Below are 72089 nucleotides of genomic sequence, written 5' to 3'. Positions count from 1 at the left end.
GAGGTTTTCACATCACAGCTGTTAACATCCTGGCCCTGGTTAGTCCAGCAATTTCTTCCAATCTTTGTAAGAAGTCGCTCCAATGTTCCCTTCGTAGTTGAGGTCAGAATCTCATCTTGTAACACAAGTCTCCGCATTTCTTTCCTTTGACCCTCAAATCTTCTTTATCTACTTTATTTTTCACTTGATAATTTTACTTTTTGGTCTGGAAAAAAATAATTTACTAATTAATGATTTTTTGTCGATATTGGTGCATGATTTTCATCTTTGATTTTCTGATAATATAAATTTGACCATTTTGCTTAACCCCTTAATCCCATAATCCCATATGACGTCGAGGTTACCTGGGACTTAATTCCCAGTGACGGGATAGTACGTCATAGTGGCGTCCCATCTCAGTTCCAGTCAATGGCGCTCCTTCCCTCCCGAGCTCTGCCATGCGCCCAAACAGTGGTTTACCCCCATATGTGGGGTCCAGTTTCTTCTGTTACCCTTGGGAAAATAAAAAAATTGGGGGCGAAAAGATCAATTTTGTGAAAAAATATGATTTTTGATTTTTACGGCTCTACATTATAAACTTCTGTGAAGCACTTGGTGGGTCAAAGTGCTCACCACACATCTAGATAAGTTCCTTAGGGGGTCTACTTTTCAAAATGGTGTCACTTGTGGGTATTACAATGTTTAGGCACATCAGGGGCTCTCCAAACGTGACATGGTGTCCCATCTCAATTCCAGTCAATTTTGCATTGAAAAGTCAAATGGCGCTCCTTCCCTTCCGAGCTCTGCCATGCGCCCAAACAGTGGTTTACCCCCACATATGGGGTATCGGCGTATTCAGGACAAATTTTACAACAACATTTGGGGTCCAATTTTTTTTCACAAATAAACGCAGGTAATATCAAAGAAATTTTACCACTATCATGAAGTACAATATGTCACGAGAAAACCATGCCAGAATCATCAGGATCCGTTGGAGAATTCCAGAGTTATAACCTCATAAAGGGACAGTCGTCAAAATTGTAAAACTTGGCCTGGTCATTAACGTGCAAACCACCCTTGGGGGTTAAGGGGTGAAAGAGTAAACGTTATTTTATTTTAATTTTTTTTTCACATAATTTAAAAGTACGTGTTAAAATAAGAAAATTTGTAATATATCTTATCAGACAGTGAGATAATATAAGAGAAATCTGCATCTTTCTCCGCCAGGACTGATCTTCACTCTCAAAATTGTCAATCATCTGGGTAAAATGTGTCTTTAGTGAATATTTTCCCATTACGGAGATAGATGACAGTTGGTGCTTGTAAAGTTCTATGGAATGTGCAGCAGAATGTGTGTTGGCTCCTGGCTCCGCCCTCCTGCATAGAATTCTATAAACACCATGACGCAACCATGATGACACAACTGTCATCTCATGTCACAGTTTTGTAACATTTTTTTCTTTACTGAATGCTGATTTTTACATAGGAACTGAGAGCGAAGGATCAGTCCAGGAGGAGAAAGAAACAAATTTCTCTGATAAGAGATATTACAAAGTTTCTTATTTTCATGTTCATTATTGATTTATGAAATGAAACTTAAAACGATTAACCCTTTAAAGGATTATAGGAGCTGTATGGGTCTCGCCTGCCAGTCCCGCTGCTCATTATGGAGCCTCTGGGGGCAGAACGCTCGTTATTAACCTGTGAATGTAAATAATTGTCATTAATTTAAGAGAGCAAACACGCGATGTCACCGGCGCTGAACCTGATTAATAAATCATTAGCTGCCCAGGTAATGACAGTATCACGAGCTGGAAACGAGGCAGCATATAGCAGGAAAGTGCGCAACTGGCAACGCCAAATGTGCCGGATCCTTAGGACGCCTCCTGCAGCTGTATAGGAACCCTCCTGAGGATGTTTTCTCTTATTCTGATTGCTGGGACATTTAGTGCCCACCGTTGCATTATGTTTTCTCTTCTACTGGATGCTGGAACTTGTAGTCCTCACTGTTGCATTATGTTTTCTCTTCTACTGGATGCTGGAACTTGTAGTCCTCACTGTTGCATTATGTTTTCTCTTCTCCAGGATGCTGGGACTTGTAGTCCTCACTTTTCCTGTATGTATTATCTTCTCCTGGATGATGGAACTTGTAGTCCTCTATGTTGTAGTATATATTCTCTACTCTTGGCTGCTTAGACTTGTAGTCCTCACTGCTGCAGTATTTATTCACTTCTCCTGAATGCAGTCCTCACTGCTGTAATGTGCTTTTACTTACAAGTAGATGCACCCTCAGCACAGTTATCCACATGTCAAGGCTGCATTAAGGCCGGTTGTTGATGGGGCCGGACTGCTCTGCTGCGTCATTGTACCCTGCCCGAACGCCCCGCTGCGTCTTTGTCCATTGCCCGACTAATCCGCTGCATCCTTGTCCTCTGCGTCCTGGTCCTTTGCCCGTTCGCTTTGCTGCATCATTGTCCTCTACCTGACTGCTCCATTGCATCCTTGTCTTCTGTTCAACCAATGTTCAATTGACACTTTCACCTCAGCTGCCTCTAAAGTTTTATCACTGACTGCCTCCTTTGGCCTCACTCAATGGTCCTCTGAGGCCACTCACAAAGATGGCCACAAGCTGGACCTCATCTTCACCCGCCTCTGCTCCCTTACTAATCTCACTAACTCACCCCTCCTCCTGTCTGACCACAATCTACTGGCATTCTCTTCCCACTCCTCACCCAGTGTGCAACCCACACTCCACAAACTCCCTCACCCTCACAGAAATCTCAAACACCTCAACTTACAATCACTCTCGGAGTCCCTTCTCCCTCTCAAGGACATAGCTTCCCTTCATGACACAGATGCTGCTGACACTTTTTATAACACCACAATAAGAGCAACGCTCGATTCGGCCGCGCCGCTCATGCATAGCTAAACTCGTACACTCAACAGGCAGCCCTGGCTGACCAGCCCGACCAAAGAACTGAGACGGGCTTCCAGGATTGCTGAGCGGAGATGGAAGCGATCCCGCTCTGCCGACCACTTCACTGCATACAAGCAGTCCCTCGCCTTCAAGTCCACGCTCACTGCCGCAAAACAAATTACGTCTCATCTCTCATATCCTCCCTGTCTCACAACCCTAAACAGCTTTTCAACACTTTCAATTCTCTATTCCGTCCCCCCACACCCTCTCCCTCCCCCTCGCATTTCTGCCCAAGACTTAGTCTCTCTCTTTAAACAGAAGATCGATACGATCGGAGAAAGCTTTGACCCACAGCGCCCAATGCCCCTCTTAGCTGCTCCACCCTGCTCCTCCAAATCCAGCTTCTCCACCATGGCAGAAGATCAGCTCTCCACCCTCCTGTCTAGATCACATCTCACCACTTGCACGCTTGATCCCGTCTCGTCCCACCTCATCCCTAACCTTGCCACGGTCTTCATCCCAACCCTAACACACCTCTTCAACCTCTCACTCACAACTGGTGTCTTCCCCTCATCCTTCAAGCATGCTAAGATCACACCCATCCTCAAAAAGCCCTCCCTTAACCCATCCTCTGTGTCTAGCTCTTCTCCGTTATTCCTCCAAATTACTGCAACAACACGTCCATCTTGAACTGTCCTGCCACCTCTGCTCCTGCTCCTTCTTTGACCGGTTACAATTTGGCTTCCGACCACATCACTCAACTGAAATTGCCCTAACTAAAGTCACCAATGACCTACTAACTGTCAAGTCCAAGCAACACTACTCTGTCCTCCTTCTCCTGGACCTGTCTTCTGCCTTTGACACTGTGGACCACTCCCTTCTGCTACAGATCCTCTCATCTCTTGGCATCACAGACTTGGCCTTATCCTGGATCTCATCATATCTGACAGACCGAACATTCAGTGTCTCCCACCCCCCACCACCTCCTCATCTCGCCCCCTGTCTGTCGGTGTTCCTCAAGGCTCTGTTCTAGGACCTCTACTCTTCTCCATCTACACCTTCGGCCTGGGACAGCTCATAGAATCCCACGGTTTGCAGTACCATCTCTACACCAATGACACGCAGATCTACCTATCCGGACCTAACCTCACCTCCTTACTCCCCAAAATCCCACACTGTCTGTTTGCTCTCTGGGCCTTCTTTTCTGCTCGCTTTCTAAAAGTGAACATAGACAAAACAAAATTCATCATCTTTCCCCGATCTCACTCTACCCCTCCACCAGACCTCTCCATCAATGTCAATGGCTGCTCACTATCCCCAGTCCCACACACCCGGTGCCTCGGGGTGATCCTAGACTCTGCCCTCTCTTTCAAGCCACATATCCAAGCCCTTGCCTCATCCTGCCGTCTCAAACTCAACAATATTTCCCGGATCCGCGCATTCCTTGATCGCGACACCACAAAAATACAAGTGCATGCCCTTATCATCTCCCGCCTTGACTACTGCAACCTCCTACTCTCTGGCTTCCCCTCTAGCACTCTGGCACCACTCCAATCCATCCTACACTCTGCTGCCCGACTAATCTACCTGTCTCCTTGCTATTCCCCAGCCTCTCCCCTATGCCAAGCCCTTCACTGGCTTCCCATCGCCCAGAGACTCCAGTTCAAAACCCTTACAATGACATATAAAGCCATCCACAACCTGTCTCCTCCATACATCTGTGACCTCGTCTCCTGGTACTTACCTTCACGCAACCTCTGATCCTCTCAAGATCTCCTTCTCTACTCCCCTCTCATCTCTTCTTCCCACAACCGAATCCAAGACTTCTCCCGTGCTTCCCCCATACTTTGGAACTCTCTACCCCAACACATCAGATTCTTGCCTACCATAGAAACCTTCAAAGAGAACCTGAAAACTCACCTCTTCCGACAAGCCAACAGCCTGCCGTGGTCCTCAAGCGCCATGGAATAAATGGCGCTGCATTCTTGTCCTCTGCCTGACCGCTCCGCTGCATCCTTGTCCTCTACCCAACAGCTCTGCTTCCTCCTTGTCCTCTGCCCAACCACTCCACTGCATCCTTGTCCTCTTCCTGACCTCTCTGCTGCATCATTGTCCTTTGCCCTACCACTCCGCTGCATCCTTGTCCTCTACCTGACCGTTCCGCTGCATCCATATCCTCTGCCTGACCACTCTGCTGCATCCTTGTACTCTGCCCAACCGCTCCGCTGTGGCCTTCTCCTCTGCCAGACAGCTCCACTGCATTCTTGTCCTCTGCCTGACCTCTCTGCTGCGTCCTAGTCACCTGTACGACTGTTCCGCTGCATCCTTGTCCTCTGCCCGACCGCTCCGCTTTGTCCTTGTCCTTTGCTTGACCACTCTGCTGCATCCTTGTCCTCTGCCCTACTGCCCCACTGCGTCCTTGTCTTCTGCCCAACCGCTATGCTGCATCATTGTCCTCTGCCTGACCACTCTGCTGCATCTTTCTCATCTGCCCAACCACTCCGCTGCATTCTTGTCCTCTGCTTGACTGCTCCGCTGCATCCATGTCCTCTGCTAACCGCTTTGCTGCATCCTTGTCCTCTGCCCAACCGCTCCGATACATCCTTGTCCTCTGCCCAACCGCTCCGCTGCATCTTTGTCCTTTGCCTAATCGCTCCTCTGCATTCTTGTCCTCCGCCCGACCACTCCGCTGCATCCTAGTCCTCTGTCTGATGGTTCCGATGCATCCCTTTCCTCTACCCGACCGCTCTGATGCATCCTTGTCCTCTGCCACACCGCTCCTCTGCGTCCTTTGCCTAACCGCTCTGCTGCATCCTTGTCCATTGCCCGACTGCTCCGCTGCATCCTTGTCCTCTTCCTGACCACTCCGCTACATCTTTGTCCTCTGCCTGATCGCTCCTCTGCATTCTTGTCCTCTGCCTGACTGCCCCGCAGCGTCATAGTCCTCTGTCTGACCGTTCCGCTGCATCCTTTTCCTCTACCCGACCGCTCTGTTGTGTCCTTGTCCTTTGCCCCACCGCTCTGCTGCATCCTTGTCCTCTGCCTAACCGCTCTGCTGTGTCCTTGTCCTCTGCCTGACCGCTCTGCTGCATCATTGTTCTCTGTCCGACCAATCCACCGCATCCATGTCATCTGCCTAACCGCTCCGCTGTGTCCTTGTCCTCTACCTGACCGATCTGCTGCATCCTTGTCCTCTGTCTGAACGCTCGTCTGCATTCTTGTCCTCTGCCCGACTGCTCTGCTGCGTCATAGTCCTCTGTCCGACCATTCCGCTGCATCCTTGTACTCTGCCCGACCACTCTGCTGCGTCCCTGTCCTCTGCCCGACCGCTCCGCTGCATCCTTGTCCTCTGCCTGACCATTCTACTGGGTCCTTGTCCTCTGCCCGACCGCTCCGCTTTGTCCTTTTCCTATGCCTGACCAATCCACTGCATCCATGTCATCTGCCTAACCGCTCCACTGTGTCCTTGTCCTCTACCTGACCGCTCTGCTGCATCCTTGTCCTCTGTCTGAACGCTTCTCTGCAATTTTTGTCCTCTGCCTGACTGCTCCGCTGCGTCCTAGTACTCTGTCCGACCGTTCCGCTGCATCCTTGTCCTCTACTCGACCGCTCTGCTGCGTCCTTGTCCTATACCTGACCGCTCCCCTACGTTCTTGTCCTCTGCCCGACTGTTCTGCTGCGTTCTTGTCCTCTGCCCAACCTCTCCGTTGCATCCTTGTCCTCTGCCCGGCCGCTCCGCTGCGTCCTTGTCCTCTGCCCTACTGCTCTGCTGCATTCTTGTCCTCTGCCTGACCGTTCCGCTGCGTCCTTGTCCTCTGCCTGACCATTCGGCTACATCCTTGTCCTTTGCCCGACCGCTCCACTTTGCCTTGTCCTCTGCCCGAACAATCCACTGCATCCATGTCATCTGCCTAACCGCTCCATTGTATCCTTGTCCTCTACCTGAACGCTGTGCTGCATCCTTGTCCTCTGAACGCTCCGCTGCATTCTTGTCCTCTGCCTGACCGTTCCGCTGCGTCCTTGTCCTCTGCCCGACCTCTCCGCTGTGTCCCTGTCCTCTGCCCGACCTCTCCGCTGCATCCTTGTCCTCTGCCCTACTGCTCAGCCGCGTCCTTGTCCTCTGCCCGACCGCTCCACTGTGTCCTTGTCCTCTGCCCCACCGCCCCGCTGTGTCCTTATCCTCTGCCTGACCATTCGGCTGCTTCCTTTTCCTCTGCCCGACCGATCCGCTTTGCCTTGTCCGTCCAATCCACTGCATCTATGTCATCTGCCTAACCGCTTCACTGTGTCCTTGTCCTCTACCTGACCGCTCTGCTGCATCCCTGTCCTCTGTCTGAATGCTCCACTCCATTCTTGTCCTCTGCCCGACTGCTCCGCTGCATCCTAGTCCTCTGTCTGACCGTTCTGCTGCATCCTTGACCACTGCCCGACTGCTCCGCTGCGTTCTTGTCCTTTGCCCAACAGTTCCGCTGTGTTCTTGTCCTCTTCCTGACCGTTCCGCTGTGTCCTTGTCCTCTGCCTGACCACTCCGCTGCGTCCTTGTCCATTGCTCAACCGCTCCGCTGCATCTTTGTCCTCTGCCTGATCGCTTCTCTGCATTCTTGTCCTCTGCTCGACTGCCCTGCTGCGTCCTAGTCCTCTGTCTGACCGTTCCGCTGCATGCTTTTCCTCTACCCGACCGCTCCGTGTGTCCTTGTCTATTACCCGACCGCTCTGCTGCATCATTGTCCTCTGTTCAAATGCTCCGTTGCATCTTTGTTCATTGCACGACTTATCCACTGCATCTTTGTCCTCTGCCCAACCTCTCTGCTGCATCCTTGTCCTCTGCCTGACCGCTCTGCTGCATCATTGTTCTCTGCCCGACCGATCCGCTGCATCCATGTCATCTGCCTAACCGCTCCACTGTGTCCTTGTCCTCTATCTGACCGATCTGCTGCATCCTTGTCCTCTGTCTGAACGCTCCTCTGCATTCTTGTCCTCTGCCTGACTGCTCCGCTGCATCCTAGTTTTCTGTCCGACCATTCTGCTGCATCCTTGACCTCTCCCCGACTGCTCTGCTGCATCCTTGTCTTATACCTGACCGCTCCCCTGTATTCTTGTCCTCTGCCCGACTGTTCCGCTGCGTCCTTGTCCTGACCTCTCCGCTGTGTCCTTGCCCTCTGCCCGGCCACTCCACTGCATCCTTGTCCTCTGCCCTACTGCTCCGCTGCGTCCTTGTTCTTTGCCCGACTGCTCCGCTGTGTCTTTGCTCTCTGCCCGACCGCTCCGCTGCATCCTTGTCCTCTGCCTGACCGTTCCGCTGCTTCTTTGTCCTCTGCCTGACCTTTCCACTGAGTCCTTGTCCTCTGCCCGGCCACTCCACTGCATCCTTGTCCTCTGCCCTACTGCTCCTCTGCATTCTTGTTCTCTGCCAGACTGCTCCGCTGTGTCCTAGTCCTCTGTCCGACCGTTCCGCTGCATCCTTATCCTCTGCCCAACCGCTCCACTTTGTCCTTGTCCTCTGCCCGACCAATCCTCTGCATCCATGTCCTCTGCCTAACCGCTCCACTGTGTCCTTGTCCTCTACCTGACCGCTCTGCTGCTTCCTTGTCCACTGTCTGAATGCTCCTCTGCATTCTTGTCCTCTGCCCGACTGCTCCGCTGCGTCCTAGTCCTCTGTCCGACCGTTCCACAGCATCCTTGTCCTCTGCCTGACTGCTCTGCTGTGTCCTTGTCCTACGCCTGACCGCTCCCCTGCGTTCTTGTCCTCTGCCCGACCGTTCCGCAGTGTCCTTGTCCTCTGCCCGGCCGCTCTGCTGAGTCCTTATCCTCTGCCTGCCCGATCTGCTGCGTCCTTCTCCTCTGCCTGACCATTCCACTGCATCCTTGTCCTCTGCCCGATCGCTCCGCTTTGTCCTTGTCCTCTGCCCGGCCAATCCACTGCATCCATGTCATCTGCCTAACCACTCCACTGTGTCCTTGTCTTCTACCTGACCGTTCTGCTGCATCCTTGTCCTCTGCCCGACTGCTCCACTCCGTTCTTGTCCTCTGCCCGACCATTCCGCTGCATTCTTGTCCTCTGCCCAACCGTTCCGCTGTGTACTTGTCCTCTTCTTGACCGTTCCTCTGTGTGCTTGTCCTCTGCCCGACCTCTCCTCTGCGTCCTTGTCCTCTGCCAGGCCGCTCCGCTGCATCCTTGTCCTCTGTCTGACCGCTCCGCTGCGTCCTTGTCCTCTGCCTGACCTCTCCGCTGCATCCATGTCACCTGCCTGACCCCTCCGCTGTGTCCTTGTCCTCTGCCCAACTGCTCGGCTGTGTCCTTGTCCTCTGCCCTACTGCCCGCTGCGTCCTTGTCCTCTGCCCAACCGCTTCGCTGTGTCCTTGTCCTCTGCTCGACCGCTCCGCTGTGTCCTTGTCCGCTGCCCGACCGCTCCGTTGCGTCCTTGTCCTCTGCCTGACCGCTTCACTGTCCTTGTCCTCTACCTGACCGCTCTGCTGCATCCGTGTCTTCTGTCTGAACGCTCCGCTGCATTCTTGTCCTCTGCCCGACTGCTCCGCTGCATCCTAGTCCTCGGTCTGACCATACTGCTGCATCCTTGTCCTCTGCTCGACCGCTCCGCTGCATTCTTGTCCTCTGCCCAACCATTCCGCTGCGTTCTTGTCCTCTACCCAACCATTCCGCTGTGTTCCTGTCCTCTTCCTGACCGTTCCGCTGTGTCCTTGTCCTCTGCCCGACCTCTCCACTGCGTCCTTGTCCTCTAATTGGCCGCTCCGCTGCATCCTTGTCCCCTGCCCGACCGCTCTGCTGTGTCCTTGTCCTCTGCCCGACCGCTCCGCTGTGTCCTTGTTCTCTGCCCGACCGCTCCGCTGTGTCCTTGTCCTCTGCCCTACTGCTCCGCTGTGTCCTTGTCCTCTGCCCGACCGCTCCGCTGTGTCCTTGTCCTCTGCCGACCGCTCTGCTGTGTCCTTGTCCTCTGCTCGACCGCTCTGCTGTGTCCTTGTCCTCTGCCTGACCGCTCTGCTGTGTCCTTGTCCTCTGCCTGACCGCTCCGCTGTGTCCTTGTCCTCTGCCTGACCGCTCCATTTTGTCCTTGTCCTCTGCCCGACCAATCCTCTGCATCCATGTCCTCTGCCTAACCGCTCCACTGTGTCCTTGTCCTCTACCTGACCGCTCTGCTGCTTCCTTGTCCACTGTCTGAACGCTCCTCTGCATTCTTGTCCTCTGCCCGACTGCTCCGCTGCGTCCTAGTCCTCTGTCCGACCGTTCCACTGCATCCTTATCCTCTGCCCAACCGCTCCACTTTGTCCTTGTCCTCTGCCCGACCAATCCTCTGCATCCATGTCCTCTGCCTAACCGCTCCACTGTGTCCTTGTCCTCTACCTGACCGCTCTGCTGCTTCCTTGTCCACTGTCTGAACGCTCCTCTGCATTCTTGTCCTCTGCCCGACTGCTCCGCTGCGTCCTAGTCCTCTGTCCGACCGTTCCACTGCATCCTTGTCCTCTGCCTGACTGCTCTGCTGTGTCCTTGTCCTACGCCTGACCGCTCCCCTGCGTTCTTGTCCTCTGCCCGACCGTTCCGCAGTGTCCTTGTCCTCTGCCCGGCCGCTCTGCTGAGTCCTTATCCTCTGCCTGCCCGATCTGCTGCGTCCTTCTCCTCTGCCTGACCATTCCACTGCATCCTTGTCCTCTGCCCGATCGCTCCGCTTTGTCCTTGTCCTCTGCCCGGCCAATCCACTGCATCCATGTCATCTGCCTAACCACTCCACTGTGTCCTTGTCTTCTACCTGACCGTTCTGCTGCATCCTTGTCCTCTGCCCGACTGCTCCACTCCGTTCTTGTCCTCTGCCCGACCATTCCGCTGCATTCTTGTCCTCTGCCCAACCGTTCCGCTGTGTACTTGTCCTCTTCTTGACCGTTCCTCTGTGTGCTTGTCCTCTGCCCGACCTCTCCTCTGCGTCCTTGTCCTCTGCCAGGCCGCTCCGCTGCATCCTTGTCCTCTGTCTGACCGCTCCGCTGCGTCCTTGTCCTCTGCCTGACCTCTCCGCTGCATCCATGTCACCTGCCTGACCCCTCCGCTGTGTCCTTGTCCTCTGCCCAACTGCTCGGCTGTGTCCTTGTCCTCTGCCCTACTGCCCGCTGCGTCCTTGTCCTCTGCCCAACCGCTTCGCTGTGTCCTTGTCCTCTGCTCGACCGCTCCGCTGTGTCCTTGTCCTCTGCCCGACCGCTCCGTTGCGTCCTTGTCCTCTGCCTGACCGCTTCACTGTCCTTGTCCTCTACCTGACCGCTCTGCTGCATCCGTGTCTTCTGTCTGAACGCTCCGCTACATTCTTGTCCTCTGCCCGACTGCTCCGCTGCATCCTAGTCCTCGGTCCGACCATACTGCTGCATCCTTGTCCTCTGCTCGACCGCTCCGCTGCGTTCTTGTCCTCTGCCCAACCATTCCGCTGCGTTCTTGTCCTCTACCCAACCATTCCGCTGTGTTCCTGTCCTATTCCTGACCGTTCCGCTGTGTCCTTGTCCTCTGCCCATCCTCCGTGTTCTCGGCCCGACCACACAGACACTAGAGACTTCTGCTCCCAACTCCTTGTGGGACGTTGAGGGGGGCATAAAAGGGGCCACGATCCTCTATTAGGGAGCATGATGTTATTATCAGGGAGGGGCAGAAGGAGAATATTATTCCTTTGTAGAAGGAACAGAGGAGACATTACTATTACTACTACTACTGTCAAGGGGCCCAACGAGAACCATGTGGTAATAATTCCTGTGCTGGGGCAGATAGGGAGAACTAATACATTGCTTTATTATTGTGTTTGGTGCACAGAGAGGGGCATTATTATCACTGGGGGCACTGAGGGGGGGCACTGGTGTGTGGCCTAATGGCGGCATTATTACTGTGTATGAGCCCCTACTGTATCCCTATCCCTGTGGGAGCGCTATTATATTTTGGGGCACTATTGATATTACTGTGCATGTGGCAATATTTCACGGAGGTGCTGTTGTTTCGGGGGGACGGTCCGCTGTGCACTATTTGGGGGGTAATTATAGTACTGATGCTGTTATATTAGCATTACAATAATTGGGGGCAAAGCAGCTGCGGTGATCGGGCAAAAAGGCAGCAACAGACACAAAATTGTCAGTATCCGCCGTGGCGGGGGGTGAAGACTAAAAAAAGTGATGGTAAGAAACAACAAATTCCCATGTGATGGATGGAAGAAGTGGTGGTGGTGGTCTGGGCTGGATGGAGAACATGAGCGATATTATCTGTTGCTAGGGTCAGTACGGGGGTATTATTTATTAATCACTGTGTGGTGGTAATATTCAGTAGCTTTATCGATCTAGTCATTTTTGGGGGGCTTGAGCCCCTTATCCTTTAGCTGTGCCCAATATTTTATGTCTATGGCGGGTTACATTCAGGGAATCTTGGAGTTTCATAGAAAGGTGGTCCTGCCATGATTGTATTACCAGACCTTGGCACTATGTTGGGGGTCTAGATGATATTTGTTGTAGAGACCCCCCTCTCTTCTATGTGCACCGCTGTTAAAGGGATGATCATAAATAAAGTTTAAAGGGGCAGTCCCACTCTAGGAGTTCAAGCCAGGAGTCCGGAGATTGGAGCGCTGCAGCCCCGACCTGGAGCGAAAGGTGCAGGGGGGTCTCCTGGAGCCTAAGGGGCCACAACATTCACTTTGGCCTATATGGAAAGACCCCCGCGCTATTAAAGACCTGCAATAGTTGGAGCGTTTGCATCGGGGCCACGAGCTTCACATGATACGTGCAATTTATTGTCTATGGGGGGCGGCCAGAATGCAAGACGGGGCTCCCGGAGCGGCGGACCCCCTGCCATCAGCACGCTGTCCTCTATCCTGTGCGGAGGTGATACGTTTTTAAAATGACAATAATAATATTCCAATTTTTTTGAAAAACTTTTATGACATTTTCTCGGCGTCATCATAACCAGAGAAGACAAGAGACGTTACAGCGGGAGCTTGAAATTGACCGTGATTGACGCAGATGACTGATGCTGACAAGGAGCTTTATTTCTAGACCCCCCCTCCCCTTTAAGCTGCAGCGCTGGTGCATGATGCACTTCTGCATGCAGCCGCATCGCGCCCCGCCGCCGTCCATCCGGGCAGGTGACTGACGGCTGATGCTTGTTGCAGCTGAGGCTCCATGTTCATCCACTAGGTGGCAGCATCAGGAGGTTTTTGGAGAACTTGCTCCTCCATCCATCCAGCAGCATCAGCACCAGCAGCGGCAGCAGCAGCAGCCCTGAGTGTAAAAGCTGTGGATGCTGAGCCTGGCGCCACATTCAGCCGGAGCTGCGGAGCGCGTGTGTGCATGCCTCATCCAGCAGCCTGCCACTCACAGCCAGGACACGGCAGCACCAACTCTGGAGCCCAACTACTGCCCTCATCATCCGGGATTGTGTGAGCTCTTGGGACAAGCAGGGAAAGGCACGAAGAGGACGCATTAACCCCTGAGCGGACGGCAGAAGAGGAATTGCAAGCAGGAATCATGAAGACCTTCCTGGTACACGGCATCTGGATGCTGGGATTTTTCCTCTGCCTGCTCTCCTTACAAGGTACCGTGCCCCCCAGGATCCCCCCGGGGTCCTGGCGGCTCCCTGGTATGGCAGGGATGGAGTTTGATGGCAGTTTTGCCCTGGAGGATGGGTGCGAATGTTTCAGGATGGGGGTGTTGGGGTGTAAGCCCGGCTTCCCATGATGGTGGGCACAGTGGGAAGGTCGGTCTGGTGACAGGTGGGTGCCCCCTACGATCCCCCCGGTGTCCTGGCATGGCAGGGATTGAGTTTGATGGCAGTTTTGTCCTGAGGAAGGGGCGATATGAAGGCATGATGGGGGGGGGTATTGGGGTGTAAGCCTGGCTTCCCGTCATGGTGAGCAGGTTGGCGGTCTGGTGACAGGTGGGTGCCCCCTACGATCCCCCCGGTGTCCTGGCATGGCAGGGATTGAGTTTTATGGCAGTTTTGCCCCGGAGGAGGGATGGGGGTATTGGGGTGTAAGCCCGGCTTCCCATGATGGTGGGCAGGTTGGGGGTCTGGTGACAGGTGGGTGCCCCCTACGATCCCCCCGGTGTCCTGGCATGGCAGGGATTGAGTTTGATGGCAGTTTTGCCCTGGGAAAGGGGCGATATGAAGGCAGGATGGGGGTATTGGGGTGTAAGCCCATCTTCCCGTCATGGTGGGCAGGTTGGCGGTTTGGTGACAGGTGGGTGCCCCCTACGATCCCCCCGGTGTCCTGGCATGGCAGGGATTGAGTTTGATGGCAGTTTTGCCCCGGAGGAAGGATGGGGGTATTGGGGTGTAAGCCCGGCTTCCCGTCATGGTGGGCATGGTGGGCAGGTTGGCGGTCTGGTGACAGGTGGGTGCCCCCAGCTGATGTGTGCACACTTACAGGTCGCCGTGTGGCTGCTCTCCGCGCCGCTGGCTGCCACCGATCACTCTTATTGATCGGGCGACTCCGGGATTTCTCGATCAATGGTCGATCGTTTGTTTTTGAGGTTTTTTTTCCTCGCTTTGTGTCACCCAGACAATCGATCAGGAGATAAGGGGCTGTCATAGGAGGAACGTCGCCCACCGGGGGGGGGGCTGCGCAGGTGGAGTGGAGACGTCGTCGTATCTCGTAGGGCCGGAGCGAGATCTGCAGTCGGCGCCGATCAGATCCTCTCTCTAGACACAATTCACACGGGGGAAGGGGGATGATACATGACGTCTGACCTCGCAGTGTCCCCCCCATCCTCCACGTAACCACTGACGTTATGGCGAATAGCGGAATCCTCTCCGCAGATGGAGCGCCCTCCATTGTAACCGTTCACCGGTGGGGTGTACTTTGTTGCAGCGGACGGCTAGAAGTTCACCTGATTTCTTGCATGCCGTTCCCGTCTACAGGTTGAGCGCACTTTGTTGCAGCATTAACCGCCGACCGCTCGCTGGGGTTTTATTTTTGTTGCTAAATGCAGTAACGTCCGTCATTGCGATTGATTGGATTCGTTATGGACACAGGTAGAGCAGCCTTTATTGCTCCATTTAACCATATCATGCCCACCCCGCCATACTAAACAGGAATATTGTGGACTTTTTTACTTACAGTTGGAGCGCACTTTATTGTAACAAATGTATTCAACCCTGAGCCGACGCTTTGCTCCTGCAGATGGGGTGTGATGGGGTGCAACATTCACCTTAGGTGACACATCTAGTCCACACGACACGGACTGAAGCGCTGGTGACCGCAGGTGGGGCGACCTTTCTGGCAACATTGACCTCAGTCGTCTCAACGGTGGTTGCTATTATAAGCAATTCTTCGATCAGCCACCATAAGGACTGCTGTGTGCAACCTTTATCGGTTTAGTGGCTCAGGTTTTATTGTAGCATGTTGTGAAATAGAAGCAAAGATAAGCACCGAGGTCTGCTCCATCTGTAGATTATACATTGGGCAGGCAGTGTGTGTAATATAAGCTAGGCAGTGCACCGAGGTCTGCTCCATCTGTAGATTATACATTGGGCAGGCAGTGTGTGTGATATAAGCTAGGCGGTGCACCGAGGTCTGCTCCATCTGTAGATGATACATTGGGCAGGCAGTGTGTGTAATATAAGCTAGGCGGTGCACCGAGGTCTGCTCCATCTGTAGATTATACATTGGGCGGGCGGTGTGTGTAATATAAGCTAGGCGGTGCACTGAGGTCTGCTCCATCTGTAGATGATACATTGGGCAGGCAGTGTGTGTAATATAAGCTAGGCGGTGCACCGAGGTCTGCTCCATCTGTAGATGATACATTGGGCAGGCAGTGTGTGTAATATAAGCTAGGCGGTGCACCGTGGTCTGCTCCATCTGTAGATGATACATTGGGCAGGCAGTGTGTGTAATATAAGCTAGGCAGTGCACCGAGGTCTGCTCCATCTGTAGATGATACATTGGGCAGGCAGTGTGTGTAATATAAGCTAGGCAGTGCACCGAGGTCTGCTCCATCTGTAGGTGATACATTGGGCAGGCAGTGTGTGTAATATAAGCTAGGCAGTGCACCGAGGTCTGCTCCATCTGTAGATGATATATTGGGCAGGCAGTGTGTGTAATATAAGCTAGGCGGTGCACCGAGGTCTGCTCCATCTGTAGATTATACATTGGGCAGGCAGTGTGTGTAATATAAGCTAGGCAGTGCACCGAGGTCTGCTCCATCTGTAGATGATATATTGGGCAGGCAGTGTGTGTAATATAAGCTAGGCGGTGCACTGAGGTCTGCTCCATCTGTAGATGATACATTGGGCAGGCAGTGTGTGTAATATAAGCTAGGCGGTGCACCGAGGTCTGCTCCATCTGTAGATAATACATTGGGCAGGCAGTGTGTGTAATATAAGCTAGGCGGTGCACCGAGGTCTGCTCCATCTGTAGATGATACATTGGGCAGGCAGTGTGTGTAATATAAGCTAGGCGGTGCACTGAGGTCTGCTCCATCTGTAGATGATACATTGGGCAGGCAGTGTGTGTAATATAAGCTAGGCGGTGCACCGAGGTCTGCTCCATCTGTAGATAATACATTGGGCAGGCAGTGTGTGTAATATAAGCTAGGCTGTGCACCGAGGTCTGCTCCATCTGTAGATTATACATTGGGCAGGCGGTGTGTGTAATATAAGCTAGGCGGTGCACCGAGGTCTGCTCCATCTGTAGATGATACATTGGGCAGGCAGTGTGTGTAATATAAGCTAGGCGGTGCACCGAGGTCTGCTCCATCTGTAGGTAATACATTGGGCAGGCAGTGTGTGTAATATAAGCTAGGCGGTGCACCGAGGTCTGCTCCATCTGTAGATTATACATTGGGCAGGCAGTGTGTGTAATATAAGCTAGGCTGTGCACCGAGGTCTGCTCCATCTGTAGATGATACATTGGGCAGGCAGTGTGTGTAATATAAGCTAGGCGGTGCACCGATGTCTGCTCCATCTGTAGGTGATACATTGGGCAGGCGGTGTGTGTAATATAAGCTAGGCAGTGCACCGAGGTCTGCTCCATCTGTAGGTGATACATTGGGCAGGCGGTGTGTGTAATATAAGCTAGGCGGTGCACCGAGGTCTGCTCCATCTGTAGATGATACATTGGGCAGGCAGTGTGTGTAATATAAGCTAGGCAGTGCACCGAGGTCTGCTCCATCTGTAGATGATACATTGGGCAGGCAGTGTGTGTAATATAAGCTAGGCGGTGCACCGAGGTCTGCTCCATCTGTAGATTATACATTGGGCAGGCAGTGTGTGTAATATAAGCTAGGCGGTGCACCGAGGTCTGCTCCATCTGTAGATGATACATTGGGCAGGCGGTGTGTGTGATATAAGCTAGGCAGTGCACCGAGGTCTGCTCCATCTGTAGATGATACATTGGGCAGGCAGTGTGTGTAATATAAGCTAGGCGGTGCACCGAGGTCTGCTCCATCTGTAGATGATACATTGGGCAGGCAGTGTGTGTAATATAAGCTAGGCAGTGCACCGAGGTCTGCTCCATCTGTAGGTGATACATTGGGCAGGCAGTGTGTGTAATATAAGCTAGGCGGTGCACCGAGGTCTGCTCCATCTGTAGATTATACATTGGGCAGGCAGTGTGTGTAATATAAGCTAGGCGGTGCACCGAGGTCTGCTCCACCTGTAGATTATACATTGGGCAGGCAGTGTGTGTAATATAAGCTAGGCAGTGCACCGAGGTCTGCTCCATCTGTAGATGATACATTGGGCAGGCAGTGTGTGTAATATAAACTAGGCTGTGCACCGATGTCTGCTCCATCTGTAGATGATACATTGGGCAGGCAGTGTGTGTAATATAAGCTAGGCGGTGCACCGAGGTCTGCTCCATCTGTAGATGATACATTGGGCAGGCAGTGTGTGTAATATAAGCTAGGCTGTGCACCGAGGTCTGCTCCATCTGTAGATTATACATTGGGCAGGCAGTGTGTGTAATATAAGCTAGGCGGTGCACTGAGGTCTGCTCCATCTGTAGATGATACATTGGGCAGGCAGTGTGTGTAATATAAGCTAGGCGGTGCACTGAGGTCTGCTCCATCTGTAGATGATACATTGGGCAGGCAGTGTGTGTAATATAAGCTAGGCGGTGCACCGAGGTCTGCTCCATCTGTAGATAATACATTGGGCAGGCAGTGTGTGTAATATAAGCTAGGCGGTGCACCGAGGTCTGCTCCATCTGTAGATGATACATTGGGCAGGCGGTGTGTGTGATATAAGCTAGGCGGTGCACCGAGGTCTGCTCCATCTGTAGATGATACATTGGGCAGGCAGTGTGTGTAATATAAGCTAGGCGGTGCACCGAGGTCTGCTCCATCTGTAGATTATACATTGGGCAGGCAGTGTGTGTAATATAAGCTAGGCAGTGCACCGAGGTCTGCTCCATCTGTAGATGATACATTGGGCAGGCAGTGTGTGTAATATAAGCTAGGCGGTGCACCGAGGTCTGCTCCATCTGTAGATGATACATTGGGCAGGCAGTGTGTGTTATATAAGCTAGGCGGTGCACCGAGGTCTGCTCCATCTGTAGATGATACATTGGGCAGGCAGTGTGTGTAATATAAGCTAGGCGGTGCACCGAGGTCTGCTCCATCTGTAGATGATACATTGGGCAGGCAGTGTGTGTAATATAAGCTAGGCAGTGCACCGAGGTCTGCTCCATCTGTAGATGATACATTGGGCAGGCAGTGTGTGTGATATAAGCTAGGCGGTGCACCGAGGTCTGCTCCATCTGTAGGTGATACATTGGGCAGGCAGTGTGTGTAATATAAGCTAGGCTGTGCACCGAGGTCTGCTCCATCTGTAGATTATACATTGGGCAGGCAGTGTGTGTAATATAAGCTAGGCGGTGCACTGAGGTCTGCTCCATCTGTAGATGATACATTGGGCAGGCAGTGTGTGTAATATAAGCTAGGCGGTGCACTGAGGTCTGCTCCATCTGTAGATGATACATTGGGCAGGCAGTGTGTGTAATATAAGCTAGGCGGTGCACCGAGGTCTGCTCCATCTGTAGATAATACATTGGGCAGGCAGTGTGTGTAATATAAGCTAGGCGGTGCACTGAGGTCTGCTCCATCTGTAGATGATACATTGGGCAGGCAGTGTGTGTAATATAAGCTAGGCGGTGCACCGAGGTCTGCTCCATCTGTAGATGATACATTGGGCAGGCAGTGTGTGTAATATAAGCTAGGCGGTGCACTGAGGTCTGCTCCATCTGTAGATGATACATTGGGCAGGCAGTGTGTGTAATATAAGCTAGGCTGTGCACCGAGGTCTGCTCCATCTGTAGATGATACATTGGGCAGGCAGTGTGTGTAATATAAGCTAGGCTGTGCACCGAGGTCTGCTCCATCTGTAGATGATACATTGGGCAGGCAGTGTGTGTAATATAAGCTAGGCGGTGCACCGAGGTCTGCTCCATCTGTAGGTGATACATTGGGCAGGCGGTGTGTGTAATATAAGCTAGGCGGTGCACCGAGGTCTGCTCCATCTGTAGATTATACATTGGGCAGGCAGTGTGTGTAATATAAGCTAGGCAGTGCACCGAGGTCTGCTCCATCTGTAGATGATACATTGGGCAGGCGGTGTGTGTAATATAAGCTAGGCGGTGCACCGAGGTCTGCTCCATCTGTAGATTATACATTGGGCAGGCAGTGTGTGTAATATAAGCTAGGCAGTGCACCGAGGTCTGCTCCATCTGTAGATGATACATTGGGCAGGCGGTGTGTGTAATATAAGCTAGGCGGTGCACCAAGGTCTGCTCCATCTGTAGATGATACATTGGGCAGGCAGTGTGTGTGATATAAGCTAGGCAGTGCTCCGAGGTCTGCTCCATCTGTAGATGATACATTGGGCAGGCAGTGTGTGTGATATAAGCTAGGCGGTGCACCGAGGTCTGCTCCATCTGTAGATGATACATTGGGCAGGCAGTGTGTGTAATATAAGCTAGGCGGTGCACCGAGGTCTGCTCCACCTGTAGATTATACATTGGGCAGGCAGTGTGTGTAATATAAGCTAGGCTGTGCACCGAGGTCTGCTCCATCTGTAGATGATACATTGGGCAGGCAGTGTGTGTAATATAAGCTAGGCGGTGCACCGAGGTCTGCTCCATCTGTAGATTATACATTGGGCAGGCAGTGTGTGTAATATAAGCTAGGCAGTGCACCGAGGTCTGCTCCATCTGTAGATGATACATTGGGCAGGCAGTGTGTGTAATATAAGCTAGGCGGTGCACCAAGGTCTGCTCCATCTGTAGATGATACATTGGGCAGGCGGTGTGTGTAATATAAGCTAGGCGGTGCACCGAGGTCTGCTCCATCTGTAGATGATACATTGGGCAGGCAGTGTGTGTAATATAAGCTAGGCAGTGCACCGAGGTCTGCTCCATCTGTAGATGATACATTGGGCAGGCAGTGTGTGTAATATAAGCTAGGCGATGCACCGAGGTCTGCTCCATCTGTAGATGATACATTGGGCAGGCAGTGTGTGTAATATAAGCTAGGCAGTGCACCGAGGTCTGCTCCATCTGTAGGTGATACATTGGGCAGGCAGTGTGTGTAATATAAGCTAGGCGGTGCACCGAGGTCTGCTCCATCTGTAGATGATACATTGGGCAGGCAGTGTGTGTAATATAAGCTAGGCAGTGCACCGAGGTCTGCTCCATCTGTAGGTGATACATTGGGCAGGCAGTGTGTGTAATATAAGCTAGGCGGTGCACTGAGGTCTGCTCCATCTGTAGATGATACATTGGGCAGGCAGTGTGTGTAATATAAGCTAGGCAGTGCACCGAGGTCTGCTCCATCTGTAGGTGATACATTGGGCAGGCAGTGTGTGTAATATAAGCTAGGCAGTGCACCGAGGTCTGCTCCATCTGTAGGTGATACATTGGGCAGGCAGTGTGTGTAATATAAGCTAGGCTGTGCACCGAGGTCTGCTCCATCTGTAGATGATACATTGGGCAGGCAGTGTGTGTAATATAAGCTAGGCAGTGCACCGAGGTCTGCTCCATCTGTAGATGATACATTGGGCAGGCAGTGTGTGTAATATAAGCTAGGCGGTGCACCGAGGTCTGCTCCATCTGTAGATGATACATTGGGCAGGCGGTGTGTGTAATATAAGCTAGGCAGTGCACTGAGGTCTGCTCCATGTGTAGATGATACATTGGGCAGGCGGTGTGTGTAATATAAGCTAGGCAGTGCACTGAGGTCTGCTCCATCTGTAGATTATACATTGGGCAGGCGGTGTGTGTAATATAAGCTAGGCAGTGCACCGAGGTCTGCTCCATCTGTAGGTGATACATTGGGCAGGCAGTGTGTGTAATATAAGCTAGGCTGTGCACCGAGGTCTGCTCCATCTGTAGATGATACATTGGGCAGGCAGTGTGTGTAATATAAGCTAGGCAGTGCACCGAGGTCTGCTCCATCTGTAGGTGATACATTGGGCAGGCAGTGTGTGTAATATAAGCTAGGCGGTGCACCGAGGTCTGCTCCATCTGTAGATTATACATTGGGCAGGCAGTGTGTGTAATATAAGCTAGGCTGTGCACCGATGTCTGCTCCATCTGTAGATGATACATTGGGCAGGCAGTGTGTGTAATATAAGCTAGGCTGTGCACCGAGGTCTGCTCCATCTGTAGATGATACATTGGGCAGGCAGTGTGTGTAATATAAGCTAGGCGGTGCACCAAGGTCTGCTCCATCTGTAGATGATACATTGGGCAGGCGGTGTGTGTAATATAAGCTAGGCGGTGCACCGAGGTCTGCTCCATCTGTAGATGATACATTGGGCAGGCAGTGTGTGTAATATAAGCTAGGCAGTGCACCGAGGTCTGCTCCATCTGTAGATGATACATTGGGCAGGCAGTGTGTGTAATATAAGCTAGGCGATGCACCGAGGTCTGCTCCATCTGTAGATGATACATTGGGCAGGCAGTGTGTGTAATATAAGCTAGGCAGTGCACCGAGGTCTGCTCCATCTGTAGGTGATACATTGGGCAGGCAGTGTGTGTAATATAAGCTAGGCGGTGCACCGAGGTCTGCTCCATCTGTAGATGATACATTGGGCAGGCAGTGTGTGTAATATAAGCTAGGCAGTGCACCGAGGTCTGCTCCATCTGTAGGTGATACATTGGGCAGGCAGTGTGTGTAATATAAGCTAGGCGGTGCACTGAGGTCTGCTCCATCTGTAGATGATACATTGGGCAGGCAGTGTGTGTAATATAAGCTAGGCAGTGCACCGAGGTCTGCTCCATCTGTAGGTGATACATTGGGCAGGCAGTGTGTGTAATATAAGCTAGGCAGTGCACCGAGGTCTGCTCCATCTGTAGGTGATACATTGGGCAGGCAGTGTGTGTAATATAAGCTAGGCTGTGCACCGAGGTCTGCTCCATCTGTAGATGATACATTGGGCAGGCAGTGTGTGTAATATAAGCTAGGCAGTGCACCGAGGTCTGCTCCATCTGTAGGTGATACATTGGGCAGGCAGTGTGTGTAATATAAGCTAGGCTGTGCACCGAGGTCTGCTCCATCTGTAGATGATACATTGGGCAGGCAGTGTGTGTAATATAAGCTAGGCAGTGCACCGAGGTCTGCTCCATCTGTAGGTGATACATTGGGCAGGCAGTGTGTGTAATATAAGCTAGGCGGTGCACCGAGGTCTGCTCCATCTGTAGATGATACATTGGGCAGGCAGTGTGTGTAATATAAGCTAGGCAGTGCACCGAGGTCTGCTCCATCTGTAGGTGATACATTGGGCAGGCAGTGTGTGTAATATAAGCTAGGCGGTGCACCGAGGTCTGCTCCATCTGTAGATTATACATTGGGCAGGCAGTGTGTGTAATATAAGCTAGGCGGTGCACCGAGGTCTGCTCCACCTGTAGATTATACATTGGGCAGGCAGTGTGTGTAATATAAGCTAGGCAGTGCACCGAGGTCTGCTCCATCTGTAGATGATACATTAGGCAGGCAGTGTGTGTAATATAAACTAGGCTGTGCACCGATGTCTGCTCCATCTGTAGATGATACATTGGGCAGGCAGTGTGTGTAATATAAGCTAGGCGGTGCACCGAGGTCTGCTCCATCTGTAGATGATACATTGGGCAGGCAGTGTGTGTAATATAAGCTAGGCGGTGCACCGAGGTCTGCTCCATCTGTAGATGATACATTGGGCAGGCAGTGTGTGTAATATAAGCTAGGCAGTGCACTGAGGTCTGCTCCATCTGTAGATTATACATTGGGCAGGCAGTGTGTGTAATATAAGCTAGGCGGTGCACCGAGGTCTGCTCCATCTGTAGATGATACATTGGGCAGGCGGTGTGTGTAATATAAGCTAGGCGGTGCACCGAGGTCTGCTCCATCTGTAGATGATACATTGGGCAGGCGGTGTGTGTAATATAAGCTAGGCAGTGCACCGAGGTCTGCTCCATCTGTAGATTATACATTGGACAGGCAGTGTGTGTAATATAAGCTAGGCGGTGCACTGAGGTCTGCTCCATCTGTAGATGATACATTGGGCAGGCAGTGTGTGTAATATAAGCTAGGCAGTGCACCGAGGTCTGCTCCATCTGTAGGTGATACATTGGGCAGGCAGTGTGTGTAATATAAGCTAGGCGGTGCACCGAGGTCTGCTCCATCTGTAGATGATACATTGGGCAGGCAGTGTGTGTAATATAAGCTAGGCGGTGCACCGAGGTCTGCTCCATCTGTAGATGATACATTGGGCAGGCAGTGTGTGTAATATAAGCTAGGCGGTGCACCGAGGTCTGCTCCATCTGTAGATGATACATTGGGCAGGCAGTGTGTGTGATATAAGCTAGGCAGTGCACCGAGGTCTGCTCCATCTGTAGATGATACATTGGGCAGGCAGTGTGTGTGATATAAGCTAGGCAGTGCACCGAGGTCTGCTCCATCTGTAGATTATACATTGGGCAGGCAGTGTGTGTAATATAAGCTAGGCAGTGCACCGAGGTCTGCTCCATCTGTAGATTATACATTGGGCAGGCAGTGTGTGTAATATAAGCTAGGCGGTGCACCGAGGTCTGCTCCATCTGTAGATTATACATTGGGCAGGCGGTGTGTGTAATATAAGCTAGGTGGTGCACCGAGGTCTGCTCCATCTGTAGATGATACATTGGGCAGGCAGTGTGTGTAATATAAGCTAGGCGGTGCACCGAGGTCTGCTCCATCTGTAGATTATACATTGGGCAGGCAGTGTGTGTAATATAAGCTAGGCGGTGCACCGAGGTCTGCTCCATCTGTAGATGATACATTGGGCAGGCAGTGTGTGTAATATAAGCTAGGCAGTGCACTGAGGTCTGCTCCATGTGTAGATGATACATTGGGCAGGCAGTGTGTGTAATATAAGCTAGGCAGTGCACCGAGGTCTGCTCCATCTGTAGATGATACATTGGGCAGGCAGTGTGTGTAATATAAGCTAGGCGGTGCACCGAGGTCTGCTCCATCTGTAGATGATACATTGGGCAGGCAGTGTGTGTAATATAAGCTAGGCGGTGCACCGAGGTCTGCTCCATCTGTAGATTATACATTGGGCAGGCAGTGTGTGTAATATAAGCTAGGCGGTGCACCGAGGTCTGCTCCATCTGTAGATGATACATTGGGCAGGCAGTGTGTGTAATATAAGCTAGGCTGTGCACCGAGGTCTGCTCCATCTGTAGATGATACATTGGGCAGGCAGTGTGTGTAATATAAGCTAGGCTGTGCACCGAGGTCTGCTCCATCTGTAGATTATACATTGGGCAGGCAGTGTGTGTAATATAAGCTAGGCGGTGCACCGAGGTCTGCTCCATCTGTAGATTATACATTGGGCAGGCAGTGTGTGTAATATAAGCTAGGCAGTGCACTGAGGTCTGCTCCATCTGTAGATGATACATTGGGCAGGCAGTGTGTGTAATATAAGCTAGGCGGTGCACCGAGGTCTGCTCCATCTGTAGATGATACATTGGGCAGGCAGTGTGTGTAATATAAGCTAGGCAGTGCACCGAGGTCTGCTCCATCTGTAGATGATACATTGGGCAGGCAGTGTGTGTAATATAAGCTAGGCTGTGCACCGAGGTCTGCTCCATCTGTAGATAATACATTGGGCAGGCAGTGTGTGTAATATAAGCTAGGCAGTGCACTGAGGTCTGCTCCATCTGTAGATGATACATTGGGCAGGCAATGTGTGTAATATAAGCTAGGCAGTGCACCGAGGTCTGCTCCATCTGTAGATGATACATTGGGCAGGCAGTGTGTGTAATATAAGCTAGGCGGTGCACCGAGGTCTGCTCCATCTGTAGATTATACATTGGGCAGGCAGTGTGTGTGATATAAGCTAGGCAGTGCACCGAGGTCTGCTCCATCTGTAGATGATACATTGGGCAGGCAGTGTGTGTAATATAAGCTAGGCGGTGCACCGAGGTCTGCTCCATCTGTAGATGATACATTGGGCAGGCAGTGTGTGTAATATAAGCTAGGCAGTGCACCGAGGTCTGCTCCATCTGTAGATGATACATTGGGCAGGCAGTGTGTGATATAAGCTAGGCGGTGCACCGAGGTCTGCTCCATCTGTAGATGATACATTGGGCAGGCAGTGTGTGTAATATAAGCTAGGCGGTGCACCGAGGTCTGCTCCATCTGTAGATTATACATTGGGCAGGCAGTGTGTGTAATATAAGCTAGGCGGTGCACCGAGGTCTGCTCCATCTGTAGATTATACATTGGGCAGGCGGTGTGTGTAATATAAGCTAGGCAGTGCACCGAGGTCTGCTCCATCTGTAGATGATACATTGGGCAGGCAGTGTGTGTAATATAAGCTAGGCAGTGCACCGAGGTCTGCTCCATCTGTAGATTATACATTGGGCAGGCAGTGTGTGTGATATAAGCTAGGCGGTGCACCGAGGTCTGCTCCATCTGTAGATTATACATTGGGCAGGCGGTGTGTGTAATATAAGCTAGGCGGTGCACCGAGGTCTGCTCCATCTGTAGATTATACATTGGGCAGGCGGTGTGTGTAATATAAGCTAGGCAGTGCACCGAGGTCTGCTCCATCTGTAGGTGATACATTGGGCAGGCAGTGTGTGTAATATAAGCTAGGCAGTGCACTGAGGTCTGCTCCATCTGTAGATGATACATTGGGCAGGCGGTGTGTGTAATATAAGCTAGGCAGTGCACCGAGGTCTGCTCCATCTGTAGATGATACATTGGGCAGGCAGTGTGTGTAATATAAGCTAGGCGGTGCACCGAGGTCTGCTCCATCTGTAGATTATACATTGGGCAGGCAGTGTGTGTAATATAAGCTAGGCAGTGCACCGAGGTCTGCTCCATCTGTAGATGATACATTGGGCAGGCGGTGTGTGTAATATAAGCTAGGCGGTGCACCGAGGTCTGCTCCATCTGTAGATGATACATTGGGCAGGCAGTGTGTGTAATATAAGCTAGGCGGTGCACCGAGGTCTGCTCCACCTGTAGATTATACATTGGGCAGGCAGTGTGTGTAATATAAGCTAGGCAGTGCACCGAGGTCTGCTCCATCTGTAGATGATACATTGGGCAGGCGGTGTGTGTAATATAAGCTAGGCAGTGCACCGAGGTCTGCTCCATCTGTAGATGATACATTGGGCAGGCGGTGTGTGTAATATAAGCTAGGCGGTGCACCGAGGTCTGCTCCATCTGTAGATTATACATTGGGCAGGCAGTGTGTGTAATATAAGCTAGGCAGTGTACCGAGGTCTGCTCCATCTGTAGGTGATACATTGGGCAGGCAGTGTGTGTAATATAAGCTAGGCTGTGCACCGAGGTCTGCTCCATCTGTAGATGATACATTGGGCAGGCAGTGTGTGTAATATAAGCTAGGCAGTGTACCGAGGTCTGCTCCATCTGTAGATGATACATTGGGCAGGCAGTGTGTGTAATATAAGCTAGGCGGTGCACCGAGGTCTGCTCCATCTGTAGGTGATACATTGGGCAGGCAGTGTGTGTAATATAAGCTAGGCAGTGTACCGAGGTCTGCTCCATCTGTAGATGATACATTGGGCAGGCAGTGTGTGTAATATAAGCTAGGCGGTGCACCGAGGTCTGCTCCATCTGTAGATGATACATTGGGCAGGCAGTGTGTGTAATATAAGCTAGGCAGTGTACCGAGGTCTGCTCCATCTGTAGATGATACATTGGGCAGGCAGTGTGTGTAATATAAGCTAGGCGGTGCACCGAGGTCTGCTCCATCTGTAGGTGATACATTGGGCAGGCAGTGTGTGTAATATAAGCTAGGCAGTGTACCGAGGTCTGCTCCATCTGTAGATGATACATTGGGCAGGCAGTGTGTGTAATATAAGCTAGGCTGTGCACCGAGGTCTGCTCCATCTGTAGATGATACATTGGGCAGGCAGTGTGTGTAATATAAGCTAGGCAGTGTACCGAGGTCTGCTCCATCTGTAGATGATACATTGGGCAGGCAGTGTGTGTAATATAAGCTAGGCGGTGCACCGAGGTCTGCTCCATCTGTAGATGATACATTGGGCAGGCGGTGTGTGTAATATAAGCTAGGCAGTGCACCGAGGTCTGCTCCATCTGTAGATGATACATTGGGCAGGCAGTGTGTGTGATATAAGCTAGGCGGTGCACCGAGGTCTGCTCCATCTGTAGATGATACATTGGGCAGGCAGTGTGTGTAATATAAGCTAGGCGGTGCACCGAGGTCTGCTCCATCTGTAGATGATACATTGGGCAGGCGGTGTGTGTAATATAAGCTAGGCAGTGCACCGAGGTCTGCTCCATCTGTAGATGATACATTGGGCAGGCGGTGTGTGTAATATAAGCTAGGCAGTGCACTGAGGTCTGCTCCATCTGTAGATGATACATTGGGCAGGCAGTGTGTGTAATATAAGCTAGGCGGTGCACCGAGGTCTGCTCCATCTGTAGATGATACATTGGGCAGGCAGTGTGTGTAATATAAGCTAGGCGGTGCACCGAGGTCTGCTCCATCTGTAGATGATACATTGGGCAGGCAGTGTGTGTAATATAAGCTAGGCGGTGCACCGAGGTCTGCTCCATCTGTAGATGATACATTGGGCAGGCAGTGTGTGTAATATAAGCTAGGCGGTGCACCGAGGTCTGCTCCATCTGTAGATTATACATTGGGCAGGCAGTGTGTGTAATATAAGCTAGGCAGTGCACCGAGGTCTGCTCCATCTTTAGATGATACATTGGGCAGGCAGTGTGTGTAATATAAGCTAGGCTGTGCACCGAGGTCTGCTCCATCTGTAGGTGATACATTGGGCAGGCAGTGTGTGTAATATAAGCTAGGCAGTGCACCGAGGTCTGCTCCATCTGTAGATGATACATTGGGCAGGCAGTGTGTGTGATATAAGCTAGGCAGTGCACCGAGGTCTGCTCCATCTGTAGATTATACATTAGGCAGGCAGTGTGTGTAATATAAGCTAGGCAGTGCACCGAGGTCTGCTCCATCTGTAGATTATACATTAGGCAGGCAGTGTGTGTGATATAAGCTAGGCAGTGCACTGAGGTCTGCTCCATCTGTAGATTATACATTAGGCAGGCAGTGTGTGTAATATAAGCTAGGCAGTGCACCGAGGTCTGCTCCATCTGTAGATGATACATTGGGCAGGCAGTGTGTGTAATATAAGCTAGGCGGTGCACCGAGGTCTGCTCCATCTGTAGATGATACATTGGGCAGGCAGTGTGTGTAATATAAGCTAGGCGGTGCACCGAGGTCTGCTCCATCTGTAGATTATACATTGGGCAGGCAGTGTGTGTAATATAAGCTAGGCAGTGCACCGAGGTCTGCTCCATCTGTAGATGATACATTGGGCAGGCGGTGTGTGTAATATAAGCTAGGCAGTGCACCGAGGTCTGCTCCATCTGTAGATTATACATTGGGCAGGCAGTGTGTGTAATATAAGCTAGGCAGTGCACCGAGGTCTGCTCCATCTGTAGATGATACATTGGGCAGGCAGTGTGTGTAATATAAGCTAGGCAGTGCACCGAGGTCTGCTCCATCTGTAGATGATACATTGGGCAGGCGGTGTGTGTAATATAAGCTAGGCAGTGCACCGAGGTCTGCTCCATCTGTAGATGATACATTGGGCAGGCGGTGTGTGTAATATAAGCTAGGCGGTGCACTGAGGTCTGCTCCATCTGTAGATGATACATTGGGCAGGCAGTGTGTGTGATATAAGCTAGGCGGTGCACCGAGGTCTGCTCCATCTGTAGATGATACATTGGGCAGGCAGTGTGTGTAATATAAGCTAGGCGGTGCACCGAGGTCTGCTCCATCTGTAGATGATACATTGGGCAGGCGGTGTGTGTAATATAAGCTAGGCAGTGCACCGAGGTCTGCTCCATCTGTAGGTGATACATTGGGCAGGCAGTGTGTGTAATATAAGCTAGGTGGTGCACCAAGGTCTGCTCCATCTGTAGATGATACATTGGGCAGGCGGTGTGTGTAATATAAGCTAGGCAGTGCACTGAGGTCTGCTCCATCTGTAGATGATACATTGGGCAGGCAGTGTGTGTGATATAAGCTAGGCGGTGCACCGAGGTCTGCTCCATCTGTAGATGATACATTGGGCAGGCAGTGTGTGTAATATAAGCTAGGCGGTGCACCGAGGTCTGCTCCATCTGTAGATGATACATTGGGCAGGCGGTGTGTGTAATATAAGCTAGGCAGTGCACCGAGGTCTGCTCCATCTGTAGATGATACATTGGGCAGGCAGTGTGTGTGATATAAGCTAGGCGGTGCACCGAGGTCTGCTCCATCTGTAGATTATACATTGGGCAGGCGGTGTGTGTAATATAAGCTAGGCAGTGCACTGAGGTCTGCTCCATCTGTAGATGATACATTGGGCAGGCAGTGTGTGTAATATAAGCTAGGCGGTGCACCGAGGTCTGCTCCATCTGTAGATGATACATTGGGCAGGCAGTGTGTGTAATATAAGCTAGGCGGTGCACCGAGGTCTGCTCCATCTGTAGATGATACATTGGGCAGGCAGTGTGTGTAATATAAGCTAGGCGGTGCACCGAGGTCTGCTCCATCTGTAGATGATACATTGGGCAGGCAGTGTGTGTAATATAAGCTAGGCAGTGCACCGAGGTCTGCTCCATCTTTAGATGATACATTGGGCAGGCAGTGTGTGTAATATAAGCTAGGCTGTGCACCGAGGTCTGCTCCATCTGTAGATGATACATTGGGCAGGCAGTGTGTGTAATATAAGCTAGGCAGTGCACCGAGGTCTGCTCCATCTTTAGATGATACATTGGGCAGGCAGTGTGTGTAATATAAGCTAGGCAGTGCACCGAGGTCTGCTCCATCTGTAGATTATACATTGGGCAGGCAGTGTGTGTAATATAAGCTAGGCGGTGCACCGAGGTCTGCTCCATCTGTAGATGATACATTGGGCAGGCAGTGTGTGTGATATAAGCTAGGCAGTGCACCGAGGTCTGCTCCATCTGTAGATAATACATTGGGCAGGCAGTGTGTGTAATATAAGCTAGGCGGTGCACCGAGGTCTGCTCCATCTGTAGATTATACATTGGGCAGGCAGTGTGTGTAATATAAGCTAGGCGGTGCACCGAGGTCTGCTCCACCTGTAGATTATACATTGGGCAGTCAGTGTGTGTAATATAAGCTAGGCAGTGCACCGAGGTCTGCTCCATCTGTAGATTATACATTGGGCAGGCAGTGTGTGTAATATAAGCTAGGCGGTGCACCGAGGTCTGCTCCACCTGTAGATTATACATTGGGCAGTCAGTGTGTGTAATATAAGCTAGGCAGTGCACCGAGGTCTGCTCCATCTGTAGGTGATACATTGGGCAGGCAGTGTGTGTAATATAAGCTAGGCAGTGCACTGAGGTCTGCTCCATCTGTAGATGATACATTGGGCAGGCAGTGTGTGTAATATAAGCTAGGCAGTGCACCGAGGTCTGCTCCATCTGTAGATGATACATTGGGCAGGCGGTGTGTGTAATATAAGCTAGGCGGTGCACCGAGGTCTGCTCCATCTGTAGATTATACATTAGGCAGGCAGTGTGTGTGATATAAGCTAGGCAGTGCACTGAGGTCTGCTCCATCTGTAGATTATACATTAGGCAGGCAGTGTGTGTAATATAAGCTAGGCAGTGCACCGAGGTCTGCTCCATCTGTAGATGATACATTGGGCAGGCAGTGTGTGTAATATAAGCTAGGCTGTGCACCGAGGTCTGCTCCATCTGTAGATGATACATTGGGCAGGCAGTGTGTGTAATATAAGCTAGGCAGTGCACCGAGGTCTGCTCCATCTGTAGATTATACATTGGGCAGGCAGTGTGTGTAATATAAGCTAGGCAGTGCACCGAGGTCTGCTCCATCTGTAGATTATACATTGGGCAGGCAGTGTGTGTAATATAAGCTAGGCGGTGCACCGAGGTCTGCTCCATCTGTAGATGATACATTGGGCAGGCGGTGTGTGTAATATAAGCTAGGCAGTGCACCGAGGTCTGCTCCATCTGTAGATGATACATTGGGCAGGCAGTGTGTGTAATATAAGCTAGGCAGTGCACCGAGGTCTGCTCCATCTGTAGATTATACATTGGGCAGGCAGTGTGTGTAATATAAGCTAGGCAGTGCACCGAGGTCTGCTCCATCTGTAGATTATACATTGGGCAGGCAGTGTGTGTAATATAAGCTAGGCGGTGCACCGAGGTCTGCTCCATCTGTAGATGATACATTGGGCAGGCGGTGTGTGTAATATAAGCTAGGCAGTGCACCGAGGTCTGCTCCATCTGTAGATGATACATTGGGCAGGCAGTGTGTGTAATATAAGCTAGGCAGTGCACTGAGGTCTGCTCCATCTGTAGATGATACATTAGGCAGGCAGTGTGTGTAATATAAGCTAGGCGGTGCACCGAGGTCTGCTCCATCTGTAGATTATACATTAGGCAGGCAGTGTGTGTAATATAAGCTAGGCGGTGCACCGAGGTCTGCTCCATCTGTAGATGATACATTGGGCAGGCATTGTGTGTAATATAAGCTAGGCGGTGCACCGAGGTCTGCTCCATCTGTAGGTGATACATTGGGCAGGCAGTGTGTGTAATATAAGCTAGGCAGTGCACCGAGGTCTGCTCCATCTGTAGATTATACATTGGGCAGGCAGTGTGTGTAATATAAGCTAGGCGGTGCACCGAGGTCTGCTCCATCTGTAGATTATACATTGGGCAGTCAGTGTGTGTAATATAAGCTAGGCGGTGCACCGAGGTCTGCTCCATCTGTAGATGATACATTGGGCAGGCAGTGTGTGTAATATAAGCTAGGCTGTGCACCGAGGTCTGCTCCATCTGTAGGTGATACATTGGGCAGGCAGTGTGTGTAATATAAGCTAGGCAGTGCACCGAGGTCTGCTCCATCTGTAGGTGATACATTGGGCAGGCAGTGTGTGTAATATAAGCTAGGCAGTGCACCGAGGTCTGCTCCATCTGTAGATTATACATTGGGCAGGCAGTGTGTGTAATATAAGCTAGGCGGTGCACCGAGGTCTGCTCCATCTGTAGATTATACATTGGGCAGTCAGTGTGTGTAATATAAGCTAGGCGGTGCACCGAGGTCTGCTCCATCTGTAGATGATACATTGGGCAGGCAGTGTGTGTAATATAAGCTAGGCTGTGCACCGAGGTCTGCTCCATCTGTAGGTGATACATTGGGCAGGCAGTGTGTGTAATATAAGCTAGGCAGTGCACCGAGGTCTGCTCCATCTGCAGATTATACATTAGGCAGGCAGTGTGTGTAATATAAGCTAGGCGGTGCACCGAGGTCTGCTCCATCTGTAGATGATACATTGGGCAGGCAGTGTGTGTAATATAAGCTAGGCGGTGCACCGAGGTCTGCTCCATCTGTAGATGATACATTGGACAGGCAGTGTGTGTAATATAAGCTAGGCGGTGCACCGAGGTCTGCTCCATCTGTAGATTATACATTGGGCAGGCAGTGTGTGTAATATAAGCTAGGCGGTGCACCGAGGTCTGCTCCATCTGTAGATGATACATTGGGCAGGCAGTGTGTGTGATATAAGCTAGGTGGTGCACCGAGGTCTGCTCCATCTGTAGATGATACATTGGGCAGGCAGTGTGTGTAATATAAGCTAGGCTGTGCACCGAGGTCTGCTCCATCTGTAGATTATACATTGGGCAGTCAGTGTGTGTAATATAAGCTAGGCGGTGCACCGAGGTCTGCTCCATCTGTAGATTATACATTGGGCAGGCAGTGTGTGATATAAGCTAGGCGGTGCACCGAGGTCTGCTCCATCTGTAGATGATACATTGGGCAGGCAGTGTGTGTAATATAAGCTAGGCAGTGCACCGAGGTCTGCTCCATCTGTAGATGATACATTGGGCAGGCAGTGTGTGTAATATAAGCTAGGCAGTGCACCGAGGTCTGCTCCATCTGTAGATTATACATTGGGCAGGCAGTGTGTGATATAAGCTAGGCGGTGCACCGAGGTCTGCTCCATCTGTAGATGATACATTGGGCAGGCAGTGTGTGTAATATAAGCTAGGCAGTGCACCGAGGTCTGCTCCATCTGTAGATGATACATTGGGCAGGCAGTGTGTGTAATATAAGCTAGGCAGTGCACCGAGGTCTGCTCCATCTGTAGGTGATACATTGGGCAGGCAGTGTGTGTGATATAAGCTAGGCAGTGTACCGAGGTCTGCTCCATCTGTAGATGATACATTGGGCAGGCAGTGTGTGTAATATAAGCTAGGCGGTGCACCGAGGTCTGCTCCATCTGTAGATGATACATTGGGCAGGCAGTGTGTGTAATATAAGCTAGGCAGTGCACCGAGGTCTGCTCCATCTGTAGATGATACATTGGGCAGGCAGTGTGTGTAATATAAGCTAGGCGGTGCACCGAGGTCTGCTCCATCTGTAGGTGATACATTGGGCAGGCAGTGTGTGTAATATAAGCTAGGCAGTGCACCGAGGTCTGCTCCATCTGTAGATGATACATTGGGCAGGCAGTGTGTGTGATATAAGCTAGGCGGTGCACCGAGGTCTGCTCCATCTGTAGATTATACATTGGACAGGCAGTGTGTGTAATATAAGCTAGGCAGTGCACTGAGGTCTGCTCCATCTGTAGATTATACATTGGGCAGGCAGTGTGTGTAATATAAGCTAGGCGGTGCACCGAGGTCTGCTCCATCTGTAGATTATACATTGGGCAGGCAGTGTGTGTAATATAAGCTAGGCAGTGCACCGAGGTCTGCTCCATCTGTAGATGATACATTGGGCAGGCAGTGTGTGTAATATAAGCTAGGCGGTGCACCGAGGTCTGCTCCATCTGTAGGTGATACATTGGGCAGGCAGTGTGTGTAATATAAGCTAGGCGGTGCACCGAGGTCTGCTCCATCTGTAGACGATACATTGGGCAGGCAGTGTGTGTAATATAAGCTAGGCGGTGCACCGAGGTCTGCTCCATCTGTAGGTGATACATTGGGCAGGCAGTGTGTGTAATATAAGCTAGGCAGTGCACCGAGGTCTGCTCCATCTGTAGATTATACATTGGGCAGGCAGTGTGTGTAATATAAGCTAGGTGGTGCACCGAGGTCTGCTCCATCTGTAGATGATACATTGGGCAGGCAGTGTGTGTGATATAAGCTAGGCAGTGCACCGAGGTCTGCTCCATCTGTAGATGATACATTGGGCAGGCAGTGTGTGTAATATAAGCTAGGCAGTGCACCGAGGTCTGCTCCATCTGTAGATAATACATTGGGCAGGCAGTGTGTGTAATATAAGCTAGGCAGTGCACCGAGGTCTGCTCCATCTGTAGATGATACATTGGGCAGGCAGTGTGTGTGATATAAGCTAGGCAGTGTACCGAGGTCTGCTCCATCTGTAGATGATACATTGGGCAGGCAGTGTGTGTAATATAAGCTAGGTGGTGCACCGAGGTCTGCTCCATCTGTAGATGATACATTGGGCAGGCAGTGTGTGTAATATAAGCTAGGCTGTGCACCGAGGTCTGCTCCATCTGTAGATGATACATTGGGCAGGCAGTGTGTGTAATATAAGCTAGGCAGTGCACCGAGGTCTGCTCCATCTGTAGGTGATACATTGGGCAGGCAGTGTGTGTAATATAAGCTAGGCAGTGCACCGAGGTCTGCTCCATCTGTAGATGATACATTGGGCAGGCAGTGTGTGTGATATAAGCTAGGCAGTGTACCGAGGTCTGCTCCATCTGTAGATGATACATTGGGCAGGCAGTGTGTGTAATATAAGCTAGGCAGTGCACCGAGGTCTGCTCCATCTGTAGATGATACATTGGGCAGGCAGTGTGTGTAATATAAGCTAGGCAGTGTACCGAGGTCTGCTCCATCTGTAGATGATACATTGGGCAGGCAGTGTGTGTAATATAAGCTAGGCAGTGCACCGAGGTCTGCTCCATCTGTAGATGATACATTGGGCAGGCAGTGTGTGTAATATAAGCTAGGCAGTGCACCGAGGTCTGCTCCATCTGTAGATGATACATTGGGCAGGCAGTGTGTGTAATATAAGCTAGGCAGTGCACCGAGGTCTGCTCCATCTGTAGGTGATACATTGGGCAGGCAGTGTGTGTGATATAAGCTAGGCGGTGCACCGAGGTCTGCTCCATCTGTAGATTATACATTGGGCAGGCAGTGTGTGTAATATAAGCTAGGCAGTGCACCGAGGTCTGCTCCATCTGTAGGTGATACATTGGGCAGGCAGTGTGTGTGATATAAGCTAGGCAGTGCACGGAGGTCTGCTCCATCTGTAGATGATACATTGGGCAGGCAGTGTGTGTAATATAAGCTAGGCTGTGCACCGAGGTCTGCTCCATCTGTAGATGATACATTGGGCAGGCAGTGTGTGTAATATAAGCTAGGCAGTGTACCGAGGTCTGCTCCATCTGTAGATGATACATTGGGCAGGCAGTGTGTGTAATATAAGCTAGGCGGTGCACCGAGGTCTGCTCCATCTGTAGATGATACATTGGGCAGGCAGTGTGTGTAATATAAGCTAGGCAGTGAACCGAGGTCTGCTCCATCTGTAGATGATACATTGGGCAGGCAGTGTGTGTAATATAAGCTAGGCAGTGCACCGAGGTCTGCTCCATCTGTAGGTGATACATTGGGCAGGCAGTGTGTGTAATATAAGCTAGGCGGTGCACCGAGGTCTGCTCCATCTGTAGGTGATACATTGGGCAGGCAGTGTGTGTAATATAAGCTAGGCAGTGCACCGAGGTCTGCTCCATCTGTAGATGATACATTGGGCAGGCAGTGTGTGTAATATAAGCTAGGCGGTGCACCGAGGTCTGCTCCATCTGTAGACGATACATTGGGCAGGCAGTGTGTGTAATATAAGCTAGGCAGTGCACCGAGGTCTGCTCCATCTGTAGATGATACATTGGGCAGGCAGTGTGTGTAATATAAGCTAGGCAGTGCACCGAGGTCTGCTCCATCTGTAGATGATACATTGGGCAGGCAGTGTGTGTAATATAAGCTAGGCGGTGCACCGAGGTCTGCTCCATCTGTAGACGATACATTGGGCAGGCAGTGTGTGTAATATAAGCTAGGCGGTGCACCGAGGTCTGCTCCATCTGTAGGTGATACATTGGGCAGGCAGTGTGTGTAATATAAGCTAGGCGGTGCACCGAGGTCTGCTCCATCTGTAGACGATACATTGGGCAGGCAGTGTGTGTAATATAAGCTAGGCGGTGCACCGAGGTCTGCTCCATCTGTAGACGATACATTGGGCAGGCAGTGTGTGTAATATAAGCTAGGCGGTGCACCGAGGTCTGCTCCATCTGTAGATGATACATTGGGCAGGCAGTGTGTGTAATATAAGCTAGGCGGTGCACCGAGGTCTGCTCCATCTGTAGGTGATACATTGGGCAGGCAGTGTGTGTAATATAAGCTAGGCGGTGCACCGAGGTCTGCTCCATCTGTAGATGATACATTGGGCAGGCAGTGTGTGTAATATAAGCTAGGCAGTGCACCGAGGTCTGCTCCATCTGTAGATTATACATTGGGCAGGCAGTGTGTGTAATATAAGCTAGGTGGTGCACCGAGGTCTGCTCCATCTGTAGATAATACATTGGGCAGGCAGTGTGTGTAATATAAGCTAGGCGGTGCACCGAGGTCTGCTCCATCTGTAGATGATACATTGGGCAGGCAGTGTGTGTAATATAAGCTAGGCGGTGCACCGAGGTCTGCTCCATCTGTAGATGATACATTGGGCAGGCAGTGTGTGTAATATAAGCTAGGCGGTGCACCGAGGTCTGCTCCATCTGTAGATTATACATTGGGCAGGCAGTGTGTGTAATATAAGCTAGGCGGTGCACCGAGGTCTGCTCCATCTGTAGATTATACATTGGGCAGGCGGTGTGTGTAATATAAGCTAGGCAGTGCACCGAGGTCTGCTCCATCTGTAGGTGATACATTGGGCAGGCAGTGTGTGTAATATAAGCTAGGCAGTGCACCGAGGTCTGCTCCATCTGTAGATGATACATTGGGCAGGCGGTGTGTGTAATATAAGCTAGGTGGTGCACCGAGGTCTGCTCCATCTGTAGATTATACATTGAGCAGGCGGTGTGTGTAATATAAGCTAGGCGGTGCACCGAGGTCTGCTCCATCTGTAGATGATACATTGGGCAGGCGGTGTGTGTAATATAAGCTAGGTGGTGCACCGAGGTCTGCTCCATCTGTAGATTATACATTGGGCAGGCGGTGTGTGTAATATAAGCTAGGCAGTGCACCGAGGTCTGCTCCATCTGTAGATGATACATTGGGCAGGCAGTGTGTGTAATATAAGCTAGGCAGTGCACCGAGGTCTGCTCCATCTGTAGATTATACATTGGGCAGGCGGTGTGTGTAATATAAGCTAGGCGGTGCACCGAGGTCTGCTCCATCTGTAGATTATACATTGGGCAGGCGGTGTGTGTAATATAAGCTAGGCGGTGCACCGAGGTCTGCTCCATCTGTCGGCGATGCTCGAGGAATCCGGCATACAGCACCAGAGCTGTTTCCAGTGCCGGTGACGTTTTGCAGAGTTGCTGACATTCCCCGGTATTTTCGGCGGTCCTCTCGCTGCTCTTCGGGTGTCACCGTGTTCTGCCGGAGATAAAGCCGCGGCTGCTTTTGTTTTTCCCGTTGTTTCCATCCAGCTTTCATGGAGATGTCTGCTCTGCATCCTAAGCAGAAACCAGGAACGAGGGGGGGGAAGCAGCTCAATATTACGTGGATACTTCAGATCCTTCCACAGACGCCAATCAATTCCATCACCCGGGCCCTCCGACCCATGATAGAGCCAGAACCGGGCCCGTTAGTTCTCAGGATTGGCATAGATACAGTGGGTTCTACGGGGGTCTCACACTTCTGCTTTCATCTCTGGCTTATCATAGAATCATAGGAAGGGACATGTATCCGGATAAGGCAGATCATGGCCAGTGTGTCCACGGACGTCCACCGTGGCTGTCAGGTCTGGTGATAAAACCCAACATCACAGGACCCAGTTTATCAACTCAAGGAGACAATTTTCCATATCAATTGAAATCTTGCAATTTTCACAACGAAAACTAAGCATGGTACAGACAAAGCTTAGGACTAACCATGGTTCAACAAGTGGAGCGACCAAGGTGGAAATTCTTGGCTAAGCTTTCGATACATCTTAGATAACAATTGGCCAAGAGTGCATACTTTTTCCATTGTATCAAAAGCTTGTCCAAGATATTCCACTTTGGCCGCTCCACTTGATTTGATGAACCATAATTATCTATTCCATGCCCTAGATTTTGTGTCGACCATGAATATAACTTATCAATTTATATAAAAAACAGATAATTTTACCATTGGATATTGACTTGAACCTTGGAGAACCTACGAGTTTTCGACAGACATAGGAGGGACTCTCAAGAGTCTCCAGTTCAGTAGTTGGTCATCTTTCAAAGCTTTGGTAATGGATGTATGAAAAATCCCAAATGTCATGTATCCAATAGGTCAAAATTTATTTTCTCTATTGATGATTTTTTTTCTCCTGTCCAAGATAACTAACTTATGGAAGGTAGTCAAGTAGAAGAATTAACCAAATGGTTCCTGCAGATAACATTCGATAGGACCTACCATATTTCCCTCAAAACATCCTCTGTAGAAACTCTCTGGAAAGTTTTGTTGACCAGCTCTTTGGGAACTATTCAAAGTTGTCATGACTTGACTCTACAAATTTTGAGTACTACATTTGTAGTATATTGCACGGCTATTAGTGCACACAGTTGTTGAGTCCCTCAAATACAACTTTGGTCACAGCCATTGAGACTTGGCCAGTGTTAGAAGGGTCGATGAACAGTTTCCCTCTGGTGTGTGCCTTCAATTTTGTGTTAATCATTTGACGCTCATTTGCTCAGAACATCTAATGATTGATCCCTTAGGTGACATCAGTATTCTCGGCTCAGGATAATGTGTTGAACTCTTCTCAAAAACATAGCTGACCGCCATAGAAAATGGCGCAACTTCAGCATGGGAAGACATATAGATTCTGTGGATGTTTTTGGAGGTTCTGTACAGTCATCGGCCCATGTTGAAGAAGTCCACAGCACCGAGCAGTAATTTAAGGAGCTCATGCCGTGGTACATTGTCAAGTACCTAAGCCGTAATTTTCTCTTTGGAGAAGACCCTATTTGTAGTGTTGTCTTAGGATTACCACCCCTTACCAAGAAGCTGAAGCCCAAATCAATCAACAGATGTCAACATGTGTAGCTCCTGGCATGTTTTGTAGCATTTCTGTAGGATGAACTTGACCCAATGTCACCAAGAGATGTAAGTTCTCCTACTTGGCCAATAAAGGACTAATATGTAGGGGACATCTTCTAGAGCATCCAGCATTTAAAAGGATATATTGGTTGGATTCGGCCTTGGAGGCTTGTGCTATTGTACTTCGTAAATCCAGTCTATTGTGCCTCCACAGTTGAAGGCAGGATTCATGCCAAAAGATTGAAGACCCTGATGCATCTGTTGAATGTTCACGATGCATCTGTCTTCTGGTTTCATCCATTAGGATGATTACCAGATGTGTTCACCCATCTACGGTCTACATAAAGCTGGTCATATGTTCTGCCCCTCATTTCAGGAGATTGGGAGGGACACATCTGAGTGTGTGGGCCTTGTACTAATGTTATCCATTTTGACTTTCACATCCAGTCACGATAGGATTCGGCACAAGGTAATGACCTCTCTCACTATCTGCATTTTGTAAATGGATGGTGGGAGCTTTAAGCTTCGTTCATCTGATCTCACAGGTCTTGTCTTTGTCAAGGACGATTCTTGGAAGGTTCTCCTAACCTGAGCACTGCAGTGAGCGCGACGCTTGGCAGGACAATCCACCGCTTACAGAGAAATGTATTTTCTTCTGCTGACTAAGATCCCCGGTGATTGCAATGCATCAAGGAGCTTGTAAACCAGCGCTGCGTTACATTGGCGACATGTGCATGCTGTGTTCTGAATCAGGGGGTCAAAGTATTTGCATAACAACCTGACGTAGAAAAATGACATTGCGTACTAAGGAAATATTAACTAGAAACAAACAAAGTCCCCGCCACTGTACAGGGTCGTCATAGAGCTGCAGCCGCCCAGACTAGGCGCATCTATTAGATGCGCCAATTCTGGCGCTTTGCCCGGCTCTTCCCACTTGCCCTGCAGCGGTGGCAAGTGAGGTTCATATATGTTGGGCTTGATATCACCTTTGTATTGTCCGGTAACATCAAGCCCGTGAATTAGTAATCTATAAGAATCCTATCCATTACTTATCCAGAATAAAGTAATTTAAAGGGAACCTGTCACCCCGTTTTTTCAGATTGAGATATAAATACTGTTAAATAGGGCCTGCGCTGTGCGTTACTATAGTGTATGTAGTGTACCCTGATCCCCCACCTATGCTGCACAATACATTACCAAAGTCGCCGTTTTCGCCTGTCAATCAGGCTGGTCTGGTCAGGTGGGCGTGGTGACATCGCTCTTTTCTTCCCCAGCTTTCCGTTGGTGGCGTAGTGGTGTGCGCATGTCGCAGTGACGAATCCACTGCGCGCACGTGAAGAAGCAGCGCGCGATCTGCGCTATTACCCCCTGTCATCGGTGGGGGCGGCCATCTTCCTGGGGCCGCGCATGCGCAGATGGAGTGCTCTGCTGCACGGGGCTTCAGGAAAATGGCCGCGGGATGCCGCACGTGCGCAGAAGAGATCGCGGCGGCCATTTTCCCAAAGCCGAGTTTGCCCACCTGACCAGACCAGCCTAATTGACAGGCGAAAACGGCGACTTTGGTAATGTATTGCGCAGCATAGGTGGGGAATCAGGGTACACAAAATACACTATTGTAACGCACAGCTCAGGCCCTATTTAACAGTATTTATATATCAATCTGAAAAAACGGGGTGACAGGTTCCCTTTAATTGATAGAATGACGCAAACTCCTTTAATGAATCTAAATTAAACCATACTCACGACCTCGCCTAGTCATCTACTGAAGCCAACGTCTCCTGTAATAAAACAAAAATAAACAACAATGTCTCTCACCTGTCTGAAGTTCTGTCCCACGCCGTAATCCATGTCTGGGGATAATTAGTTATCAACCTGGACGGGGCCAAGATGCGCCTTTTCTGGGCAGCTGTGGGCTGCTGTTCTTAGGGCACGGGGACCTGCTCTCCCTGTTATTAGCAAAAGCAGGTGTTGGCTGATGGGAACAGTAGTCCAAATTGTATTCCTCCAATCACAGCTGCTGGCTTACGCTGCCATTTGATAGAGAGGGAACTGCGGCTCTCTGGCCAGCGGTAGGGATTTTACTGCCGATCAAAAATGGTGTTTTCCGTGCTGCCATGCACATGTCAGCATCGTAAACACTACATGTTCGGGCCCGCCGGTCAAGTGAATGATGTCTGGGTTTGAGCTCCTGTCTGCTACCCGAACCCAAACTTTTAACTGGTCGGCCGAACCCACCAGACCCAAAAATCCAGGTGTCCACCCATCTCTAGTTGTCAGTCATCTGCCTTCCATAGCCAAAGTCATATGTCCCATCATAGTCAATGGAATTGGGGACATGTCGGCGATGCCTTCTATCCTCTACCCAAGGCTGAAGGGGACAAAGCCCCAGTGGGCTCCGCTTCTCTTTTGCATTTTGCAATGTTTCCGCCTCACCTTCCGGCTGCTAGAACTTTCTTTATTTTACCGTCAGTAGGTCTTATTGTTTTGCAGTAGCAGCTGTAGTTTGTATCATTTACAATTTTGGGTTCGTAGAATTTTTTTTTTAATTCAATTTATGGAGGGAGCCGAAGTGACCAAAAACAGCAATTCTACCTTTTCCATAGTTTGATGTTAATCATACTTTATAAATATTGTGAAATTGTATTAATTCGAACAGTTCAACACGTGCTGATACCAATCATCAGTCATGCAGAAATGGCGGATGTCTCGGAGTGCAGAGTGCGCCCCCAGCCACCTATGGCCCAATGCGCCCTGTATAATGGGGGTGCATATGGTGGCAGCATTAGGAGGATGATACGGGAGGTGGTGGCGTCACCAATGGACTCTTGGACCCCACAGTTTACACCGGAATTCTGGCACAAAATTTCACGGAGTGTTGCAATTTTTTGGCAACAAATTTGTGCCCCTCAATGCAGGAATACCGCGTTTTGCAATGAATTTCAAGGGCTGAGATTCCTAAGGATACACCATCAAGATCAGATCTGACGATTGATGCTTCAGTGCACTAAACTACTGGGGAGACATCCTTAAAGGGATTGTCCATCATGGCCTATCTTTAAGAATATCAGACTGGTGGGGATCCGACACCCGATAGGTGTCTATTTCAGCATTTGTCACCATAAACCACAGCGCCGTACGAAACAAAGTGGCCAATCTCGGGTACTGCAACTCAATTTCCAGTCTTTTGAAGTCAAAGTGAGCTGCATTACCCCAGAACGGCCACTACACAGTGTATGGCGCTGTTCTATCCAGGAATCTGGTAACAGGTGATCACTGGGGGGGGGGGTACTGTAATGGGACCCCCAAAGATCTGATATTGATAACTCCGGTGATTTTAAGGAATAAGCTAACAGCATCAAAGTGCTGGAAAACCCCTTTAAGTTGTGTACAATATACAGTAGCTATCGAGTTCACTAACTTTTTAAATTCCACTTCTAAGCTCACCCATAATAAGCATTTGTGATATATTTATTGTATACGTTATTACCAAATATATGGCCGTAAGTTTTTAAAAGTTACTTTTTACTAATAATTCCATGACTAAACAAGAAGTTACAATCTGTTGAAGTTAATGAATATTGTCGTCCCCCTTTGAACTATGTCCCCCCCTTTAATTGCAAAACTTGAAGTGTTGATCAACCTTTAACAAAAAATTGAGCAGATAATGAATGGTAAGAAGGAGACGAGACAGACACAATGACATAAGCGCCGCAGACGACATCTTTTCCCGTCTATGGAAACAAAAGCTATAGATTACCCGGGATACAATGGTGGGAAATTAATGTCACGTTGTCCCAGCGTCTATGAAGAGCGGAGGAGTGCGCGCCCCAGTCGCGCTAATATCAGAGCAGCGTTGCGCGCACAGATTGTGCTGCATAATGCACCGAGGACTCAGACTCTTAACCCCTTGCCGCTGCTTAAAGTAGTATCAATTCCTAATAACTTCCAGCAAAAGACGCTCCCCATAAGCGACACCTTCTCTCATGGACCCTGTAGGTCCATACATTACAAGGACTACCAGCGCCCATCTTCATTTCCTGGGTCCATATTGAGTCCATCATGACGTGACGTTATTTTTTCACGAAACTTTTTCCTCCCGGACTCAATTTGTGAGATATGAAAAATTGTTGTCAGCCGCTTTCTGTAGACTGCTAACACTTTTGGATCGCTTATTGGCCTCACGGATTTGCAGAAATTTGCAAATTGTGAAAAAATTGCCAAAAAAACCAATAACACACCGTAATTCGCGGACGGAAACTTCCATGCAGTCCTCGGCAGATTTCCGTAAATCGTTACCATTTTTGGATGGCTTATGGTTAATGGCCTCCCAGATTGGCAAAATTGCAAATTCTGCCAAATTTTGTAGCAATTGCCGCTAACGAATAGAATAATTCATTATTAATGGCTCCATGATTTTGGACTGTAGCCTGCCCGCCATCATACATGTTTGGACCCTTTGACTTGAAAAAAAAAAATTTGTTGTATTTAGAAAAACATCACCCGGCTCATGGAAGACAGCAACGACGTAAAACAATTCCAATTCATTGCGCAACAACCGACGGATGAGCCAATGAGCCGCAACATTTTCAATGCAAATGTGAGCGGGATCTTTGTCTGTCAGACTCCGGCACAAGAGAGTCAGCGGTGTGTGGAGATCTGGCAGGCACGCCGTGTGCTCAGCCTCTACATGGCCAAATAAAACTCCATGACAGCAGATTTTCTTGCACTGCAGCCATGTGTCATGTTCGTGTCACCAGACGCGCGCGGATATCTTGTAGCGATGGTTGTGACTATTAAGCTCTTGTTATGCCGAGTCTTCGGTTGCCTGGATAAGGGATATGCAAAGTCTGGACGGCTTCTGCGCCTGTGCACGGCGCGCTTACATTGGTCTAGAAGAGGTTTAGCTTCTTCATACTAGAACATGATAATTATATTTATCCGGGACCCTATAATTTCATAAATAGATAGATATATGATTTTGACAGGCCTACGGTGGCTCCAAAGTCATCGTTTGCACCAATTACCAAAACCAAACTCTCAAATATACTGAGATCATCCAGATCTCTCCGAATCCCAGAGGGTATTTGCTTCTGACCAGGTTTCCTGATGCTGCCCCAGGCTTAATAACCATTAGAGGGTACCTGCTGTCACTTCTCATAATTATTTAAGGCCGCTCTTCTCCTGAATCCGGGCGATATTTTTCTTTCGTTCCTGCTCCTCTCCGTTCCAGAGATATGGCCTCTTCTTCTCTGTGTATAAATCCAGTCTCTTTCTACCAAGTGGGCATGGTCCTCTACTGCTCCTTGTGGGCGTTTTCTTGAGGACCACAAAAAACTAAGACTTAGATGCAGGAAAGAGGAGACCATATCTCAGGAATGGAGAGGCGCAGGAAGAAAAGAAAAATGACGCCGGATTCAGGAGAACGGCGGCGTTTACGCCAGGTAAATAATAAATAAATGTATCCTTGTATTTCTTCTTCACATAGGCAGTCTGTTTCCCTGTGAGAAGCAACCCTTATAGCATACTTAGCACATTTTTAGAAGAAAAATTCAGGAAAGGTATCCATTTACAAAATTTCCAAACGTTTCACCATCAACGCTGTCTCCACACTCCTTCTCGTCTCCTGCTTCCCCGTTCCCGTAAAAATCCCGCCACATCTGCTCCAATGATTCATGAGATTATCACAGATTTCATCTCACTGTTGTGAAAATAACAATGCGTTACAACCAACGATTCCCCTACTGCAAGAGTTTCTCCTGGATTTCTTTATTTTTATGTTATTATTTTTATGTTATGTTATTATTTTTATGTTATTATTTTCGCTTAATCAATATCTTATGTTTGCTGCAATGTTTCAAGACAAAGATTCTACATCTAAGGTTCACAAAGGAAATATAATCTTTTGCTACTATTTCTGAAGGAGATCTAAACTCTACCACCGTTTTGTGTATACAGCTTTAGTGCAGAACTATGTGTCTCTGTCGTTTCAGACTACAAAGAGAAAAAAAACCCTGTGTAGTCTGATCCTGCAGGAATCTGTCTCTTATTTTTTTTCCTAACCTGCTGGAAGACTTTCCGGTACAGCGCCATCTTTTCATTGCCCCCCGCCCGGTTTTTATACGTAGGTCTTCAGCAGTAATGTCCCGTCTACAGCAGATGACCACTGCAGCCAATCATTGGCCAAAGTGGAGACGCATGCAGACGAAAGAGGACCACTGAGACCATTTTGGATAGTTGTAGATATGATATCATTGTTGCAGCCGTATAAACAATGACCATTATATTAACGAGTGGAGCAGGAGTCGGCAATCAGGAGTCGGCATTCACTGGATTTTCCCAATTTAGTTCAGTTTTGGAGAACCCTTTTAATTCTGGGCTCTACATTTTGACATTTAACAGGACACCAGTTTGTGCTTCAGAGCTGCGCTTCCTACTCTCTTCCTAGCTATATTTAGTCAACTGGGTTCATTTATGTCTTCGAGGAAGACACTTAGGAAACATCCTGCAAGTATTACTGATTACTGGCACACACTGTTAATAGTATTGTTTATTGGATGTACCACCTTGGGGGGCTAACAGAATTTTAAAATTTTTATAGTGGGGCCAGTCTTCACTAGGGGGGCACAATACCAATTAGGTAGTTTTTTCCATGCATTGTGGGGGTCTTCTGGCATTGTTAGGAATGGGTCAGACTTCATTGGGGGTGCTATGCGGCTAGTACTTTTTTTCTTATTAATGGTACGAATATGGAGGTTTCAAAGTGTGGAGGACTATCGACATTGCTATGGAGGGGTCAGTCTTTTTAGACAGTGCTTTGTTAGTGATATTCTTTATTGGGTGCTCCAAAGTGGGGGGGCTATTGGCATTGTTATGGAGGGGGCAATCTTTATTGGAGGTGCTCTGCTGATTTTTACGAAGGAGTCAATCCTTTGGGGGAACTATGCTGATGCGTATAGTTAATTGGGTCGGCTAGTGGAAGTGCACCAAAATGTGGGCATTTCGTATTGTTTTTGAGGGTCATTCTTCATAGTGGGCACTCGACTACTAGTATTGTTTATAGGGTGTAATGCTAGAAGCCCCGATGTTTGGGGATATTGGCTTTATTATGGAAGGATAGCCCTACATTAGGGGCCACTCTGCTCTCTGGTTTGCTAATAAGGGGATGTAATTTTTGGACTCGTGTTAGAGTTTCCTTTCCGCGTTGTGCCGCATCTCGCGATATTCTGGTTTGCCGCATCTCGTGTGCACAGGATCATAGGATAGCGCGGGATTACAGGAGGAGTATCACAAAGTTTGGGCAAGCAGGAAACATTACTTGTTTTTACAGAGAGATAGACATATTGTTTCCTGCTCAATGTCTGTACAAGCGAGGGGGGGGATAAGAGAGGTCATTATCAGGAGCTGCCGATGGGTAAAGTTTCTCGATGAATGGAATCATTCTTTACAGACAGAAATAATTTACTGCTCGCAATACCAGTGGAAGCGCTTTATTCATTCAGCGCCCTGATAGAGAGCGGCTCTGTGTTCAGCTGACAAGTCTAAGTGCTCCTGTGAACGTCAGAATTTACAGTCTTCCCAGTCCATGGAAGGACAGCGAAGGAGGCGCGGAACAAGGTTCACCGCAGTCCACATACAGGGAATCACTGTGAAACTGCTCTGCAATTAGGAGCAATTCAGTAAGACTCATTGACGAGATTTTTACGGCCATTGATTTGGGCTGTTGGGTCAACAAGGCTATCAGGGAAGTCATACAGATGTGTCCTTGCTCCATCAGTCCTTTTCCTCGTATTTCCTTAACGACTCTACTTTCTCACTAGGCCAATTCAATAAATTATTGCAACAAGCTTACTGTAATCTAGTATCACTAGATGGACACATACTCGAATATGCCATAAACCTCTCTACGCAGAGTATTGGGAAATCAGGTTTGTGTGTTTAAATTGTTTTTCCAAAGTTGGTCAACTCGTACCACACATCAAAAGACGCGTGAAGCCAAAAGCGAGGGCGAGGAAGCCACAATTTTACATCCCGGGCTGAAAGTTTTTATTATTTTAAAGGGTTGAAAGGTATCAGCTATTGTCAAACCTTTGAGTCTGACCATTGGGACCGTGACGATCTTAGAACAAGGGCTAACGTCTATAGAAATTTTGAAGGTGTTGGAGTGTCGTACTCATCTTTCGCCATCGGTCTCCTAGACGTGGTCACCGCTCAATTCTAACTAGTAGAGTTGGTGCAAATTTATTCTCACATCCCATGAGAGTAATCAGTTGACCGTATCCATAGCTCTTCTCTTATCCAGCCTGTTTTCCTTCATGCCGCAATGATGGCGTCGCATCAGGGTGGCTAATCAAAAGAAGAACCATGGATGCTTAACACCAACCCCAAACCTTTGTAGTGACCAATGTAATGGGACGTGTGAATAAACTCACCCCAACTCTACTAACAAGGACTTTTCAGAGCTCTTAGGTTCAGTGGACCCCTACTCATCGCCACGTTATAGCGTATCATGCATGTATTACACTTTGTAAAGTGGTAGTATTACGCACCAGACCCATAAATGCTCCCCGAGGAAGCGACAACAAAACGCGCGTCGGGGCTCCTGTGCATTAGTTTGGGCATCAGTATGGGTAAGAGGTTATGATGTTTCGGCTAATCATATGTTATTTACTACATTTTGGTGACAATTTATGAGTTGCCTTTATTATATTAGCCTGCTCATTTAGATACTATTTATCTCTACCCTGGTGATTTATGGCTATATATATTTTTTCTGTATATACAGTGGGGCAAAAAAGTATTTAGTCAGTCAGCAATAGTGCAAGTTCCACCACTTAAAAAGATGAGAGGCGTCTGTAATTTACACCATAGGTAGACCTCAACTATGGGAGACAAACTGAGAAAAAAAAAATCCAGAAAATCACATTGTCTGTTTTTTTATCATTTTATTTGCATACTATGGTGGAAAATAAGTATTTGGTCAGAAACAAAATTTCATCTCAATACTTTGTAATATATCCTTTGTTGGCAATGACAGAGGTCAAACGTTTTCTGTAAGTCTTCACAAGGTTGCCACACACTGTTGCTGGTATGTTGGCCCATTCCTCCATGCAGATCTCCTCTAGAGCAGTGATGTTTTTGGCTTTTCGCTTGGCAACACGGACTTTCAACTCCCTCCAAAGGTTTTCTATAGGGTTGAGATCTGGAGACTGGCTAGGCCACTCCAGGACCTTGAAATGCTTCTTACGAAGCCACTCCTTCGTTGCCCTGGCGGTGTGCTTTGGATCATTGTCATGTTGAAAGACCCAGCCACGTTTCATCTTCAATGCCCTTGCTGATGGAAGGAGGTTTGCACTCAAAATCTCACGATACATGGCCCTATTCATTCTTTCATGTACCCGGATCAGTCGTCCTGGCCCCTTTGCAGAGAAACAGCCCCAAAGCATGATGTTTCCACCACCATGCTTTACAGTAGGTATGGTGTTTGATGGATGCAACTCAGTATTCTTTTTCCTCCAAACACGACAAGTTGTGTTTCTACCAAACAGTTCCAGTTTGGTTTCATCAGACCATAGGACATTCTCCCAAAACTCCTCTGGATCATCCAAATGCTCTCTAGCAAACTTCAGACGGGCCCGGACATGTACTGGCTTAAGCAGTGGGACACGTCTGGCACTGCAGGATCTGAGTCCATGGTGGCGTAGTGTGTTACTTATGGTAGGCCTTGTTACATTGGTCCCAGCTCTCTGCAGTTCATTCACTAAGTCCCCCCGCGTGGTTCTGGGATTTTTGCTCACCGTTCTTGTGATCATTCTGACCCCACGGGGTGGGATTTTGCGTGGAGCCCCAGATCGAGGGAGATTATCAGTGGTCTTGTATGTCTTCCATTTTCTAATTATTGCTCCCACTGTTGATTTCTTAACTCCAAGCTGGTTGGCTATTGCAGATTCAGTCTTCCCAGCCTGGTGCAGGGCTACAATTTTGTTTCTGGTGTCCTTTGACAGCTCTTTGGTCTTCACCATAGTGGAGTTTGGAGTCAGACTGTTTGAGGGTGTGCACAGGTGTCTTTTTATACTGATAACAAGTTTAAACAGGTGCCATTACTACAGGTAATGAGTGGAGGAAAGAGGAGACTCTTAAAGAAGAAGTTACAGGTCTGTGAGAGCCAGAAATCCTGATTGTTTGTTTCTGACCAAATACTTATTTTCCACCATAATATGCAAATAAAATGTTAAAAAAACAGACAATGTGATTTTCTAGATTTTTTTTTCTCAGTTTGTCTCCCATAGTTGAGGTCTACCTATGATGTAAATTACAGACGCCTCTCATCTTTTTAAGTGGTGGAACTTGCACTATTGCTGACTGACTAAATACTTTTTTGCCCCACTGTATATCCGGGCAATATTCACTATGCACTTTATTAAGGATATGAACTTATATGCCTGGATGTTTTTTCTATAGCCTCACATTATATGCCCTCCCTTTGCCTACGTGGTTAAATTGCTGCCCACCTGTTCTTTACCATAAGAATGTGTTATTCATTATGGATTTTTAAATATGTATTGGTTGTTATTTAGTGTTTTGTATCAATAAAGACTTTTTCTATACCTTTCTTTAGTCTTTATTGGATTGATTTTGATTTTGTGCTCCTGTGGTACATCCATACTAATATTAGGATATTTAAAATTCTCTATGGTTCTTATGAATTTGCCAGACCCATGAGTGGATGCCTTTTATAACACATGACAATATCCTGCTGGCTTTAGAAGCCGCTGATTGACATTACATGCTGTCATCTACAAGTTCACCCAGATCCTCCTCTACAAGTGACTCTTCTAGTTTTACTCCCCATTGAACACATGGTGTCTCTGCATATTATTAGTGGCCAGGTGAATAACTTTACATTTTTCCGCTTATTCGAGCACAGAATTGATCCAGAAACAGAGGATTAGGTGAAACCTATCGTTAACCCTGCTGTTGTCTTTGGTCTGGGGAGACCGATTTTGAACTTTGGCATTTTTTGGGGTGTTCAAGATGCGGATCTGAAACTTGTGGTTGATTGACTTAAGTGAGGATGGGTCGGTCAGCCACGGGTTTCAGAGCAGCATCTTGAATATTTTAAAGAATATTGAAGTTCAAGGTCGGTCGTTTTTGACCGAAGACAACAGCAGGGTTAATAAACTTTATTACTAACTTTTATAACTGTTAAAAAGTTTCAGTTTTATTCATAGGGGTTTTAAGAGGGGGCATGAAAATTAACTTTCTAAGTTTGGAAACAGGTGACAAAGCCCCGGGGTAATCAGTAGTTATCATGATGGCGAGTGGCTGGGAGAACGCTCCTCTTCGAGTCTTACCTTGCATATATTGTATAGTTGGCCAATAAGTTCATGGGTGGCATATAACACTACATTTTTCCTATGTTGACCAATGGAGGTAAAATGTATAACTGGCCACAGCTTTAGCTTCATTTAGACTAAATTCTAATAGAATTTTTGGCAATAACAAAATGAATCTTACCTTCCAAAAATGGCTGCCTATGTTCTATCAGGCGAGGAAGTCAATATTGGATAGTCATTTTTATTTTATTTTTTTTACTAATGGAAATTGAAAAAAAAAGAAAAACAGATATATATATATCAACTTTTCTCAGAATTATTTGAAGCTCAACTTTCAAATTTTATTTTGCTGCGACTGTAATTGGCAATTCCAGATTACATTTCTTTTGTTGACTTTTTTTTTTTTTTAATAAAATCGGATAATTAGCATCCTTTATTTAAAGAGTAGAAAATTCTGATTAATAAAATACAGTCCCTTAAAGCGTGCACTTGTGAACATACATCCAAAGTTAAAAATTAACTATTTGTATGTTAATAAGGATTCTGACCTCCCTATTTTCTTATATCTTAAGGATTGTCCAATGAATGGGTTTTCAATGAAAGGTGCACATTAGGGGGTGCATTACAAAATCCACAGAAACATACAACCTAAATGTCAAAACTGGCCCTAGGCCATAATAAAAGACCAGTAGGGACACTCTCAATAATATTGATCCTACAAAAGACATGGAGTATAGGTCCACAAGATAATAATCAAAATAATTTTTATTAAATAATGAAGCATAAAAATATATATCACCAAACGTATATAAGCCAAGTAAAAAAAAAAAAGCAGAAAAAGGCTCAGCTATGAAGGATCTACACACATCACAAATGTAAACAGGATCAGGGAAAGCTAAGCCTTAAGAAAGAGCAATAGTCTCATAAATAGTGAAGGCATAAAGTGCTTAGTGCAAATAAAGTGCAGCACAATGGCCCAGAAGTGTCACCATAGTCACCAGATCAGCCCTAAGCTCTATGTAACAGACATGATTCCACAGAAATAATAAGTAATACTAACTCCCTAATATATGAAAGTCTATAAAGCTAGAGCACGGGCTGAGACAAATGTGAGCCATGATCAGGACAAAGGCCAGCTTACCCGTAACGTTGCCTGTGTGATGTGACGTCCGGTACGGCCCCAAATGGACTGTTTTCTGGAAATTGATACACAGAAACTATAATAATGATAAACTGCTGACCCCCAATAATGAGGTGACTCTGCTGACCCTGCCCTCTAATGATAATGACATGACTCTGCTGGCCCTGTTTTCTAATGATAATGAGATGACTCTACTGACCCTTTCCTCAAATGATAATGAGATGACTCTGCTGACCCTGCTCTCTATTGATAATGAGATGACTACTAGCCCTGCAATCTGATGATCATAAGATGACACTGCTGACCCTGCCCTCTAATGATAATAATGAGATGACTCTACTGACCCTGCCCTCTAATGATAATGACATGACTCTGCTGACCCTGTTTTCTAATGATAATGAGATGACTCTACTGACCCTTCCCTCTAATGATAATGAGATGACTCTGCTGACCCTGCTCTCTATTGATAATGAGATGACTACTAGCCCTGCAATATGATGATCATGATATGACACTGCTGACCCTGCCCTCTAATGATAATGACATGACTCTGCTGACCCTGTTTTCTAATGATAATGAGATGACTCTACTGACCCTTCCCTCTAATGATAATGAGATGACTCTGCTGACCCTGCTCTCTATTGATAATGAGATGACTACTAGCCCTGCAATCTGATGATCATGAGATGACACTGCTGACCCTGCCTTCTAATGATAATGAGATGACCCTACTGACCCTGCCCTCTAATAATAATGATATGACTCTACTGACCCTGCCCTCTAATGATAATAATGAGATGACTCTACTGACCCTGCCCTCTAGTGATAATAATGAGATGACTCTACTGACCCTGTACTCTAATCATAATAATGAGATGACTCTATTGACCCTGTCCTCTAATGATAATAATGAGATGACTCTGCTGGCCCTGCCCTCTAATGATAATGAGATGACTCTGCTGACCCTGTTTTCTAATGATAATGAGATGACTCTACTGATCCTTCCCTCTAATGATAATGAGATGACTCTGCTGACCCTGCTCTCTATTGATGAGATGACTACTAGCCCTGCAATCTGATGATCATGAGATGACACTGCTGACCCTGCCCTCTAATAATAATGATATGACTCTACTGACCCTGCCCTCTAATGATAATAATGAGATGACTCTACTGACCCTGCCCTCTAGTGATAATGAGATGACACTACTGACCCTGTTCTCTAACGGTAATGTGATGACTCTACTGACCCTGCCTTCTAATGATAATGAGATGACCCTGCTGATCCTGTTTAGTACTGATAATGAGATGACCCTACTGACCTTGCTCTCTAATGATAATGAGATAACTCTGCTGACCCTGCCCTGTAATGATAATGAGATTACTCTACTGACCCCACTCTCCAAAGATAATTAGATGACTCTACTGACCCCACTCTCCAAAGATAATTAGATGACTCTGCTGACCCTGCCCTCTAATGATAATGAGATGACTCTGGTGACCCTGCCCCTTGATGATAATGACCTTTTCATCCAATAATATGGAAACAATTCTGCTTTGTTTCTATAAGAAAATGAGATGACTCTGTTGATATTGCCAAGCCTACACTGCAAAGCTGAAAAGTGCGCTGCAGAAAGCAGGCAACGGCAACATGGGTTCTTGTGACTATTACAAAAAAATAGTTGCATAAATAAAAAGCTTTTTATAATTGGGTTATTTATGAGAAATCATTACCTCTGCTCCAAGGGAAGAGAAATCTCTGCATCTTATTCTGCTTGACAATGAGACATTTAGATTTCAGATTCTTTACGAGGACAGAAAATTGTATTTGGTGGGATAACATAATTAATTCTATTGTAACGTATGTGTCAGACAGCTCTCCCCTCTCCTCCTCCGTTATATTATGTATTACGATATATGCCCAGAGGATCACAACAAAGCAAAGCAGCTAATTTTATTAGTGTCACAAGGACTCGTCTGTGCGAGATGACACTACAGCGAGAACACTCTGCGGAAAATAGGACAGAATAATAGTGCCATTAACTGGAGAGAAAACCGAGGTTCATCAATTTGGGTAATTTACTCTCATTGTCTCTGTGGCTACTAGAGAGCGCAATCATGGAGTATAGTGGTTGTCTGCAATCGGCGACTAATACTGAACCTATTCATTTATTACTTTAATGATTATTATTATCTAGCAATTTCTGGGCCCCAAACCCAATCTCCAAGGGCCCTATCACCAGGTTTGTGATTGATGTGCGCCATATTGCGCCACTATTTATTGCATTGTAACGTCTGCTTGTCTACCTATCCATATGGGCAACAGTCTTGTGCCCCCTCCACATTCCCCTAAAAGATCTTTTCTGCCCCCCATCCTACACCCATAGACATTAATATGGAGTCGCCCCTCTGCAGCTTTACACCACTCCATCCGACACTCGGCATTGTGCTTGGTGATGTACGGCTGCATGCAGCCGCTCGGCCATGAAGCTCCCGGCGGGGGCGCAGTGTTTGCACTGAGAGAAGGTCTGGACTCAGCAGTTATGGGGTCCGCAGAGTGGTGGTGACTTTCCCACCCTCTGCTCCCCTGCTCTCTGTAACGTTACGGGGTCTCTACTTCGTGCCTGAGTTTCTCCAGTTCCTTCCACTTCTCAATAATATCACTTCACAAAAATGGCGCGCCGCAGTTCAAGATTTTTGCGGACCATCAAAAATGCAACTTTTTATAGCAAAAAAAGTAAAAATGTCGCAACTTTTTCAAAAAGTTGCTTAAAAATTTTTGGAGCACATAAAGTCTTTCCGGGTTGGAACGGGACAAGATTTGCGACAAATTTTGCAAAGTCGCAAAACCGTCTAGACACCCTATAGACTGCACAATAAATAAACCTAATAAAAGGAAGAGGAAAAAAAAAATATGGATTTTGTGCAAAGAAAAAAGACGTCAAAACACCAACAACTCAACAAAAACAGGCGCAAGTGCAATAATGAACAGGGCTCGCCCGTATTTAGATTATTTTCTGCTTTTCTATATCACATAGACGGAATATATTAACCATTAATAATAATCTTTTATAGTAGGAAGATTCAGGGCAACCTATTGACTCAGGCAGAACCGTCCCGGTGCGAAGAGCGGCTGTGGATAAACATCGATCATCTATAGATACTCGGCTTCGCACGTAGTAAATAAGCCGCCATCCTGAGCAAGGACAAGAGTCCTTCAGAGCACTTCATGGTATTATATCGCGGCACCTCTGACTGACACTTGTAGATATGGAAGCTGGAGATGTCAGGGATGGCCTGGAAAGATGGCAACATTGTATCCATGCATTCTACAGAACAGATTGTATCCAGGCCTCCTGGTAAATACAACCCATCATATTCTTTAGAACTGACGATGCTTCTTACACCATAAATGCGACTCCAGTCACTGACCGGAGTAGCACTTCTGTCCAGACGGAGACTCAGGAGTCATTAAGTGGCGTGCTCCTCCTAATAAATGTGGCGCATTGCACTCCAGAGAGCCCTTCATTAAGTTTGGGGTATGGAACCTCGGTGTTAATGTATCCCAGTAAATACAATGTATCCAGATGTTCCGGAACTGTATCCAAAGTTCTAATGATGAGTTCTAATGGAGATATGGGATCCACATGATTGTCCCCAACGTTGTCCTACTTTTCACACCTCCTCAAGACAAGGCATAAGTTGTAGATCGCTGGGGGCCACTAACTCTAAGCAATGGGATTGGTTCCCCCAAATCCCCCCTTGGAATGGAGCAATGGTTGGGTTCGTTCACTGGTCCTCAGGACTGTCGCCCGTCTGTCTTCGTACAATGCAGATTTATTATTTAGCTCTAATAAGGCGCAGACTCCGTCCTCTTGTCTGTTCCATAATCATCGGTTTATCTCCGAGCCTCGAACGCTGCGCACCGAGAACGCTAAGACGATTTGCCAACATCTTCAGTAATTATGATTCTGCAACGTTTCCAGCTTGTAGAGCTTATCTCCCCGGGCTGCGAATTAGGGAAGGGAGAGAAGAACATATCTCTTTAGTGGCAGGCAAACAGATCAGGCATTTATGGAGAATCCGAGGGGACCTGCCGGGAGGATGAGGGTCGGCGGGAGGGGACGAGGCATGATCCGTCTGTGGAGAGAAGGGGAGGAAGAACCAAAACTTCAAATACAAGATACAAAGGAGCACTCGGGGTACAGGATAATGACAATGGGGGTACAGGGTAATGACACTGACACTCGGGGTACAGGATAATGACACTGACACTGGGGGTACAGGGTAATGACACTGACACTCGGGGTACAGGATAATGACACTGACACTGGGGGTACAGGGTAATGACACTGACACTCGGGGTACAGGATAATGACAATGGGGGTACAGGATAATGACACTGGCACTGGGGGTACAGGATAATGACACTGGCACTCGGGGTACAGGGTAATGACACTGACACTCGGGGTACAGGGTAATGACACTGACACTCGGGGTACAGGATAATGACACTGACACTGGGGGTACAGGGTAATGACACTGACACTGGGGGTACAGGATAATGACACTGACACTCGGGGTACAGGATAATGACACTGACACTGGGGTACAGGGTAATGACACTGACACTCGGGGTACAGGATAATGACAATGGGGGTACAGGATAATGACACTGGGGGTACAGGATAATGACACTGACACTGGGGGTACAGGATAATGACACTGACACTGGGGGTACAGGATAATGACACTGGCACTGGGGGTACAGGATAATGACACTGACACTCGGGGTACAGGATAATGACACTGACACTGGGGGTACAGGATAATGACACTGACACTCGGGGTACAGGATAATGACACTGGCACTGGGGGTACAGGATAATGACACTGACACTCGGGGTACAGGATAATGACGCTGACACTGGGGGTACAGGATAATGACACTGGGGGTACAGGATAATGACACTGGCACTGGGGGTACAGGATAATGACACTGGCACTCGGGGTACAGGATAATGACTGACACTCGGGGTACAGGATAATGACACTGACACTGGGGGTACAGGATAATGAAGCTGACACTGGGGGTACAGGATAATGACACTGACACTGAGGGTACAGGATAATGAAGCTGACACTGGGGGTACAGGATAATGACACTGACACTGAGGGTACAGGATAATGACACTGACACTCGGGGTACAGGATAATGACACTGACACTCGGGGTACAGGATAATGACACTGACACTGGGGGTACAGGATAATGACACTGACACTGGGGGTACAGGATAATGACGCTGACACTGGGGGTACAGGATAATGACACTGGCACTGGGGGTACAGGATAATGACACTGACACTCGGGGTACAGGATAATGACACTGACACTGGGGGTACAGGATAATGACACTGACACTGGGGGTACAGGATAATGACACTGACACTGGGGGTACAGGATAATGACACTGGCACTGGGGGTACAGGATAATGACACTGACACTGGGGGTACAGGATAATGACACTGACACTGGGGGTACAGGATAATGACACTGACACTGGGGGTACAGGATAATGACACTGACACTCGGGGTACAGGATAATGACACTGACACTGGGGGTACAGGATAATGACACTGACACTGGGGGTACAGGATAATGACGCTGACACTGGGGGTACAGGATAATGACACTGGCACTGGGGGTACAGGATAATGACACTGACACTGGGGGTACAGGATAATGACACTGACACTGGGGGTACAGGATAATGACACTGACACTCGGGGTACAGGATAATGACACTGACACTGGGGGTACAGGATAATGACGCTGACACTGGGGGTACAGGATAATGACACTCGGGGTACAGGGTAATGACACTTGTTCTGGGGGTTTAGACTAATAATATATTGGATACCAGGTTAGTTAAATAATAAATATTGTTTCTCCCCTCTTGGACTCTTTGCCTGCTGCTGCGGTGAGTATGTAGAGACCCGAGTGTCGTAAACAGTGCCTTCCCCCCTCCCACCGATCCCATAATGAATACACAGACAGGCCTGGATGGGTTGAACAGGTTGGTCACAGTTTATTAATGACATACGCAGAGAAGGGCAATTACATGTCATAACGGGCTCATCGCCGAAGGCCCTGTCTGCACCCACCAGGCGAGCAGGCTAATGAGCGGTTACAAACCTTTGCCCCTCTCTACACTTCCGCCATGAGGATCATGTGTATGACCTACACAGGACTCCGACCCCGGGAGCGCGCAAACGCGAGGACGACGCCGCAGCTGCAGCGGAAGTCCTGTGTGGTGGTAGGTTGGGCCAGGTTATGACGTGCCGGGAAGTGGGCGGTGACAACCAGAGCCTGAGCCTTGCGCATGCTGATCTGAGCCCGGGGGGCGGGAGAAAGAAAGCGATGCTGATATGGAGGCTCATGGGGCTCGGGACTTGCTGATCCCGGCCTGCAGCCACTCGGGGCAGAAGTGGGAAGGGCTTGTCCGGACCTCGCTGTGGCGTAAGCAGAAGCCGCAGGGGTCCGGGCCCAGGCCATACAGGGCTGCGGCAAGGGAGCAGTGGCAACGGCCGAGACCTGAGCCTCCCGCCGTGCGAGAATGGGTACCCGATAGCGCTGCCCCACGGCCGATGAGAAGGACTGGAGCCTTTTCTTCTGTTTTTACTTTTTTTGAACTTTTTGGCCGATATTGTTTAATTTTCCCCGTTTTCTTTTGCGCTGTCATTTCTCATCTTTTGCCCGTCGCTGCAGACTATTATACATCATATTATACATCCGCCTCGTTTCAATACATTTTCTCCAGGTGAAATTCTCCTTATTTATCCGATATGACACTTAGTTTTCTTCTACGTTTGTGGAAGAGCGCGGAAAACAGGCAGTAAATAAACATCTTAGAGGAGCCACAATTACTTAATGGAGCTCCGACAATTTGGGATGTCTCCAGAAAATGATCCATCACCTGTTTTTCTCCTGCACATTTCAGCTTTCTGAGTTTGCAGATTTTTTGACTCCGTTGATATATGACACTTCTGCATCAGCCCGAGGTGCGGCTCACCGTTCTCAGCCGTCTCGGAGTAATGATGGATTTCAGAAAGTGCTTTCTTTAATTGCTGTGTATTAAATCCAATGAAGGGTGTTCGACTCGAGACACTAAACTTTGTGCCAGGAGTCGTTCTGTTTATTTATCATTCATTTTACCAATTTATTTTGATTTCATTTGCCCTTTTTTCATCCTTTTCCCCACTTTTTTATTAAAGCAGTATTCACCGGAACTCTCCATATTCCTGATTTTTGAGTTTCTCAATGTCTTTCCTTGGTCAAATTGTCCAATCCCTTGTATAGCGCCAAAACAATACTGCGAAGTACACCCGATCTTACGTAAAATGGAGCCATAACCCCTTTAAAGCATTCATGATACAGTTCTCAGCACAAATGAGTACACTCCTCTTGAAAATTAAGATTTCAATCAATGTTTCACTGAAGACAAGAACAATTTCCAAGATTTTGACCAGACTGAGTTTCCTAGAACAATTTTTCACCCTTAACACGACGGTGATTACTCTGACTTCAAAATCTTCAGTGGTGCTCAAAATAGTTGAGTAAACCCCACATCAAAAACTCCTACATCCAGTCTTTTTTTTATGACCTCCATGATTTGTAAGGATGGCACCAAGTCTTCTAGCCATGGAATGAACATATTTCATCATCCATCGGTTTCCTTTCTTCGAGAATGGCTTCTCTTAGAGCCTGGATGCTGGATGGAGAGTCATGACAACTTGTCTCTTCAGAATCCCCCATAGGTGTTCGGTTGGGCCAGATCAGGAGACACTTGGCCACTGAGTCGCTGTCACCCTGTTCTTCTTCAGAATGACTACACGTGTGTTTTCGATCATTGAGATGTTGGAAAAATGCTCCTCTACCAAGGGTCGGGAATGATGGCGGCATCTTCTCTGTCACTATAGAGCAGGACATGTGTGAAATCATGATCCCATCCAGACCCACATTAAGAAACTGCCACCACCAGGTCTCACTAGAGGCACCAGTCATTTTTCTTTGTATTTTTCACCTTTGCGACACCATTGAGTTTTGAAGACATCGGTTCCAAAAGCCTTTCTCTTAGTCTCATCACTCCAGAGTATAGAGTCCAAGAAGTCTTCATAATTTTCCCTGGCAAATTTTTAGGTGGCTTTTTTTTTTTATACATGGACTTTAGAAGATGCTTCCACCAATACCTACCTGTGCTGGATTGTGTCACCCCGGTTCGGATTTCAATTTCTCTAAATTCCTGCAGTAAACTTTCATGTTGATTTTCTTCAACCCTTGTCATTAGATTATCAGAAGATGCTTCGGTTTAGGTGATACCTTCCGTGGTTGACCTGGACGTCTCTTGAGATGCCTGTTACTTTGTATCGCTGTTCTTATGCCGTAGACTTGTTTGAGGTTAAATCATATTTTGCTTTTGAGTTGGTAGTTTATAAAAGCAAAAATCTACTTTTATTCAGGTGCTGGTGCCAGGAAAATGTTGGCTTCCTGATGCCGCTTCGTCGTCCGGGAGAACAGGAAGTCCTAGCAAAGCTTTACGTTCCTGCCAAAGAATTATCTTGCCAGGTTCATAAAAGAAAAAAATAATTGGAATGACTTGTCAACAACTGGTAAACATCAGCACAATGGCAGAATTTTCTGTAATTAATGGCCGCTCATTTGAGAGTTGAAAAAAAGTATGGAGGGGGAGACTCGGAGCATATGGTCTTCCAATATAGGAGATCAGTGGTGCGTGTAGAAAGCAGCATGAATGTTTCCTAGCCTTGAGGTCACTCAGAGCAAATATTATAGTCTATAAATGAGTCTACAGAACGTCTGCGCTGATTTGAAGATTAATCTGTTTGGAAAATCTGTGTTCAAGTCAAAAGGTTGAACATTAATCCTGCCGATATCATAGCTATCTCCAGCTGTCCCATTCATGGTGAATGGAAGCTGTGATGCACATGGGCAATCAAAGCTTAATTTGCGCTGGCCGTTCTTGGGATCGGTGGAAGTCCTAATGGTGGGACCTCTGCGATCAGCAAGTTACCTATGGGTAAGCGATTACTTGCTAAGTTACTTAGTTGAGTAAACCCACAATCACCAGATCGGTTTACCGTCGTTGTACGATGGCCCTTTATTCAGCGATGCATGTGGTTCTCATACCAAGGTATCTGGACCCAGTTCTTCTTTGCACCATCTTTCCATCCCTTTTGGTAGAAAATAGCACCATTGACCACCGGACTTTCCTTCTACGTTAGTTTGCTAATTTTTAATACAGGAAAAAATATATATATATATATATATCTTTGTACTGTGTTAGCCAGTAGATAGAAAAGTATTAAGATTTGAGAGTCCTCAGTGGTTGATACCTCATGAAGAGTTCTGCATAGTCTCGAAAGCTTGCGATTTGTTACCATCCTTTCAGTTAGCCATTAAAAGGTATCAACAACTGAGGATTCTCAAATCTAATTATTTTTCTCATTTTTTTTTATCCTTATTAGTCCCTGTCCCAAATATCCAAAAGTAATGAGAAAAAAACAACACTATTACAAGTAGACTGCGCTGGTGGAAGAAGATACTTGATGCGAGAAGATACGAAGAACGTTCTTTTATTAGGACAGCGCGTTTCAACGCCAGACTGGAGTCTTCACTAAGTCAAAGAAACAACAGATCACTCGGCTTTTTTTTGACTTGATAAAGACTCCAGTCAGGCATCAAAACGCGTTGTCCTAATAAAAGAATCTTCTTCATATCTTCGTGCAACAAGTATCTTCTTCCACCAGAGCAGCCTATTTTTAATGGTGTTTTTTTTAATTTCTTTTGGACATTATATCTGAAGACTGTCCCTAGCTACGACGCAGATGCAGGCAAATCTTTTTTTACAGGGGTGCCCATAATCCCACTGGTGAGCAATATCTTTTTATCAAGTTTTCTCCGTCCTTAACTAGGGCCACCCTATCGTGTGCTCTTACCCCACTGCTCCGTTCTACAAGTGTTCCTATCTCCAATGCAGATGTTAATTTAATTTCCGTGTGTTAAAATAGATTTTCAGATAGTAAAAAAAATATTTTTTACATTTGTGCTCAAGTTAAAAAAAAAAAAAAAAAAGTACTACAGTATATTTGGAAAGAAAATTGATCTAAGTGTATTGGTTTCATATGTGGAAGGAAAATTAGGAACCTTGGGTGGAAACTTGGAGACAACATATGAACTCCACGCATATGTTGTCCTTAGATGGATTCCAGCCTGTGACTTCAATGATCCTAAGTTTTGAGCCACCAGGATGTTAAGTATGGACCAACATTGTAGAGGCTGCAGAGAACAGGAACCTTATTCAGGTTCACCCTTCTGACTGTGCCCAGGGTTTTCTTTTGAAGAACCCTAAACCATTGGTTTACATAGAGTAAAGGGACACCGTATCAACATGTTCCCTTACTTGTGCTGCTACCTTCTTTCCACCTACCCTGGAAGATGATTGACCAATTAGTTGACTTTTTTACATTCTATGTAGAAGAGAGTGACTTCCTGAGACCACGATGTGCGTTCCTTCCACAGCAGGTTTCTGAAAGTGGCTTGCCTATGGAAAAATATAGCTTTGTGTCAATATAAGGATGATGGATCACTGTGGTCAAGTTTCTATCCCTGAAGATTACCAGTGGCATCAGTGTGATGTAACATGTTATGTGAATTGTGTCTGGCATCTTATGTAACTATTGTATAATTCAAATGGTATTGTGGCATTTTCCTGTGTAATGTTTAGTGTTTAGTTGTCTACAAGGTTAGTCTAGAGTTCATTATTGGGACTAGCCCATAGTAGGAGGGGATATTCTTAGGGAGAGTGACTCCTTCTGGCTACGAAGGCAGATAGTGTCTGAAGTGCTGAAGGAGCAGTGTTGCTTACAAGGGTGACCCTAGGGGAGAGGAGACCGAGCAGGAGGGATAGGGAGATCCTGAAAATAAGTGACTAAGGGAGACATAGTGGCCTTCCGGAGATCAGTCCTAGAAGAGGATGCCTAGCCATGAGACCTTGGGCTTGTAATGCTGAGAGGTAACGGGCCTAAAGAAGACTGAGTACGGTGGACCAGTGAAGGATCCAGAGAGGACGTTCCAGGGGACCAGTAATATAAGATATAGGATGCTGAACCACTGAATAAGTAATGGAGACTTGTTGAACAGGACTGTAGGACTGGGCTATGGCGAAGTAGGGAGAAACAGTGGACATAGAGAGCCCGGGAGCCCTACTAAGGAAGGATACTGCTTGGAAGAATGCTTCATGATGCAAAGTTAACGTCTATAAGATTTTCTTGCCCCTACCCCCTGTATATAAGAGTATATTTTTGAATGTTGGTCTCCCTCATTGATCTATGAAACATCAAGTCCTGGCAAACCAGAAAGATTTGTTACATGTGGCCTGCACGGGCGCAGCGTGCCCACAGCAAAGGTCTGCACAACCAGCCAGGACCTCCACTTTCATTTAACGCGCCTGGGTCCCTCAGAACAGTGCCTCGCCGGGGTCTGCTGCCCCTCTCCATGTTACATCAGCTCAGCTTGGATAATTATGGATCAAGGGTTTGACCGAGGGACAGGCACAGATGGTACATGGGCTTTTGCAGTCCAATAGTTTCCCATTAATCATTCCAGTATGTGTCCTCAGCAGAGGCTGCTTGATCCTTAGGTGGGATTGGCCCCTTAACTCTTGGGCCTCTGTGTGACTGCCCAGGTGGCATCTGTGGTCTGACCATTCTCCATGGACTCACATCCTTTGTCACATCTCCACTTCCATTTCCAGCTCTTCTGAAGACTAATACGGTCTTGAGTTTCCCACGCAACCAGCATTGCACTTTTTTTTTTACCATCACAACCATTCCATGATCGTTACAACTATCGGAAAGACTTTTCATCCACAGATGAGCCGTTACAATATATTTTCGGAGGGTTAGTAGGGATTGTGAAGGTTTTATCCATCGGCGGTGAATATGTACGGCACGGTCGTGTAACGATGGCTTGGAGGTGGATATAGAGGTTGCGATGAACAGTTGAGTTTACCGCTCATCGCTGCGTCTGACAGCAATCAGCCCCGGGGAAATCCACTGTGAAAGGGCGCGAGCAGATCTTCTAGGTCAGGGAGTTCAGCACATGATAAGCGTCGAGCTGCCGGAAGAGGTAACGTATAGGTAGAGGCACTTTACAAGCAAACAAGGTTAGCTCCGCTCCTGGGATCCACGCTCATCTGATGGAATGACAACTTGTTAAGAGCGGGGTCTTCTGAGATTGCACCGGGCAGAACTTCCTCGCGTATTACTACAATCTGCAATATTCTTCGATAATTAGACTTTTAGGGTTTCTCAGCCTCTTTACCCATCTCCTGTAAAAGATGCATTATATGCATGTGATGAAACGAGTGCCCCGAGGGTCTTCGGCTTTTTGGCGCTGCTCCATTTCTTTCCCTGCCTCTCATGCCTTATACTCATTTTAAGCAGCTGTCTATTCGAAAAAGTTTCTAACCATTCACCCTATGAGGGAAATAGAGAAAATAAAGGGTCAGGGGGTCTCAAGACTGGCACCTATGCAATGGGGGGCACTAAGGGGTCTGTAGTGCCAATGCGTAGGGCCCGATAATGTGCAGTCTGTGCGCTATGTTTGGTACATTCTTTCACTCCATATTGTCCCAGAGACCGGGCATAAGCCAAAAGCAAATCCACTTGGGATAGAGTGCACCTTTTATCAAATGTATCGGGGTGAATATAAAGTCTTCTCTGCTTTGTATTTTAATTAGACCCTATGGGCAATGAATGTCCCTGAACGCCTAAAAAAGTTGCGAGGGTTGTAACCTTCCATCCTGAGCGTACATTGTCAGGGGCGGAAATATCATTGTAGCAACTGTACAGGGGCCCTAGAGGTAAGGGGGCCCTTTTACACCTCCAAAGCAGGTGCAATTTTGTATTTTTAGGAGCTCTTGGGTTGCAAAGGGCCCATTAAATCCCACCCTGGACAACATCTGCAAGGAGTTTGTATGTTCTCCCCGTGTTTGCGGGGGTTTCCTTCCGGGTACTTCAGTTTCTTCTCACAATCCAAAGACATACTGATAGGGAATTTAGATTGCGAGCCCCATCGGGAACAGTGCCAATAATGTCTGTAAAGCGCTGTGGAATTAATGGCGATATATAAATAAGTAAATAAATAAATAAAAAATAAAATAAATTGTTCTTGCACAGGGGCCCTTTTCTGCCTGAGTCCGGCAGTATATTGTCCTCCTAAACTATAGGTTCGAACAAAACTGATGCACAGGAAACATCACAGCGCTGTACATTGTATAGTGGCCGTGAGTGGTACTGCATGCTGGCTCGCATACAAGTGAATGGAAGAGAGAGCGCAGGACCACTCATGACCACTATGCTGTGTTACTTCTGATGGAAAACTAATCAATATCAGGTTTTTTGGGGGTCTCACTCCTATAAGTCCCAATGATTAGCTGATTGACAATGGTGTAGCACCTTAAAAGTGACACAGCGCCGCTTATTGTGTAGTGGATGTAAATGGTACTGCAGGCCTCTCTCATTTACTTGTATGGGAGAGAACTTAACGCCCACATTAGTGCCACTAGGACAGGTCAAAAGTATCAGGGTCAGTGAAGGTCCAAGTCTTGGTCCACTGATCAGCACTACATATTGTCTGGTGGCTGTTAATGGTACTGCAAGCTGGTTTCCATACAATTGAATAAAAGAGATTGCAGTACCATTGAGTGCCAGCAGACAATGTGCGGAGAGGTGTCGCTTCTGGGTTAGGATTACATATTGATGGTTGTCTTATTCTCGATACCACCATTGATAAGCTCGTTAGGTGCCATGGTGCACCGGATGTGGCACAGCTCCACACAGTGGCTATAAATGGTACTGCAAATCTAATCCATCCACTTGTATGGGAGTGATTGCAGTACCATTTATGGCCACTACACAGTGTGCAGCGCTGTGATCCTTATGGGGCAATAAAGATAGAAAACATGAGAAAATATAAAAGGCAGCAGTCAGCGTTTCCTGTAGTGAAAAGAAGTCCTTTATTTCAATCCATATGGACATCCAAAGCGGCACAGAGGCGTGGGATGGGAGATATGTGGGGATGGAAGGACGACGGGCGTTTCAGGCACAGGTGGCGCTTCTGTGGGTCCAATCTAAAACTTGGTGAGATCACTTCCTTTTCCAAGGTTATGACTCCCAATCACGGATTGCTGGAATTCTTGTTTCGTTCCGTCCCATGTGATGAACACATCGTCCACATAGCGATGATATGCCCTAATGTTCTTTATAAAGGGATTATTGATGTTATCAATGTATTCTCTTTCTAATTCAGCCAGAAGCAAATTCGCTAAAGTGCGCGGTATGTGGACGACATTTTTATCACATGGTGACGGAACGAAGCAAGAATTCCAACAATCCGGGTCACATTTTAATATAAACAACACAATCAACATGTTCACTCCGATATTTGGAAACGACACATTAGAATTCCCTGATGTCAGAATTGATATATTCAACGGGAACATAAACACAAAAACCAAAGCAACGAATGTTCCTGCACTATGAAAGTGCTCATCCAGAGCTCACTAAGTGCAACAAGTCGTACAGCCGGAATATCAGAGAAATAAGCGATGAAACATTTCTACACCGAAAGAACTCGCTGCCGGATTAATAAAAAGACGGTATATCCCCTTCCTCTCTTAAGAGAAGCAGAAAATTAAACCATTAATAAAACGCAAAAAGAACCAATTACAAAATACAAACATAAAAAATCCAGACAATTATGAAGAAGCCGGAACTCAAAGTAACAAGTTTATTTTTATTTACAAACACAAAACGGACACGAACCTGGTACGAAACGGCCCCTGATGATGTCGCGGTCAGGTGACCGCTCATGTGACCGCGACGTCATCGAAGATCCTTCACTCGCTGCATTCTCAGGAACGGAAGCAGATGCTTGCAGCGGTGACAGCCAGGGTCCTTCGGAGGGGTGAGTATATCCATATTTTTTTATTCTTTATTTTTTACATGAGTATGGATCCCAGGGCCTGAAGGAGAGTCTCCTCTCCTCCAGACCCTGGGAACCATACACACCGCACACGCCGAAGATGACTGGGAACACTTCGGATTCCGATTTCCGATATCGCAAAAATATCGGAACTCGGTATCGGAAATCCGATACAGCAAATATCGGCCGATACCCGATACTTGTAGTATCGGAATGCTCAACACTAGTGTCCATACGTCGCGATGCGTCGGTAATAAATGTCTATGTGCAAAAAACGCAGCCTGGGCAACTTTGCAGGATGCGTTTTTTGCACAGAACGACGCATTGCAACGTCTTTATAAAGACGGAAGTGTGAAAGTAGCCTAAGCGGTACTGCAAGCTATGTCTGTGATAAGTGAAATGGCGGGAGACTGCAGTACCATTCCTGGCCACTATGCAATGTAGAGAGCTGTGTATAGTGGCTGTAAGGCTATTTTCACACTTGCATTTTTTAGCTTCCGTCACAATCTGTCGCTTTTCGAGAATGTGCAGGATCCTGCATTTTCCCATAGAATTGTATTAGCGACGGATTGTGATGGGTGGCCATCCGTCGCGTCCGACGTGCACTGGATGCGTCGTGTTTTGGCTGACCGTCGGCACGAAAAAACGTTCAATGTAATGTTTTTTCGTATGTCGTATCCGCCATTTCCTACGGCGCATGCGCGGCCGGAGCTCCGCCCCCTCCTCACAGGGACATAGAATAGGCAGCGGATACGGCATACGTTGTGCACAATTTTCACAACGTACGTCGGTACTTCGGGCCGACGCATTGCAACGGTTCCGTACCGACGCAAGTGTGAAAGAAGCCTAAGTGGTACTGCAAGCTATGCCTGGGATAAGTGAATGGGAGGGAGACTGCAGTACCATTCCTGGCCACTATGCTATGTAGAGAGCTGTGTATAGTGTCTGCAGGTGATACTGCAAGCTAAGTCTGGGATAAGTGAAATGGAGGGAGACTGCAGTACCATTCCTGGCCACTATGCTATGTAGAGAGCTGTGTATAGTGTCTGTAGGTGGTACTGCAAGCTATGTCTAGGATAAGTGAATGGGAGGGAGACTGCAGTACCATTCCTGGCCACTATGCAATGTAAAGAGTTGTGTATAGTGTCTGTAAGTGGTACTGCAAGCTATGTCTAGGATAAGTAATAATCTTATTAATAATCTTTATTTTTATATAGCGCTAACATATTCTGCAGCGCTTTACAGTTTGCACACATTATCATTATCTTTGGAATGTGGGAGGAAACCAGAGTGCCCAGAGGAAACCCACGCAAACACGGAGAGAACATACAAACTCTTTGCAGATGTTGTCCTGGGTGGGATTAGAACCCAGGACCCCAGCGCTGCAAGGCTGCTGTGCTAACCACTGCGCCACCGTGCTGCCCGATAAGTGAATGGGAGGGAGACTGCAGTACCATTCCTGGCCACTATGCTATGTAGAGATCTGTGTATAGTGGCTGTAGGTGGTACTGCAAGCTACGTCTAGGATAAGTGAATGGGAGAGAGACTGCAGTACCATTAGTGGCCACTATGCTATGTAGAGAGCTGTGTATAGTGGCTGTAGGTGGTACTGCAAGCTATGTCTGGGATAAGTGAATGGGAGAGAGGCTGCAGTACCATTCCTGGCCACTATGCTATGTAGAGAGCTGTGTATAGTGGCTGTAGGTGGTACTGCAAGCTAAGTCTGGGATAAGTGAATGTGAGGGAGTCTGCAGTACCATTCCTGGCCACTATGCTATGTAGAGAGCTGTGTATAGTGGCTGTAGGTGGTACTGCAAGCTATGTCTAGGATAAGTGAATGGGAAAGAGGCTGCAGTACCATTCCTGGCCACTATGCTATGTAGAGAGATGTGTATAGTGGCTGTAGGTGGTACTGTAAGCTAAGTCTGGTATAAGTGAATGGGATGGAGGCTGCAGTACCATTCCTGGCCACTATGCTATGTAGAGAGCTGTGTATAGTGGCTGTAAGTGGTACTGCAAGCTATGTCTGGTATAAGTGAATGGGATGGAGGCTGCAGTACCATTCCTGGCCACTATGCTATGTAGAGAGCTGTGTATAGTGGCTGTAAGTGGTACTGCAAGCTATGTCTAGGATAAGTGAATGGGAAAGAGGCTGCAGTACCATTCCTGGCCACTATGCTATGTAGAGAGCTGTGTATAGTGGCTGTAAGTTGTACTGTAAGCTATGTCTAGGATAAGTGAATGGGAAAGAGGCTGCAGTACCATTCCTGGCCACTATGCTATGTAAAGAGCTGTGTATAGTGGCTGTAAGTGGTACTGCAAGCTATGTCTGGGATAAGTGAATGGGAGAGAGGCTGCAGTACCATTAGTGGCCACTATGCTATGTAGAGAGCTGTGTATAGTGGCTGTAGGTGGTACTGCAAGCTATGTCTAGGATAAGTGAATGGGAAAGAGGCTGCAGTACCATTCCTGGCCACTATGCTATGTAGAGAGCTGTGTATAGTGACTGTAAGTGGTACTGCAAGCTATGTCTGGGATAAGTGAATGGGAAAGAGGCTGCAGTACCATTCCTGGCCACTATGCTATGTAGAGAGATGTGTATAGTGGCTGTAGGTGGTACTGTAAGCTAAGTCTGGTATAAGTGAATGGGAAAGAGGCTGCAGTACCATTCCTGGCCACTATGCTATGTAGAGAGCTGTGTATAGTGGCTGTAGGTGGTACTGCAAGCTATGTCTGGGATAAGTGAATGGGAAAGAGGCTGCAGTACCATTCCTGGCCACTATGCTATGTAAAGAGCTGTGTATAGTGGCTGTAAGTGGTACTGCAAGCTATGTCTGGGATAAGTGAATGGGAGAGAGGCTGCAGTACCATTCCTGGCCACTATGCTATGTAGAGAGCTGTGTATAGTGACTGTAAGTGGTACTGCAAGCTAAGTCTGGTATAAGTGAATGGGAAAGAGGCTGCAGTACCATTCCTGGCCACTATGCTATGTAGAGAGCTGTGTATAGTGACTGTAAGTGGTACTGCAAGCTATGTCTGGGATAAGTGAATGGGAAAGAGGCTGCAGTACCATTCCTGGCCACTATGCTATGTAGAGAGCTGTGTATAGTGGCTGTAAGTGGTACTGCAAGCTAAGTCTGGTATAAGTGAATGGGAAAGAGGCTGCAGTACCATTCCTGGCCACTATGCTATGTAGAGAGCTGTGTATAGTGGCTGTAGGTGGTACTGCAAGCTATGTCTGGTATAAGTGAATGGGATGGAGGCTGCAGTACCATTCCTGGCCACTATGCTATGTAGAGAGATGTGTATAGTGACTGTAAGTGGTACTGTAAGCTAAGTCTGGTATAAATGAATGGTAAAGAGGCTGCAGTACCATTCCTGGCCACTATGCTATGTAGAGAGCTGTGTATAGTGACTGTAAGTGGTACTGCAAGCTAAGTCTGGTATAAGTGAATGGGAAAGAGGCTGCAGTACCATTCCTGGCCACTATGCTATGTAGAGAGCTGTGTATAGTGACTGTAAGTGGTACTGCAAGCTATGTCTGGGATAAGTGAATGGGAAAGAGGCTGCAGTACCATTCCTGGCCACTATGCTATGTAGAGAGCTGTGTATAGTGGCTGTAAGTGGTACTGCAAGCTAAGTCTGGTATAAGTGAATGGGAAAGAGGCTGCAGTACCATTCCTGGCCACTATGCTATGTAGAGAGCTGTGTATAGTGGCTGTAGGTGGTACTGCAAGCTAAGTCTGGTATAAGTGAATGGGATGGAGGCTGCAGTACCATTCCTGGCCACTATGCTATGTAGAGAGATGTGTATAGTGACTGTAAGTGGTACTGTAAGCTAAGTCTGGTATAAATGAATGGTAAAGAGGCTGCAGTACCATTCCTGGCCACTATGCTATGTAGAGAGATGTGTATAGTGACTGTAGGTGGTACTGTAAGCTAAGTCTGGTATAAGTGAATGGGAAAGAGGCTGCAGTACCATTCCTGGCCACTACACGATGTCACACCAGTGGGCAGCGGGACCATCCATCAGCTGATTAGTGGTGGTCGGTGAGCTGATATTAAAGTATTGCGGAGTCAGCGGTGTCAGGTTTGCGCATTGTACGTTCTCATATTGAGATGACATCATCCCGCCATCTCTCCAGCCTTTCTGTCATTAAAAAGAAAAACGGAGGGGGATTGAAGCTACGCGATTAGTGCAGTGCACCAGCTGCGCCACACAAGGAAACTGTTTTCTAGTTCATACTAAACACCCCTCAACTTTGGAACAAAATGCAAAGAAATATTCTGCTAATTGGCCCCATGAGGCATGATACAGTGTTTTGACTTGACGGAGATTGTTTAAACTGCTTTTTATGAGTACCGCGAGTCTTTTGTGTTTTGAGAGAATAGGCGGCATGAGGAGAGCCCCTCTATAGAGAGAGGAGCGCACGCTGGATTTCTTTTATTTACCAGCCCTGTTGGCCAAATCGTTTTTTTTCCCTGAATAGATCATAATTGAGAGTACGCGGAAGGTTGAGGTCGGTGCTGAGACTTTTTTTTTTTTTCTCGAGATCTATTTGTTTATTTTTATTTTTTGCAAAATTGCCAACATTTTACTGCATTAACTTGATTGCGGAGCTATTTCGGGCCATTAGTCGTACGCAGGTTTGGAGTGGTTTGTACCCTCATCACATAGCATTACACAGTAATGGATGCCGGCGTACGCTCGTCCGCGGAGTGTTTGCGTCATAGGAGTACAACTCGATAGTCGATACCCCTCCTGGAGTTTGGCGCTGGCCCTGACTGGTCTTCACGGGGCATCACACAGCGTAAGACGATAGAGAGGAGAAAATGTATTCAATGTAAATCACATTTGTGTTGAATTTTTTTGCCTTTCGCTTCATGAAAATTTCCAAAAAAAAATGCCCGCC

Source organism: Ranitomeya imitator, chromosome 3 (genome assembly GCF_032444005.1).
Source record: "Ranitomeya imitator isolate aRanImi1 chromosome 3, aRanImi1.pri, whole genome shotgun sequence".
NCBI lineage: Eukaryota > Metazoa > Chordata > Amphibia > Anura > Dendrobatidae > Ranitomeya > Ranitomeya imitator.
Note: the sequence above shows the minus strand (reverse complement) of the source record.